At 37.7% G+C, this 72,089-nt stretch overlaps 1 long non-coding RNA gene across 1 annotated transcript; it reads left to right on the top strand.

Moving 5' to 3' along the window:
• The first annotated feature begins 22,243 nt into the window (after nucleotides 1–22,243).
• Nucleotides 22,244–56,910, top strand: LOC147916531 (uncharacterized). Its single transcript, XR_015552777.1, has 4 exons — nucleotides 22,244–22,361; nucleotides 39,404–39,550; nucleotides 55,015–55,319; nucleotides 56,868–56,910. It is a non-coding gene; the product is annotated as an uncharacterized LOC147916531 (long non-coding RNA).
• Nucleotides 56,911–72,089: the final 15,179 nt, after the last annotated feature.

Raw genomic sequence — 72,089 nt, 5'->3', positions numbered from 1 at the left:
AATAAGACCCTGCAACCAAAGAGGTCGTTTTAGTAAAACAAAAACAATTAAGCAGACAATTTTAATAGAATGAAGTAACTTATGAATGTGAGAAATTACATTTGTGGAATCACAGGAGAGGGGAGCTTAATCCACCCCGGAGATTTAGGCAAATCTTTCCTCAGATGGCCCTGGAAGGGTAGTATTTGGCAAACAGTGGAAGCAGCAGATGCAGCAGCAGCAGTAAGGTAATGAAAATAGTTAACAATTATATAGAATTATTATGTCAGACACTATTGTAAGCCCTTTGAATAGATTAATTCATTTAAATTATTAATTTAAGAAAAGTGGCAAAATCTACCAGTGAACTCTGAGCCTCTGCTCTCTCTGAATTCACGTCTTGATGTTGTCTGGAAAGTTTGCCACCTTTTCTCAGAATGGAGCTAGGGAAGCTGGTACACCCTGATCCAGAAAGAGAGTATGCCACTTGGCTGGAGATACCACTCAACAAGTGCCTGTGCAAAAGGCAGTGTTTCACACTTCACTGGCATTGCAGCAGTTGTACAAACCAGGGGAGCTTTTCCTGAAGCCAGAGCGTGCCTCTTCTTATTCTTCATTCGCAGGCTCGCCTCCCTCTCTCTATGAGGCAGGAAGCCTCATTTGGAGGCAGCGACAAATCCCGGGGCCTGCGCTGCACTTGTCCTGCATGCGGTGCTCCCACTGAGGCCACTTAATCCGATTGACGTCAGCCGACGCTGCGTGCACAGAATGTGCCGCTCAGAATCTGGGGGAATCGATCATCCCTCAACGCACATTGCCGTGACACCTACAGCCTCCAATTTATTTCAGGTTTGTAGTTTCTTGTTCTTTTCCTTTTCTCTCCTCTCCTACTAAAAGAAGTATATCTTTTCTTTCTTCACACACAACGCTGATTAGAGCCCAAACCTCACCACTGGAAAATTCAGACTATCACTTTGCACTGATAATTAAGGTTTTCTGAGTAATGCTGTTGTGGAGAGCCACATAGGGCTGAAAAAAATACCACACATGTCAGATTAAACGTTCACTGAGATGTAGCCATTAGTAGACATAAATATGCTTTCTGAGGAACTGTAAGTACTTGATATGGAATTTCATTAGCCCCATTAAGGAAGGGAAGGCAAAAAAGGAGATTCATGAAACGTCTGTATATTCTGGGCATATCACGCACATTATCACATATAAGTTGGTTCTCAACCACACTAACCTCCTGCCCCCACTTTCCCCAGGGAAATGTCTAGAGACATTGTTAGCTGTCACATCTGGGGTAGGTGCTATTGGCATCTAATGGGTGGAGATCAGTCATGCCCCTGAACATCTTGCAATGAAAAGGATAGCCCCTGACAACAAAGAGGTACCCAGCCTAAACTCTCCATAGGACCAGCATCAAGAAACCCTGAAACTGACAAAGCCTTACGTGGTGAGCATAAGTTTCTCAGGTTATAGGTGAGGCCACTGGTAGTGATTAAATGACTTGCTTGCATTCACAAAGTTAGTAAGTGGCAGAATTTGAACTCAGATTTTTCTAGCTGCAAAGCTGGACTCTTCTGCACCATGCTGTGCTGGACAAACTTCGGTGGTAAAGGAAACTAGAACTCTGAAAGGCTGGTCTCTGGAGGCGTTTGACTTTTTCCATGTATAGTAGTCCCTTTATTAAGAATTTAATTTCGTAAGAATAGGAAGGAACATCTCTGATACTAAATTATGAAGAATTACTCAGCCAGCGAGAACTCCATGGAGTGCAGGCTACATAGACAAAAGATAATTTCCATTAATCTAATGACAAGTGCCTGCTCGAGCTGCATGTCTCCTGGGAATCAGTGTGCATGTATGTGTGTGTGTGTATTTGTGTGCGTGCATGTATATATGATTTATTCCTCTACATTGTCTCAATAATATACAGGCATGAAGGCACATACTCGACTTGCGCTTGCCCTGTATAGTAGAGAGATAGGCAATAGAATACATTAGACTAAATATCCTAGACTAAAGTATATATTGAGGACTGCAACACCATTACCTTTCTCACTGGAAGACTAATTCATTCATCAGTCAGTCACTTAAACAAACCTTTATTAAATTCTTGCTATAAACTCAGTACATCCAGCCAGACACATAGCAAATAATTGCGACAGTGTGATATGTGCTAAACAGAGGTGAGAGCAAGGTGGCGAACACAGAGGAAGAGGCACTTAATTCTCTTTGGAGATGAGAGAGAAGATCTCCAAAAAGGGATCAAATATAAGGTGAGTGAAATATTGAGGTTGGAGTTCACCAGGTGGAGTAGTAAATGGTGCGGCTAAAGAGGAAAGCAAGAGCCAGACCATGAATCTTGTGGACTAAAAAGTTTGAATTTTATTCTGAAAGTCCATTGAAACCAATAAGAGTTTCAAAATGAAAATAACTAATCAGATTTACATTTGAGAAAGATTGTTGCATTGTTAGTATGGATTAAGGGAAGTAGGGGAGAGTGGAGGTAGGAAGACACGTTTTAGTGTCTGTTGTAGTAATCCAGGTAAAAAATGGTAATCCCTGAACTAAGGCAAGATCAATGAGAATGGGAAGAAAAGGCCAGAATCAAAATAGGTTTAGAGATAGAATTGATAAGTCTTGGATATGGAAGTTAACAGAGAGGGAGGATTTCTCCCTTGGGGAATGAGAGTACAGAAAAAGCAATTTACATTTGGGTAGAGTCACGTTTAAGATACCTATGTCGTGCTAACTAAATATCAGAAACTCTGCTGGACTCTTCATATCAGTCATCACAAAAGTCCTGCGTTGTAGGTGTTAATCTTTTTATTTTAAAGATGAAGGATCCTAGAGACTAATTTTGTTCCATTTAATATAGTAAATGCCAGAGCCAAAATGTTCCTACAGTTCTGGATATCTTCAAGTCTGTGTTTGTTAACCACTATGCAAGACTGCCTCCCTCTGTAAAGCTGATGCTCAATAGGGCTTAAAATACGTGTTTGATATGGAAATACAGTTCTGGAGATATGGTTCCTCTGCGTGGCAGTTGAGATCTTGCATGTGTATGAAGTCATTTATGAAGAGTGTTAATAAGAATTAGTGAGAAAGAGCCAGAGGTACAGAGGATTTAGGACAGAGTCCCAGGAACATGCTAACATTTAAGATGTGTTCTTCAAGGAGGTTGACCAAAAGTAGTCAAAGAGCTACCTCTTCCAAGACCCTACCCTGTGATTCTCTTCCTTTGGCTAATTTTATTGTGTATCCTTCCCCTGTAATAAACCATGAGTATGATAGCTTTCAGTGAGTTCCTAAAGTGAATTATCAAACCTGAGGGTGGTTTTGGGAACCTCCTAAACTTGGTGTCAGAAGTGAGGGTGGTCTTGTGGATGATGCTCCCTTTAATTGCAGTTGGCTAAAACCACTGCATTATGACCTGAACAACCATGGTTTGGGTCAGTAGATAGTATTTTCCTTGTAGATCATTTCCTTGTGCCTAGGACCTTTGAGTCTCCTGGAGATCTCAGCAACAAATTTTCTCCCCTTGTTACTACAGGGCAGAATTGGGTGATTATGGGGAGAAGATAGACTGAACTCATTATAAGTGTATTAAAGACAGATTTTACATGAGTTGTTTGCTCTTTCTTCCTTGAATGGCTATAACCCTCGCACCACTTCTTTTTTTTTTTTTCTCCCCCAAAGCCCCAGTAGATAGTTGTATGTCATAGTTGCACATCTTTCTAGGTGCTGTGTGTGGGACGCGGCCTCAGGATGGCCAGAGAAGCGGTGGGTCGGTGCACGCCAGGAATCCGAACCCGGGCTGCCAGCAGCGGAGCGCGCGCACTTAACTGCTAAGCCACCGGGCCGGTCCATCACTTCTTAATCTATACAAATGTTAGCCATGGCTTGTGCTATCCAAAGGTGGCCACTTTTGCAGATAACTCAGGACTGTACATAAATTACATACATTACTAGAGAATAGACATAATTTTCCAGAGCTGGATCCAGGAGCTGACTGGGCAGCTACACAGAATAGTTTGTCAAGAAGAATAACTACTGCCCTTTTTTGGTAAGCAAAATTTTTTTTATACCACCCTTCCTGGATCTTCTACCTTTTATCATGGGGCTACTAGCCAGATGTATCCTTGGAATAGAACAACAAGTTTTTGAGTCATGAATCAGAGAAGATCCTCAATCTTCTAACGCAGGTGTACAAATATATAACTTCCTTATTTATAACTCAGCATAGCTTCTATTTCAGGCCCTCACACTGCTGGGCTGGGTGGAATTTTGAATCACTCCTTCCTGGGATGTGTCATGATTTCTAGGGGCATACATGTAATTCCAGGGTCTTGTGGGAGATGAGAGAGAATATATGTTCTTAGAGATACGTAGATACTCAAGAAATCACCAAAATATCCATATCCATGGTCAGTTTGGTGGCCACTTTGTAGCTCTGCTTCTGTGTCACTATGGGCTTTGAGACTCTTTCTGTGAGTCTCTCATGATCCTGACTGCCTCAACTGACCAATCTTCTCTCTCAGATATTACTACCTCCCAGGGACGCCACTGAGAAGTCGATGCTGTCCATCTTCCCATTCTCTTCCTCCCCTATCTCTTAGGCTGGTAGAGAATTTCTTCCCCCCAAGTCTAGCTTACGTTTTCTTCCTTTTATTTTTCACACCAGTCATCTAAATTATCTTAAGTACTTCAGCTTTTGGAACACAAAACCCAGAAAGATTCTGAAATCATTTTTGAGTTCTACCCTGTTACATCTATCCTCTGAGTCAGTGATCAAAGAACTGACTATTGCCTTAATGGGGGAAAAGGAAAGAAGGAAACTCAGGGAGGGAAAAATGTAGAAGAGGTAATAGATTCTAAAGCCTCTCCTTAAAGCCTTGGCCTCAACCCGTAGTGTAAGATACACATTTAACATCATAACCAATTGCCGCATGGGCATACTGCCACATGGATATATAAACATACATTGCCATGGCCAATTACCATATTTAGGTACATACATACACACATACAGTGTCGTGCATATATACAAACACATAAATACAAGTATATATGCGTGTGTGTATGTATGTGTAAATATATGAGAGAAATACAAGTTTTTAAGAAAATATTTACCTCTACTATATTGTATGTACTCCTTAAAAAGTATTTTCCTCTATTCTATTTTGTTATTGATGATGGCATCCACCAGATTGATTTTATGAACACTGGCGCATCACAACATAGTGTTTGAAAAACACCAACTCGGTTATGTGATAATTCTGTTTTCACTGCTAAAATGGACTTTTGAGGAAAGTGGCTGAATTCTTTTCAACTTTCAGGTCAGAGAGTCAGTGATCCATCAAACCACGCAATTGGAAGGATTTTGTTGCAGAGGATTATAGTAAAGAAATCACAAATCCTATTAAGTCCTGTGATTCTAAGACCACAAGTTTGGAAAACTAAAACTAAGAGCTTAATAATTGTTTTTAAATAAGTGATCCCAAGTATCAGATCATCACTCTGATACAGGTGTTATTGTCCCTATTTTATTGAAAGAAAGAAAGAAGTTCTGAGAGATTTAACATCCTCAGTGTTACAAAGCTAGTAAATGCAGATGTGGATCCAGATGCATATCATCAAATTGCTAACCTCATTCACATTATGCTATGCACTTTGCCTTTTCAGGTACTTTTAATCTCAAACTTATAAGTGCTCATGAGGAGCCAGGCACCATTCTAAGACCATTGCTTGTAGTGACTCAGTTAATCCTCACTGCAACCCTATAAGATGAGTATTTTCCCCATTTTGTAGAAGAGAAAATGAAGGCAAAATAGGTTAACTGACTTGCTCAATACCATACAACTTAGAAAATTTATGTATTATATATATTTTATATAATATTATAATAAAATTATTAATATTATACATATTTTAATGAGGCATGATATAAGTACTTAAGTAAAAACATAATGTGTAAATTATATAATAATAATAAAGTATAATAATTTTAATGTAACATGGCTGGAAATTTTAATAAAATTTATATAATTAAAAAGGTAAATTTTAAGTGAAGTGAATAAAAAGTAAATTCTTTAAAATCAGAAAAAAAGGGAAAATAATGGTGGGACAAATAATGTGTAGTTATTATATAAGATCCCATGGTGAAAGGCCTTGGCCTTGTCCACCTGAGACACAGAGAAATGATTTAGTGCTAGTGTTCCTAGAAGGCTATGCAAACAGGTACAAACTATTTTGATTACTCAAAAATAGTTTGATTTATTAAGTAAAATATATTTTGATTATAATCTAGCATGGAAAAGTATTCCAGTTCATAACAATGCTTGATCAATGCCAAAGAGGATTTATAAAACTGGCCCAAGGATTTTATAGTTCCATGGCCATATTAGGATTAAACCCGTGTTTAAAGTTTACAAACCAATAAATGTTGGTAATATACGTTAGAAAATAAATAGAAGTGGAAATGTCATGTGTCTAATTGTTGGCAGAGACCGCATTGATTAACAGAACTGAGATGAGAAATGGACCATATTATTTCAGTAACTTTTGGTGGTGAGTTAAATCTGTAGGACGATTTAGTTAAATCTAAAGTTACAGGGAAAGCATTCAGCCAGTGTGGTTGCTAAAATGTAGAAGTTATTTTTCTCTATCAGTTAGAAATGCCCAATGCTCCAGGTTCTCTAAGTTTTTCAATGCTTCTGAACTGCTTCAGCATCTCCCCTAGGACCCTCCAGACCAAATGAGGATCCAGCAAATGAAGGGACAATGACTAGGATCTTTTAGAGCACTACTGCATTGGAGTCCTCATGTCCATAGTAGGGTTTGTACCCTGACAGCATTGTTAATAGTGCTCCCTTTCCATCACAAAAATGCCCTAAGTTGGATGATAAATTTTATGACCACCCTAGCCATAGGGCATTCTGAACAAATGCAGCAGTCGTGGTTGGAGCAGGAAAAGAGAGTATAAACTTTTCCCCAGTTCCCAAATCCACCTTGCTAAATAATGTAATAGGTACTCAGGTTCTGAAATATGGCGTGTAATATAGCCTCCCAGTGTGACTGGTGCCCTGTGGAGGGGGTCTCGCAGCTTTACTCTAGTACACGGAGTGATTTTCCTTGAAGCCATGGGATCCTATGAATGAAGATGAGTCAGACAGTCCTTTGGGTCAGGAGAAGAGGATGTGTATTACTGCACTGGAATTGATTCCATTTCCTGTGAATATTGTCTTCTCCACAAATAGCTTTTGGACCCCGATAAGTATTGTAAGATACTTTCTAAGTTGACATTGTATTGGCATCTTGGCACTTAAAATTATGTTTATCTTAAAATATAAATATATTCCAAACTACCTATATATACATATCTTATCAGTATCACTGATAAGTGGTGTTCTTCTGGAAGCAGGAAGTGATCAGAAAAGACTAAATTTGCACATTCATAGATTCATTCAACAATTAAATATTTATGAGTACCTATTATGTGCCAGGCACTGTCCTAAGTACTTAGAACACGTCGGAGAACAAAGCAAACAAAAAATTATTGGGAGACTTGACACTGTTAAATAAGGCAGTCAAGGTAGTCCCCGTTAAGAAGGTGAGATTTGTGCAAAGACTTGAAGGAAGTGAGAGATTTAGCTCTATGAATATTCTGGAGAAGAGAATTCCCCAAAGTGAGAGTAAGCAATATAAATGTTCTGAGGGGAGGTTTTGCTTAACCGTTCAAAGAATAGCGTGGAAGTGGGCCTGGCTGAGCCAGAGTGAGCGTGAGACCAGGCCAGACAGCAAAGAAACAAGGCCCAGATAATGCAGAGTCCTGTAGACCATTGCAATCATTTTGTCTTTAACCTGAGAGAGATGGGAGGCCATTGGATGGTTTTGTGTATATCTGTGACATCATATGACTTACATTTTATAAGGCATAATTTTGCTGTTGTGGGTTGAAAATATACGGCAGGCATGCAGGTTTGGAGCCTATGGCAGTGATCCAGGAGAGAGATGGTGGTGAGTCAGAACAGGCTAGTCAAAGTGGAGGTGGTAAGATTCTCCCTGTATTTTACAAGAACAGAAACAATGTTCTTGAGAGATGTGAAGTATAGGAGAAAGTAAAAAGGGAAAAATCTGTGATGATTTCAATGCATTTGATTGTTTATTTTTCTGTTTGTTTTACTAACCACATGGAAGGATGCTGTTGCCATCATTTGATAGAAAAAAGATGGTGGGTGGATAAAGATTGGAGGATTGGGGGTGGAATGTAAGTTTGTTAAATTTAAGGCATCTTTTGGATATCAAATGAACACGTCATATTGACAATGAAGTATGTAAGTTAGGAATTCACATTTTATGTAGTTTTTATTGTGTATAAAACTGTGTTGTATACCAGGGAATATAAAATATGGAAGTACCATCCCTGACTCTTTTTGATCCTGTGACCTCTTCAGCTATTGATTTACTTCTTGCCTTCCCAGCCACATTCCTCAAAAGAATAATTTAGGCTTATTTCCACTTCTTCACCACAGATCTTGCTTCTCAACCTGCTACCATCAGGCCTCTTCCTTTATTAGTGTCCTTCAACCAATCTTCCTAAATTAACACCTAACATACATGCTGTCACTGTAAAAGTTCTTAGTTCTTATATTACTTGACTCCTCTGTGACATGTCTACTGTTGAATGCTTTCTCCTTAAAATTGTCTTTCCTTGATTCATGAGACAGCTCTCTGTTTCTCTCCCATCTCACCATTATTTTTAATTTTCTCTTAATGGGTAGTGTTCTTCTGTTCATGCTTGAAATGTTATGTTGTCTCAAGTCCCATCGTGAGACTTTAAATCGTCTAACTCACCATGATCTCTCTGAGAAATCTCCTTTACTTCACTTGATATGCTGATGCCACTAAACTGTATCTCCAGTACAGACCTTTCTCTGTAGCTACAGACTCACTCAGACAACTGTTTGCTGGGTATCTCCAATGGTGTATCCTACAGATACCTCAAAATCAATGTGATCTCTACTGTCACTTCCCTTGCACACACACACACACACACACACAGTTTCCCTTCTCAGTTAATGACATTTCCTTCCTAAGCAGTCTCTCAAGTGAAAAATCTTAAAGTTATCCTAACCTCTCTTTCTCCACCCTACCTAATTAATCTTACCAATTTTAGGTTTTTAATATATTCCAAATCTCTCCCCTTTTTTCCATTGCCATCTCCAGATTTCCTGACTGTTCTCTTAATTGAGGCTTACATGCATACCCACCAGATATTTCTGGAATTGTTACTTACAAAACTGGCACTATGTACTAGCTAGCTGAGATGATAATTTGAATATTGTTTGTTTTTCCATGAACTTCTTTTAAATCCGTGACTTTATCAATTTTGACCACTAGACACGAGACCTCTGTTGTCCAAGAGGAATGGATCAGAACAGAACGAAAGATCCAAACCCTTCATTTTCAGCGTTCAAAAGCAGAAGTCATATTATGAAGAGGGGCAATTTTTGTAAGAATACTTCATGAGTCTTTTTTTTTTTTTCTTTTTAGAAGTGATAAATCCTCTCTGAGCTGGAAGAGAGAGAGAGATTTAGAGAAGAGAGCAAAGGCGTTGTTATGTTGTCTGTAATTTATGTTAAGATACTTCTGGAAAGATAAGTAGTTTTCAAACATTTTTTACCTCAACCCATAGTTTGAAGTACGTTGAAATTCAGTGCACTCACACACATAAACACACGTGCATGTATGAACCCACACTTACATGTAACTGATACAGACCTTTTAAGGTAAATATTTACTCTTCCTTTCTACGTCCCTGTGTTCTGATACTTTTTTCTATTGTATTTCATTTTGTAAAAATCCTACTCTTGACTCATGAAGTTGTTTTTATTACTCATTAATGGGTCACTGAGACCTGCGGTTTGGTAAACACTGATAGACAGAGTGATCTAGATACATGTGTAGATAAGTTAATTTTAACTTACAATGAAAAAGCAGTTAGTTAACATTTAAATCACCCTAATCATAAATCTATACCTCAAGGGCTGTTGGTTAGCACCAAAAAAATGCAACCGGGAGTCCATGCTCCCCAAAACTTCATAGCAAGTACTTCAAAAACATGCTGGCAAATTGGCTAAGGGATACTAGAAATAATTTATGTTGAAGTTAATAGTATTTAAAATATGAGATGATTACAAATATTGTATTGGCATGTCTGGTCTTGCATTAATGGAATTTGAAAAACTAACGAAACCTGGTGAGCCCAGCGGCCACAATTTGGAATTGTACATTTGGTCTAAAAGTCCATACTGTCAGGTTTCTACCCTTCCTCGACACCAGAGCGAAGTTATCCTGGATGATCTAACTGCAAGCATATCTAATCCCACCATACAATCATTTCTGCATTTGCCTCATAGTAAACCTTTCATTCAAGATGACTGTTGGGAAGTTTAACAGGGAAAAAATTAGGAAGTACTAAGCGTGCAGAACAGGATGTATGACTGCCTTTGGACCTTGCTAAGAAATGTTCATATCTGTGGCAGATTTCATTCTAGACTTGTTCACATTGTAATGAAACACTTGGTAGCGGGGAGGGCAGGAATAAGAGACTTCCCCATCTCTAATTATCAGAGTAACCCAATATTACCAAAAAAGAACAACCTGAAAATTGTGAATGGTCAAAGTAGCCTACAGCAGTTTGCAATATAGCCATTAATGGGTGTCTGAGAAGTGCTACCACTTGCCCACTTTTGCAACCCAAGTGTCCTCCAGGTAGATAGAGACCAATAAATAAGTGGAAGATTGAAAGTAAAAGAGACTTGTTTTCCACTTCCTTTCTGGAGCCCTGAGGGTTGATATCGTCACAGAATTTCCAGGACCATCATCACATAAGGTGGTAGGCAGCCTGGGTGCTGAGGCAGAGAAGACCTTAAAGAGCCACACCAACCTTCCTTAGGTTCCAGACTCCCTGGGAGAGCAATAAAATTTCCAGTCAACCTGAAAGGGGTAAAGTGGTTAGCTAAAGGGGGTCTCAAGTTTAGGTTAGGTGACTCAACATCAGAATTTCTGGAGCGTGACTTCAAATATTCAGCACTTTCTAGGTGTGCATGAACAAGTTATTTAATGCTCTCTGAAGCATGGTTTGCTGACCTATATAATGAGGAGAAGAAAGTATACTTTTCAGCATTGCCATGGTTAGCCATTGGATAATATTATGTGGAAGCCAGCCCTGGTGGTCTAGTGGTTACGATTCAGTGCTCTCACTGCTACAGCCGCGTTTGTTTCCTGGTCAGGGACCACACCACCAGCCTGTGGGTTGTCATACTGTGGTAGCTGTGTGTGATTGCGATGCTGAAAGCTATGCCACCAGGGTCACCCATGGTGGACAGGTTTCAGCAGGGCTTCCATACTAAGACAGACTAGGAAGAAGGACCTGGCCACCAATTTCAAAAAAATTGGGCATGAAAACCCTATGAATAGCAGTGGAGCGTTGTCTGATACAGCGCCAGAAGGTGAGACGGAGCAAAAAGACCGCGAAGGGTCCCTCTGCTGTACACAGGGGCGCTGGGAGTGGAATCCACTCGACAGCACTAACAACAACAACAAAAATAAATATGTAAAGTTTATAACTATAAATAGTTTATAAATATGTAAAGTCTAATTTGGATTGATGTCCTTTTTAGATTGATATCAGAGAAAGACAGCACTTTCTTCTCTTCTAAGAGATATACTGAAGGCTCAGGTATGAATCGAAGAAAAAGTAGAATTAATCTTTATTGAATGTCTATATACTGCATACTAAGGTAGGCACTTTGCAAATATATATCTTTAATGAGCTCAATAGCCCTGATCAATGGGTACACTTGTTACATCCATTTTACAGATGAGGAAAATAAGACACTACACAATTTACCCAAAGTCACAGACTATGGATGTGGTTAAGTCTATATTGAGATTGAAATCTGGCTTTCCAGACAAAGACAAATACTGTAAGATCTCACTTATATGTGGAATCTGAAAAAACCAAACTCATAGAAACAGAGAGTGGATTGATGGTTTGGGGGTGTGGTGGGGAATTGGATGAAGATGGTCAAAAGGTATGAACTTCCAGTTATGAGAGAAGTTCTGAGGGTGTAATGTGCAGCGTGGTGACTATAGTTAGTGATGCTGTATGGTATATCTGAAAGTTGCTGAGGCAGTGGATCTTAAAAGTTCTCATCACAAGAAAAAAATTTGTAACTGTGAGATGATGGCTGTTAACTAAACTTATTGTGGTAATAATTTTGCAATATATATATATCAAATCATTATGTCATACACCTTAAACATATACAATATTATATGTTAATTATATCTCAGTAAAACTGGAAATTATATAAAAAAATAAAAGCAAAATAAAATAAAAAATTCTGACGTCAAAAGCCATCCTCCATGCTCCCTCCTGATGCTGCAGCTTTAGACAAACTTGGATGCTGTGTTGCTACGTGAGAAAGAACCAGTAGAACTCTTGAAGAAGGAGGACAAGTCATCCACATTATTTTAAGTAACATTCTGGAATGTACAGAAGAAATAATTTATAGTATTTTTTCCAAGGGATGTTTAACAAATATTTCAGAAATATTTTCAGGTAAGGAAAACAAAACTGTTTTAAGTAAAATTATAGAAATGTCCTTGCAAGATAAAGAAGTGTCATTTCAATTCTTATCCTTTTTTAAAAATAACCTACTAGCATTACAAAACATCAAGAACATTACAAACAACATTAATTCTTTAAAATTAATGCTCAACCAACAGAAATCATGCTGCTTGTGTTTATTTTAATAAGTATTACAGAATACTAAATAAATTAGAAATGTAAAACTTGGTTCTTCGTGGTGCTAGATTATCATTCAGAGTTGGAAGTAAATTAATCTGTTTGGGAAACTCAGTAGCCTTTTATGGATACCATACCGCGTTGCAAAACTAATTTCTCCTTTTTGGTTCATATGTAATGATTTAATAGAGGAAAATTTATGAGCGACCTCATCTAATCTTGGATTATTTATGTCTCGCCAGATGTCCCTATTAAATGATCATATCCCACCATCTATTGAAGCCAGACCCTGGTCAAAATTGCCCTTTGAGTAAGATAATGCTGTGGGAAGTGTACATGAAACACATATGCCATGTGGTATAGCGTCTGGTGCTTAGTTACCCTCAATAAATGTCCTTACTGATGTCATTATAGTAGTAGTTGTTATTTCTGTTGTCATCATTATTTTAGTATTGTAAGGCACTATAGATAAATAATTCAATGGTACTATATCCATAAGAATTATATTTCATGGCTGTGGGTATCAACTTGGCATGATGATGATGGTGGTGGTCGTAACAATACCACCCCATTATTAATAATCTAATATATACCTTTATATTTAGATATCTTATGTAATCCTTACTGTGATTCTATATAAGATGATTTTTTTATTAACTCCATTTGGCAAATGAAGGGATTGAGATTCACGGAAATTAAGATATATGCCCAAGCTTATACAGCCATTAAAAATCTGTTTCTGATTCTCTTCAAGGTCAGTTTACTTTCCGTTTCTCATGCTGCCTCTGTTATGCCAAACTTCTTTCAGATCCTTGGGGTATTAGTCACTGGGGAGAGAATTCATCAAAAGAAACTCATGAGGCTTTGAACTCAACAGTTTGACCAAAAAGACATCTCAATCACCACCAAAAAAAGAGCTTCACTGTTGCCCAGCCATGCCGCCATCTCTTAAGCAAACATCTAATTCCACCTGAGTATAGTCTCCACCTGAGAGATTTACCATCTGTTTTGATAACTTGTCTTCTGGTGCAGAGAAGCTTGTCTGCACCATTGGAAATACTTCCAGCGTATACTTTCACTTTTCGATAACTCTAACAAGAAAACTTGAGGTTTCGTATTAGACATATATTTATTCTCTATTGAGGAAAGGGTCTTGAAAATAAAATGTTGAGGGGATAAGCCTTTATAATTCTTGGCAAACTCAGATGAAACAGCCCCACGCTTAAGATAAAGTTGGGGCTTACTCTCTAAGGAATCAAGTTAAGTTTTCTAGTAGCTTTCAGGTGATATTATAGAAAACCTGCATTGGAGCTTACGAATTAATGAGAACAACAAAATCAACTCAAGTTTTCTGACGTCTTGTAATAGCATGGGTCTGACTTGTCCTTATTGTGAGTATCCATCCATCAGAGAGCTTTTAAAGGATACTGGTGCTCCTATCACTTGCATTTTTCTCTATGTCTTAGTGGAGGTAGTGTCCACAGAGACCTCTTTGGGAATGGATGTGCAGGGAATATGTTAAATGTGTTTACAACATTTTTCTCCCCCCAATCCTTTAGAGTTTGTCCTCTACATTATTCCAGGGAAGTCTGGTACCTCAAATTCATTTAATATAAGCCATTGTAGAGTCCAAGTTTTAGTCAACAAACAAAGTCAAATGATAAAGCCCCACCTCTGGCTGAGTGAACTAAACTAACACATTAACTTTACAAATTCTGATAAGTGCATCCACATTAATACATTCAACCCAAGGCCAGCGTTATATTTCTTTTTCGTTTGTCTTCTACCCTTAGCATTCATTGACATATATTCTCTAGTTTCTGCTGATATAAAATAGGGAAGTATTACAATCCTTTTGGAGTATAAGGTATTTCCTCCTGGGTCAGACTTTGTACTGGTCCCACTGAACATAGTGATATCTGACCCATATTATGGGTCTAGTGACAATGAGAGATGGTTGGAGTAGGTCTTGACAAGAATAGGCACCCCTTGCAAGCCAGCTGCCCCAGGCAAGGTTATCAAAGTGTCTTCAAAGAAGGGAAGGTAAGTCTCTTCAGACACAAGGTGGCAGGCCTCTTCCATAGGCAAGGAAATCTCTGAGTAACTTAGGGGTTCAAGATTTTCAGTTTCATTTGGGTCCAACCAGATATTCTGATTCTAAGTCTCAGGGTCCCATTACTTCCTAAATAATGCTCTGTTTTGTACAGGAGCAACTGGTGCGGCTGTGAAGGCAACTTTCATTTTTATTTTACAACTCATGCAATTAAATTTTATGGCTGATTTTCACTGAGGTCAGCCTCAAGCTTACAAGAAAAAAAATCGTCTTTTAGGACCACCATAGAAACGCTCTGGTTCTGTGATTGTGACTTGAGCTGAGAGTTTAAAGAATGAAGCTCATCGCTTTTTTCTGTAAGCTCTCCAGTGTTGTCTAATAAGACCCGTTTATCCCACCACCGTCTTTGTAGTGATTACTACTACCTTATCGGGTAAATGCAGCAACTGCTTCACATGCCGGGACACTGGCTTTGTTGGCGCTTCAAAACACACAAAACACAGATGACAAATTTATCAGTTAGGATGCTACCACGTGCCATGTATTGTAAGTGTGGTGGTTTTAAAACACACGCAGCAATTCTTTCACACTCTTCTAAAGAGAGGTGGGGTCCAGGCCCCAATCCCTTGAAGCTTGGCTGGGCTGAATGTCTTATTTGTAACAAATAGAATACAGCATAAATGACCCTGCATAACTTCAAGGTTAGCCAGAAAAAGTACACAGCTTCTGCCTGGCACTCTTGGTGACTTGTTGATTTTATTGCTTTTTTATGTGTCTCAGTAGAGACTGTTCTATAGAGTGTTTACCCTTGGAAATGGGTATATTTTCTTCTCCTGTCAGGCTGCTAGGATAGGACGTTGAGTCAGTCTATTCAAGGAGTTGAGTTGGGTTTGGATTTTGTTGTTGTTATCATTATCCCAAGTGCGCTGTAGGCTTCAAAGTCCTCTCGAGGTAGGCTGCTATTGTTCTGCACTTAAGATGTGGGCTGGGTGCCAGGTAGTTTTCTCAGTCGTTGTGTTCTATCTGTGGCTTTCAGCCATCCCTGCACATCTCTGCTATAGAAGAGATCTCTCTCCACGCTCTTGTCCCTTCCTCAGCAGTGGGCTATTGTAGCTTACTCTCACCGTGGGAGCCGGGAGTTCTCTGTTGTTCTAGGCCAGCCTTGGTTTAGGCTAGTCCGATGCGCCTGGGCCTCTGGAGGTGAAATTTTAGCGTTCCTGCCTCTCCTCACTATGGCAGCCAACTCTGCCTTGAATCTGTGGTTGGTCTTGGGTGGGCATTTCCTGCCCCAGTGCAACAGAAAGCTTTTTCTTGGTGTGACAGGAGGGTCCAGGGAAGTAGGTGGGGTCGGTGCCTTTGCCTCAGCTGAAAAGATCACCTTCTTCAGGCTTGCATCAGCAAAGGGGGTGTTTTCAGGTCTCCTGCCCTCACCCAGTCTTCCTCACCCCTCATCCCTCACCCAGTGAGCACCTGGTAGAGACCTAAGGGAAAGAACTGGTGAGTAAATGCAAACTGCTCTGTGGCTGGATTCCCATCTCCAGCTTTTCTGGACTAACTCGAGCTCCCACTCGGTCTTTAACAATTCATTAACATTTTAGCTGATTTCTTCTTTTCTGCTTATATGACAACCATGTGGTGGCCACAGGTGAGCCATTTCATAAATCCCATCTCTCTTTAGGAATTCAGGTCACATCGTTGGTTATCTTGCGACCTCATTTCTCTGATGTGCTTAATAAAAGTTAAGAATTTTTTTAACTATTTCTCTATTTTAAAATTTGAGATTAGTATATATACATATTTATCATATTTTTCTATATTTGAATATCAAAACAAACTGTAAAGAATGTTAGTGACCTAAAAATCATGGAAAGAAACTTAAAGGTCATCTAATTTGATTAACTATCCAATTAATAAGGGTCTATTGTAGTATTATACCAAGTGGTCATTTGGTCTGTGCTTAATTTTTTTTTAAATAAACTTTAAAAAATTTCAGAACAATTTTAGATTTACAGCGGAGTTGCACAGATAGCGCAGAGTTACAGTATACCCCACACCGATTTTTCCCTATTTATAACATCTTACATTTGTATGGAACATCTGTTACAACTGAAGAACCAGTGGTGATACATTATTAATAACTAAAGCTCAGGCTTTTTTGGGATTTCTTTAGTTCTTACCTAATGTCCTTTTTCAGGTTCCAGATCCCGTCTTGGATACCACATTACACTGAGTTATAATGTCTCCTTCAGCTCCCCTTGGCTGTGACAGTTTCTCAGATTTACTTTGTTTTTTGATGACCTTGACAATTTTGAGTAGTCATGTATTTTATAGAACAGCCCCCAGTTGGGATTTGTCTGATGTTTTTATCATGATTGCACCAGAGTTATGTGCTTTTAGAAGGAAGACTGCAGAGGTAACATGCCATTTTTCATCACATCATATCCAGGGTACATACGATCAGTATGGCTCATCGTTGTTGATATTAACTTCGATCACCTGGCTGAGGTAGTGTATACCATATTTATCTATTTTAAGATCCCTCCCCCCTTTTTTACTGTACTTTTTTGGAAGGAAGTCAGCATGCACAGCCCACATTTAAGGAGTAGGGAGTTATGTTCCACCTGTTTGAGGGTGGAGCATCTACATAAATTACTTGGAATTCTTCATGGGACATTTGTTTATTCTACCCTATTAATTAATTAATTAATTAATTAATTAATTTGATCATCTATTAGTGTCAGTGTTGGATATTGGTATAAGTATATGGATATTTATTTTATACTTTGGGTTAGAAACTCAATACTTCTTTATTTTGTTGCTTAAAGTGATACAGCTTTGGCAACTGGGAGCTCTTTTAGTTGGCTACTGTGTCCCTTTGACATGTCCCCATCACTGTGTGTGTGTTTAGCACTTTCAACGTTCTGTAACTACAAGATGCTGCAGGCTTGTCTTGTATATATTCTACCCCATTCTTGGGTCGGCCATTTCTCCAAGAAGTTCTGAGTCCGTTTTGGGGAACATGGTATTAGAACCAAGATCTGAGTGCTAAGAGTGCTTGTTGCTATTGGGATGTCATTGCTTATAGGCCCTCTCAGTTGACAGAGCAAAGAATATATATGCTAAAAAATGTGTATATATATCTATTAATATCTGTGTATGCAACCACCTTTATCTATGGTAAGCTGAACATGAACTCATCCTTATGTCCCCAACTCTAATCTATTACCACATGGATCATTCTAGACTCTTCCTCTTGCTTGTCTCTTATCACTCAGTCCAACAGTGAGAAATATGGCTCTCACCATTTGCCACACATAAACATAATTGTTCAATTTCAGTATACATTTACAGTAGTTTCATAATTGTTAACCTGTAACTCTGTGGGAGAAAACTTTATCAACTAAAGCGTTATTCTTATGTACAGTTCCTTTTGCCTTTAGTCTTACAGATTCCACTTATTTCCAAAATTACTTAGATCAGCACCGTTCTCTCTACCACCTTCAGTGAGGTGATTTTATACATGTTTAGTACACTTTAATTGTTTTGTCACATTCTGCGTTCTATCATGAGATCCTCCAACCTCCTAAATGATGTTTAAAACTTTGCGTACATTAGGGTTCAGTCTTTGTCCTGTAAAGTAGTAAGAGTTTTAACAAATGCAGAGTGTCATGCATCCATCATTACAGTATCATACAAAGTAGTTTCAACACTCTAAAAAATAGTGCTTCATCTATTTAAATCTTCTGCTCTCTCTGAAACAACTAATTTCTCACCATTAAATATGATATTAGTTGTTGGAATTTTTTGTAGATGCTCTTTATCAAAGTGAGAGCATTCCCCTCTATTTCTAAGTTCTGGAGAGTTTTTATCATTAATGGGTGTTGTAGCTTGTTAAATACTTTTCAACATAAATTGATAACAATCATATGATTTTTCTTCTTTAGCCTCTTGATATGATGCATTGCATTGATTAAGTTTTGAATGTTGAACCAGTCTTGCATGCATACCTGGAATAAATTCTACTTGGTCATGGCATAATATCTTTCTACATAGTTGGATTTGATATGCTAATCTTTTATTGAGAATTTTGTTGTCTCTGTGTCTGAGAGATATTGGTCTATACTTTTCCTTTCTTGTAAAATCTTTATCTGGTTCAGGTATCAAGTAATGGTGGCCTCATAATGAGTTGGGAAGTCTTCCCTCTTCTTCACTTTTCTGTAAAAAGTTTTGGAGAATTGGTATTATTTTTTCATAAATATTTGGTAGAATTTACCAGAGAAACCATCTGGGTCTGGTGCTTTCTTGTTTGAAAACTTATTCATTTTTGATTCAATTTCTTTAGTAAATATTAGCCTACTCATCAATTTGTCCTTTCAAAGAGTTGGCCCATAGACTTGTTTGCAGTATCCATTTATTATCCTTTTGATGTCCATGGGACCAGTAGTAATGGTCCCTCTTTCATTCTGTTATTGGTGATTTGTGTCTTCTCTATTTTCTTCTGGGTCAGCTTGGCTGGAGAATGATCAATTATATTGATCTTTTCTTTTCTTTCTTTTTTTTTTTTTGCTGAAGATTTGTCCTGAGCTAACATCTGTTGCCAATCTTCCTCTTTTTGCTTGAGGAAGATTCGCCTTGAGCTAACATCTGTGCCAATCTTCCTCTATTTTGTATGTGGGTCACCACCATGGCATGGCTGATGAGTGGTGTAGGTCCATGCCTGGGAACTGAACCCGGGCTGCCAAAGCAGAGAACACCAAACTTAAGCACTAGGCCATGAGGCTGGCCCCTATATTGATCTTTTCAAAGAACCCATTTTTGCTTTCATTGATTTTCCCTATTTTTAACCTGTTTTTAATTTCTGCTCTATTTTTTATTGATTTATTCTCTAATTTTTGTTATTTATTTTCTTCTTGCTTTAGGCTTAAATTGCTCTTCTTGCAGTAGTCCTAAAAAGTAAGCTTAGATTACTGATTTTAGGTTTTTCTTCTTTTTCAATATGTGCACTTGGTGCTATAAATTTCCCTCTAAGTACTACTTTCACAACATCCCAAAGATTTTGATAAGTTGCATTTTTATTTTTAGTCAAATTTAAAATGTTTTAAATTTTATCTTCTTCAAAGAGACTTCCACTTTGACCCAAGGGTTATATAGAAGTTTGTTGCTTTATTTCCAAATATTTGGATATTTTTCAGCTGTCTTTCTGTTATTGATTTCTGGTTTAATTGCACTGTGGTCTGAGAATGTTTGTATGATTTCTACAATTTTAAATTCATTTAAGTATGTGTTATGGACCAGAATGAGATCTATACTTGTGAATATTCCATATGAGCTTGAGAAGAATGTGTATTCTGCTGTTGTTGAAAGGAATATTCTATAAATGTCAATTAGGTTAAGTTGATCAATGGTACTTTTAAGGTCAACAATGTCCTTACTGATTTTCTGCCAGCTTGATCTATCATTTACTTAAAGGGGAGTGCTGAAGACTCAAACTATAATAGTGGATTAATCTATTTCTCCTTTCAATTCTACAATTTTTTGGTTCACATGTTATGACACTGTAGTTAGGGACATACACATTAAAGATTGTTATACTTCCTTGGAAATTTTTCCCTTTTATCATAATGTAATTCCCTTCGTTAAGGCTGATAATTTTTCTTGTTCTGAAATCTTCTTTCTTTGAATTAATAGAGCTACTCTTGCTTTCTTAAGATCTTTTGATTAGTGTTAACACGGTATATATTTTTCTGTCTCTTTATATTTAACCTATCTAATTCTTTACGTTTAAAATGTATTTCTTGTAGACAATGTATAGTTGGGTCTTGTTTATTTTTGTTTTTGTTTCATCTAATCTGATAATCTCTGCCTTTTAATAGGTGTACTTAGACCATTCACATTTAAAGTGATTATTAGTATAGTTGTTTTACTATTTGCCATGTTTGTATTTATTCTTTGTTACTTTTTTCCCTCTTTTTCTGTCTTCTCTGGTTATAATTGAGCATTTTATGTGATTCCATTTTATCTATTCTCTTAGTATGTTAACTATACTTCTTTTTAAAAGTTTTTAATGGTTTCTGTAGAATTTACAATATACATTTTTACCTAGTCTATGTCCACCTTCAAGAACACTATTGTTACACTATACTGATGTGTAGTGCAGGTAGCGTACAATATAGTATTATATTTATATACTGTAGTATTTCCAATCCCTCCCTTATAACATTGCCTTTGTTACTTTCACTTATCTCTATGCTATAAGCATCCAATACATCATTACTATTATTATTTTAAATACTTATTTTTAGACCAGTTAATAAAAAGAAAAATAATATTTTATCTTACCTTATATTATTTGATGTTCTTCCTTTCTTTATGTAGATCTAAGTTTTGCACCTATCTCATTTTCTTTCTCTCATAAGAATTCCTTTTAACATTTCTTGCAGAGTAAGTCAGCTCGTAATGAATTCCCATTGTTTTTGTTTGTCTGAGAAAGTCTTTATTCCTCCTATACTTTTAACAAATAGTTTTTGCTGGATATAAAATTCTAGATTGATTTTACTTTCTTTCAAGACTTAAATATTTTCCTCTAATCTCCTCTTGTTTGCATGATTTCTGGTGAAAAGTTCACTTTAATTCTTATCCTTGTTCTTTTATAGGTAGGGTGTTCTTTTTTGTGGCTATTTTCAAGAGCTTTTCTCTGTCTTTGGTTTCTGCAGTTTGAATACAATATGCATACATCACAATGCACAATACAAGATCACAATACAAATAGTGATCTTTTTGTTATTGTTGTTTAGTTCTGCTTGCTGTTCTCTGAGCATCCTGAGTCTGTGATTTTGTGTCTGTTTTTAACTTTTTGAAAGCTCTTTGCCATTATTTTTTTCAAATATTTCTTCTGTCCCATTCTTTCTTTAATTTATCCTTTTGTTGTTGTTGTTGGTGATGGTGATGATGATGATGATGTTAGAGCGAGAGCAAAGTTATTTTTAGCTTTTGATAGCCTAAATGGAATGAGGAACATTCACCTTGTTCTCTTGAGATGGGGGAAGCCAGTCCCTATATAAGATATTTGATTACTCTAAGCCCACCGTGATGGAGGTTTCACATGCAGATCAACATTTCCCAATTAACCCACAGGTCATAGCCAGCAGCAACTGCCAATCATCTGAAAGATCCATCTAGGATAGGGATTAGCAAACCAGAGACCACATGTCAAATCAATCCTCTGCCTATTTTTTAAACTATTTTCCTGAAATAAATAAAGACATATACATTCATTTACATATTGTTTGTGAATACTATTGTAATAAAATGTCAGAATCGAGTAGTTATGGCAGAGACCACATGGTCCATAAAACCTAAAATATTCACTTCTTTTCCCTTTAGAGAAAAAATTTGCCAACTCCTGGTCTAGGATGTTAAGCCTACTTGAGCCTTCAAATGATTGTGGCCCCAGTTGACATCTGACTGAAAATACATGAGACACTCTATGCAAGAATCAAACAGGTGAGCCTTTCTCAAATTCCTGGCCCAAAAAATCATAAACAAAATAAAATTGTTGTTGTTTTATACAATTATGTTCTGGGGTAATTTGTTACATGGCAATAGAAACAAGAACAATTGTCATCTGGTTTCTGATTGTCAAGAAGCTCAGTACTGTGTTCAAGGTCAAGACCACAACCAAACCAATCTCAGAATCCTTTATGAGGGTCTATTTGCTAGAACTGTTTTTTTCTAAATTAAGTACTGTAAGAGGAGAACCCTGAAGTAACACAGAGAGAGTAACTACCCGAAACAGCTACCATTCTTAAGGAAGATGGAACAAATGGAAGAGACCGTGATGATTCAAACCTTGAAGCTTACAGGAGAGGCTCTGCAGAGCTTGCCTGTAGACCTCAGAAGTGTGGGTGCCATCTAACTGACTCTGGTACTCAGGATCAAGGAAAAGAGACTCTGTAGAACTGGGACCCAGACCTCTGAGCATGTCCCAATTTAAGTTGTTATCTCAGGAACCCAGAGGAGAGGCCATGCAGAGCTGAAATTCAGAAGGAAAAGTGGGCACTGGTCAGCTGGTCCTACATCTCAGAGAGGGCTCTATGAAACTCATTCTGGGAATATGAGGGAAAAATGGAAGCCTGGAGTAACAGATCCTGCTGGTATGAAGGAACACTTGCTAGGGAGATGCTGACAGGAATAGAAATAAAAAGAGGAAGGAACAATCCCTTCATCTTTGTAGTCTCCGTCTAGCACCATTTATTGACAGAACCTAGTAGGGAAGCACATGTGCTTCACCAAGAACCCAAAGGGTGGTTTGGAGCTCAGACAGCAGAGCTTAATAACTATTGTACCCTTATTATGCAACATCCAGCTCCTTCTCCTCTTAAAGTATTCTCTAGGCAGTTCTGTAGATAAACAGTTAACATATCCTCTGAGCTACTGGGTGACATGCACCATATTTCTTCCTCTTTTGTTCTAGTTCTTCTCAGACATTTGAACTTGAAAATAAGAGACAGTGGCTTCCAGAATGCTTCTGCTGCTGGTGCTACTTCCTGGCACTTGTGTTATTTCTTACTAAAAGCTACCATGGAATTTCAAGTGTGCTAATCCTCAAGCGCTAATTCCATTCAGCTGTGCTAGAGATGATTCCTATCCAGTCTATACTCATAATTTATCCCCGCTAGGCTAATAGCTTTTATATCAGTTAGGGCTCATAGATTCAAGCACAGAAAACTACTCTTGCTGCCTCGGGCAAAGAGGCAAGTGTTAGAAGGATATGGAAAGCCCAGAATCTGGGACATCTCTTGGATTTGGGTAGTTGGAACTTGCAGTCTCTTCAGAGCACCATGTGGGGGTGAATGAATTTATAATACTTTCCAGTCTTTGTGTCACACAGATCAAGACTCAAATTTCAGGCAGAGAGAACCTGATTGACTTAGCTTGTTAGGTGCCTACATTTTGGCCATGCGGAATAGGACACCTTGAATGACAGCTATAACAAGGTAATATGCAATGGAAGAGGGGTGGTTTCCTTAAGTAAAATCAGGATATTCCTTTCAGAAGTAAGGGGAATATTCTCATCTGACAAAAATAGCTTACCACCTCTTGTAATACACTTTGTCATGATTACCAGAAGGAATACAAATGTGTGACTCTCGTCCTTGTAAATCACTTCCTCTGATATCCTTTTGGTGATCCTTTTGCCTGGGACTCAGTCGGCTCTCTTAGCTCGGTGCAGTGTGCTCACTCTGAGGTCACCCACGCCCACACCTTTCGCACTCCTACACCCAAGCCCCATCTCTTCTTCAATTATCCGCCCCATATTCTGTCTTCACCCCACTTAACACAAGGCTAATATTTTACTGTAGAAATGTTGCTTCTTTTTTAAGTTACTGTTTGTGAATTTAAAAGGCCAACAACATAGTCAAAGACTTACTTTAAACACACTATAAAAAGCATACTGGAAAATAACACTTTGAAAATTTTCACATGAATTGAAATGGCCACTCATGGTCCAGAATTCTTTTAGATCAGCAGTATGAAAATTTTGCTAACATGCAAAAAACAAAAAACAAAAGAACTGGTGAGCCAATGATACCTGAATGGATGATGAAAATGTGTGTGAAACATTAGAGTCATTAGTTATTTCATAGGCTAACAAGAATGTTATAGGCTCTGTGGCTTTGATATATGTTACCCCACCAATTGCCAGAGGAGACTTGCCCTAATCTGACTGACTAGACAGACACATTCTTTCTCCTTCACTTTTTCTAGGATTCATCCTAACGCCACCATCTGATGGTATCTACATTTCTAATTAAAGAAAGAAGAGGCATTTTCCTTTCTGAAAACTTAGTGGCCAAGTGACATATATGTCTTTGATTAAGGAATAAACTTCCATATATTCCATTTTAATCCATATGTAGTAATAAGTGTCTATAATATGTCAGGTTCTTGGATGAACACTAGGAAAAAAATAATGCATTAAGACATATACTCTCTACACTTAGAGATAGTGGAAGAAAAAGATATTAAACAATTTTAATCTACTGGATCCTCAGATTGCCAGATTTAGCAAATAAAAAAGGAGGACACTGTTAAATTTCAATTTCAGATAAAAAAAATAATTATTTTAGTATAAGTATATCCTTTACAATATGTGTGATATACTTAAAAATTGCTATTTATTGGAAATTCAAATTTTTCTGTGCATCTTGTATTTTATCTGGCAACTCTAGATGGACAATACAACAAAACTGGAGGTATGTTTTTATTTTCTAACAAGGATTGATTTCTAGATCTTAAAGTCCCCATTAAAATAATAATAATAATGGGCCAGTCTGAAGAAAAGATATGCAGTGCATCACCATAGGATTTTTTCTCCAAGTTCATAACTGCGATAAATAACTCAATGTCATGATGGAAAAGAGTTATTTTCACTTTAAGAGAAAAATCCCATTTCCTGAAAAGGACATAGTACTCTGCCTCAAGGAATTCCATGTGGCACATGCAGTCTTGTCATCTGTGAACATTGCTGGAACTAATCATAAGACCACTGCTCCCAGCAGAAGTGCAAAGCTTTGGGAGTTTCACATCAACTTAGATTTTTCAGTCAGTACGGAGAAACTTGAAGGTGAGGCATTGGAAAACTGGGATCTAAATGATGACAAATGCAGTCCAGCGGAAAGATTAAGGTCAAGGGTTAACTCGGGTGGCAGTCCCTGTTCTGTTATTGACAAGAACTCGTCCAGTATGGTCCATGCAGTGTCTGTTGCTATATCTTGCACATAGTAGGGTGTTGAAAATTGTTGACTCTTAGTTTAGGCATCTCTGTCTTTCCATGTGTATTTCTTTAACTGTTAAGCGGCCAAAGTGTATTAAGATTCACAGCTAAGATGTGACCACCCAGTAATGATTGTAGCCCTAATCCTACCGGTGTATAGGAACTGCCTAGTTTTATTTGAGCATCTTTAATAATGATTATCTCTGACATTTCTTTAGTGCTTAATAATAAGTGTCTGGTTCAAAGCTAAACCGCTACCTGCATGCATTATTTAATCTTCACAACAACTTTAAGAGATAGAAACTTTATCCCCATTTTACAGATTAAAGAACTGAGGCTCAGAGTATTTAAGTTATTTGTCTGAAGTTCAATGGCCAATAAATGATGGATATGGGATTAAAACCAAGGCAGTCTGATTCCAAACATGTACTTTTGATCGCTAATGAATTCGGTCTCCAAATGGTAATAGCTACCAGTTTTTGAGTGCACTAAGTACTTTATATGCATTATCTTATTTAATCCTCACAAGAACCCTATGAGGACACTAGCTTAAGAAGATCAAGTAGCTCGTCCAGGGCCTCAGAGTAAGGAAGTAGCAGAGTCAGGATTCAGTCCTAAATCTCTCTAATTCTTAAATCATGCTCATAGTGACTACTAAGTGCTGACTGTTTCATCATAAACAGGAGGAAGCTAGGCTCCTGGAATTAAGAAGCTGACCTAAATTCACGCAGCTGGTTAGCACCAGGAATAGGACTAATAAATACACTGTCTCTTGACTCCTGATCCAACAAACTTTCAATTATTCCTCCGCCAGCTTTCTCATTTCATTGCTCTCAGTTGATGTTCATTAGTTATTAAATTTAGAGAGACTCTTTCTCCAAATCGCACTCTGCTGATCAAGCTTGGAGGTACTGACTTCCTCATATAAATCATAATTTCTACCTTAGTCCTCTATCCAGCAGACAACGGCCTCTATCACCTCTGCCTGCCCTCGTCAGCTCACAAAATTATAGGCTGATAAATGTCTTAAAGATTCAAGTACATTTTTAAAAAATTATAGAATTTATACATAGCCAAAAACCATAATTTTAAATAAATTGTCTTGCCTGTTACCTGTAACAAAATTTGGATTTGTGGCAATCCTCAGAATTTAGATATAGGTGCCAGACACCTTTAAATTCCACTTATAATTATGGCTCTGTCATTGGCAAATTTACTTAAATGAGGATTTCCTAAACTATGTTTTGCAGAATATTAGTTATTCTGCCAGAAAGGGGTTCAGGGCCAAATGCATTTGGAAGAGACAGCATAATATAGCCATCTATATATTTATAGGTTTAATGAAATTCCGATCAAAATCACAGGAAGGTTTTTTGTAGATGTAGACAAGATTATTCTAAAATTTATATGGAAAGCCACAGGACCTAGAATAGCTGAAACAATTTTGAAATAGAAGAATAAAATGGGAGGAAACATTCTAGCTTATAACTATGGTAGTCAAGACAAAATGGTATTAGCAGAAGAATGAACACACAATCAATGGAACAGAATAGAGAAGCCAGGAACAGATCCATGCAAATATGCACAACTGATTCTTCTGGTTTTGTTTTAAATAATAGCTTTATTGAGATAGAATTTTTATATGATAAAATTCACCCTTTTAAAGTGAAAAGTTATGTTTTTTTAGAATATTCTCATAGTTATGTAACCATCATTACTATCTATTTTTAGAACAAGCATTTTCTTCACTTTCAAAAGAAATTCTTCTCTATAGATCTGCCCATTCTGGACATTTCATATAAATGAAATCGATCAATATGTGGTATTTTGTGACTGGCTTCTTTCAGTTAACATAGTATTTTCAAGGTTCATCCATCTTGTGGCATGTCCCAGTACTTCACTCCATTTTATTGCCAAAAAATATACCATTGTATGAATATATCATATTTCCTTTATCCATTCATCATTTGGGCTTGTTTCCACTTTTTGGTATTCTGATTCTCCTGCTCCAGCTTGCTATAGATATACATACATATATATATATATATATATGTATATATATATATATATAGGCTATTATGATAATGCTGCTCTGAACACATTTGTGTACACGTTTTTGTGTGAACATCTGTGTTCATTTCTCTTGGGTATATACCTATGAGTGGAATTGCTAGGTCATATGATAACTATGCTTAATATCTTGAAGAATTGTCAAGCTGTTTTCCAAAGTGACTGCACCATTTTACAATTGCAACAGCAATGAATGAAAGTTCTGATTTCTCCGCATCCTTATCAGTGCTTGTTATTATCTGTCTTTTTAATTTTAGCCATTTTAGTATGTGTGAAGTAGTATCTCACCATAGTTTTGATTTGCATTTTTCCAATGACTCATGAATTTGAGCAACTTTTTGTGTATGCTTACTTGGCATTTGTATATCTTCTTTGAAGAAATGTCTTTTCAAATTCTTTACCCATTTTTTAAATTGGGTTATTTATCTTCTTCTTGTTGAGTTGTTAGTGTTCTTTATATATTCGCGATACAGATCCCTTATCAGATATATGATTTGCAAATATATTTTCCCATTCTGTGGGTTGTCTTTTCAATTCTTTCTTTTTCTTTTTCTTTTCTTTTTTTTTTTTTTGCTGAGGAAGATTTGCCCTAAGCTAACATCCATGCCAATCTTCCTCTATTTTTTTAGTATGTGGGCCGCCAGCACAGCATGGCCACTAACAGAGCAGTGTAGGTCCACGCCTGGGAACCAAACCTGGACCACCAAAGTGGAGCACACTGAACTTAACCACTAAGCCACCGGGGCTGGCCCTGTCTTTTCAATTCTTGATGGTGTCTTTTGAAGCACAAAATATTAATGTTGATGAAGGTCAATTTATCTATTTTTCCTTTTTTACTTGTGCTTTTTTGTCATATCTAAATGCTAAGCAAAAGTCATAAAGATTTACTCTTATGTTTCCCTACAAGATTTTTATATTTTTAACTCTTACATTTAGGTCTATGACCTACTTTGAATTCATTTTTTGCATATGATGTGAGACAGGAATCTAATTTCTTTCTTTCTTTTTCTTTTTTTTTTTTTTTTTGCATGTGGATATCCACCAACTGATTTTTTACAAAGATGCTAAAGCAGTTCAACTGAGGAAGGATAGACTTTTCAATATATGTTACTGATGCTGACTGGAGCAATTGGATGTCCATAGGCAAAAAAATGAACCTTAACCTCAACCTTACACCTTATATAAAAATTAACTTGCAATGGATCATAAAAAGCACTTAGAAAAAATTTTTTAAAGCTTTTAGAAAAAAAATTGGAGAGATTCTTTGGGATCTTAAGCTAGGCAGAGTTCTTAAACTTGAGAGAAAAATATGATCAGAAAAAGCAAAAATTTATAGGAGCCAGTCCTGTGGCTTAGCAGTTAAGCGTGCGCGCTCCATTACTGGCGGCCTGGGTCAGATCCCTGACACGCACCGATGCACCACTTGTCTGGCCATGCTGAGGCGGCGTCCCACATACAGCAACGAGTAGGATGTGCAACTATGACATACAACTATCTACTGGGGCTTTAGGGAGAAAAAGGGGAAAAAAAAGGGAGGAGGATTGGCAATAGATATTAGCTCAGGGCCGGTCTTCCTCAGCAAAAAGAGGAGGATTGGCATGGATGTTAGCTCAGGGCTGATCTTCCTCACAAAAAAAAAAAAAAAAAGAAAAAATTGATAAACCAGACTTTATCAAAATTTAAAATATTTTCCCTGTGAAAGAACCTGTAAGACAATGAAAGCTACAGACTGGCATAAAATATTTGAAAACCATATATCTGAAAGTAATTGTGCCTAGGAAAATATAAAGAACATTCAAAACTCAGCAGTAAAAAAAAAATAAACAATCCAATTAGATAATGAGTAAAATACATGACAGACATTTCATTGAAGAGGATATACAGATGGCCAATAAACACATGAAAAGATGTTCAACATTATTGGCCAGTAGAAAAATGTAAATTAAAACCACAATGAGATATCACTATAAACCTATCAAAATGGCAAAAACAAAAAATGGTAATAACATTAAATGCTGGTGAGGATACAAAAAAACTGGGTCATACATTGCTGGTGGGAATGTAAAATTGTACAGGCACTCTGGAAAATGTTTGGCAATTTCTTATAAAACTAGACATGCAACGACCATATGGCCCAGCAATTGCATTTTAGGGCATTTACTCCAGAGAAATGAAGACTTATATTCACACACAGTCCTACTCAGGAATGCTCGTAACAGCTTTCTTCATAATAGCCAACAACTGGAAACCACCCAGATGCTCTTCAACACGTGAATGGTTAAACAAACCATGGGACATCTAGACCATGGAACACTATTCAGCAATAAAAAGGAATAGACTGCTGATACCATCACAACTTTAGTGGATTTCAAGGGAATTATGGTGACTGGAAAAAAAAAGCTAATTGCAATGATTACATATCATATGATTCTATTATATAACATTCATGAAATGACAGAATTATAGAGGAGGATAGACTAGTGGTTGCCAGAGATTATGGGTGGGGGAGGGAGAAGGTAAATGGGTATGGCTATAAAAGGGTAGCACGATGGATCCTTGCAGTGATGAAACTGTTCTTTTCTTGATTGTGGTGATGATTACAAACATTTACACATGTGATAACATTGCATAGAACTAAACAGACACACTCAAGTGAATGCATGCAAATCTGAATACGGTCATTGGATAGTATCAATGCCAATTTCCTCATTGCGATATTGTATCACAGTTACTTAAGATGTTTCTATTGGAGGAAACTGGGTGAAGGATATATGGGATCTCTCTGTATTATTTCTTGCAAGTGCATGTGCGTCTAGATTTACCCCCCCCCAAAAAATTTAAAAAATACCTTCCCAAACTGGAAATTTTGATCCTGAGTAAATGATTCTAAGGGGAACAAAAGTTGTCCCATTCGTGAGTGTGACTGAAGAGATGGTAGAAAGAGTGCTTCCGTTTCCTCTGAAGAAAGAATAAACAATTTTAATTTTGGTAAGAAGACATGTGAAATATCAGTAAAGCAATCTTGTAAAGTCCAGTCCCCTCACAGCAGCCAGTAAAATCTTTCTAAAGTGTAATTCAGATCATGTCTTTCCTATGCTGAAAAATCCCCGGTGGTCCCCCATTGCACTTAGAATAAAAATCAATTTCTTCTCTGTGTTCTACCAGGCCCCACATGATGTGGCTCCTACATACTCTCTGGTCTCATCTCATCTTGCTTAGTTATCTGTTGCTGTGCAACAAGCTACCCCAAAATTTAGCAGCTCAAAACAACACACATTTATTATCTACAAATTTCTGGGAGGTAGGAATTTGGGCATGGCTTAGCTGAGTCTTCTGCTTCGAGGCCTTTCACAAGGCTGCAATCCAAGTGTTAGCCAGTGCTGGGGTGTCATTTAAAGGCTCAATTGGGGAAAAATCTGCTTCTAAGCTCACTTATGCAGCTTTTGGGTGGATTTAGTTCCATAAAGGCTGTTGTATGGAGCCTCAGTTCCTTGCTGGTTGTTGGCAAGAAGTTACCCTCAGTTCTCTGCCACATGCCTCTCTGACATGCCTCTTGTTTCATCAAGGCTAGTAAGAGAGGGAGAGAGAATCTTCCTCCAAGACAGAAGTCACTTTTTTTTTTGTAACTTAAGTCCAGAAGCAACATCCCCTCAATGGTGCCGAATGCTGCTGGTTAGAAGCAGGTTACTCCAGGGGAAGGCATTACACAGGGCCCTGAGGAACAAGAGGTAGAAATCACTGAGGGATCTATTAGAGCCTGCGTATAACACTGGTCTTCTTGCTACTCATCGTATATCTGATGCAAGATTTTCTCAATCCGACTTCTTCTCATTTGGTAGGTCATGATCCAGTCAGATTTAACTGTGGAGAAAGCTCAGAATCTGTGGAGGCAAGAGCTGGGAGTGGAGGTATATCAGGCTTATGGCTAGCTGATAAGCTAGCTGAGTGGTTAGTGTGACCCTAGATCCTTAAGTTGGGTTAGGCTGGCCTGAACTGAAGATGAGAAATGTCAATACAAGTAGGTCATACAAAATTATGGAAGAAAAATAATATTTATTGAATGCCTTCTATGACTCAGGCACCGTGTTTATTCTTTTGCAGCCAAAAAAATTATTGCAATCTTGTTTGGAAGATATCATGATCCTAACCTCTTAAATAATGGAATCCAAGGCCCAGAGATATTATGTAACTGCTAAGATCACACAGTTGGAAAACGGTTCAAAATCGAAGTTTTTCCGACTTCAATGACTGTCCCTGTTCCGTGCTGTTTCCTGGGAGGTCAGATAGGTTCCGAGTCAGGACCCCTGACCGTGGAGGCGGGGTAGACAGGCTCCTGTTGCACCTGGACTCACCTACTCAGCTTTTCCAGGATCCGGTGATGCTCCTTTGCGTTCTGCTGCTCCCTAATGTCCATCGCTGTCATTGCAGCTAAGCCCACAGCCCCAGCAGAGGCTTCCAAGGGAGGGAGGCAGGAGTCTGAAAGAACACAGAAACATCAGCTGACATTTCAAGGAAATGAAAGATTTGCTTAAAAAAAAAGAAAGAAAGGGGCCAGCCCTGTGGCGTAGTGGTTAAGTGGGTGCGCTCCACTGCTGGTGGCCTGAGTTCGGATCCTAGGCGCACACCTATGCACCACTTGTCTGGCCATACTGTGGCAGGGTCCCATATACAGTGGAGGAAGATGGCAGTTAGCCCAGGGCCAATCTTCCTCAGCAAAAAGAGGAGGATTGGCATGGATGTTAGATCAGGACTGATCTTCCTCACCAAAAAAAAAAAGAAAGAAAGAAAAAGAGAGCTTGTGGTCAGGTTAGATGCCGAAATGCTGGTATAGATCAGCTTTCTTGGCCAGGCCTGCCTAGAAGAAAATCCATCCAGAATTTAGGATGAGAGATTCGGACCCCTCCTCCACATGAGGGATTGGGACTCCCCCAGGAATCAGTTAGGTATGGATGAAATGACTTTCCTGTCCCGGCTTTAAAGAACTCAACGAAAGTTGGTAGAAGAGACAAGAGTCAATAAATAATGAGGACTTGGCATGCCTCTTATAAGATTATTACTCAATGTAACTTAATTACAAAATAGTTATAAATGTGAAACATAACAGTAAAATTAATTTTCAGATGCCTTATTATGTTGTATTATCTAAACAAACCTGTGAAACAGAATTCTCATTATCCCCATTTTATAGACAGGGAAATCGAGGTTTAGGGCAATTTAGCCTTGCTCCTAAAGTCACTCAGGTAAAAGCATCAGACCCAGACAGTTCTTCCTATCTTCCAATTCCAGACTCATGCTTTTCCTGTTTTATCGTATCTCTCTGTTGTACCTATCTTTCATTTTCAAAGTCTCTTTGAACTTACTGGCTCTTTGTCTAGGTGGGCTTCTGGATTTTCTAGATCCTTTTGGATCCAAAATCTTTTGGTTGCATCTTAGTTTTTAAACTACGAGGCAATTGCTCGTGTGGCAAATTTTCAGTCTTGACCACCAACGCCCATGCTTCCTCCCCTACAGACAATGCACACTTAGAGCATTTGAGGTCGTGCTGGGCAGACTATACGAAGAGAGATATCAGTGAAATTTTAAAATCTGTGTTCTTGATCTCCTGGGAGAGGGCAGAGTGCCTGAGTGAGATTTAATTGATTGTATTCTCACCTCCTCCAGGAGTTTCTCCACCGTCCCACACTTCTATTATAGGGGTCTTCAGGAACACAATTCCGAACCCCACCAATGATTCACAGATTGATAAAGACGAGAGGCGATAATCATGGCTTAGAGATGAGGGGCTGAGAGACACTGACGGAAGAAATAAAGGGCCATTTGGAAGGGAGGACCCAGGGCTGCTCCCTTGTTGTTTTTCCTGTCTGTCTGCAGTTCATTGTGTTCTTGAAAATGTTGCTTTTCCAGCACCTAATGAATGATACATCAAGGACTGCCATGAAACTGTAGGGAGAAACTTTTCGGTGTGACTCATGAGCTGTGCCGAATTACAGATCTTTTCTCATTAGTCTGATTAAAAACCTAAGCTCATTATGGCTCAGGAAGTGATTTAGTTTCAATGCCTTTTGGTTATGTTCCTTTTTTATTTTCCAGGAGCACATATTTTGGCTAAGAATTCATTTTCTATTTTAAATAGTTCTACATTTCAATTCTTAAAATGTGTGTTCATTATCATATCAGTCAGACCTGTAAATGTTCTTTTGATATTTTAAGAACTATTTTTTAAAAGCATAAGTGATTTTGATTTTATCTAATGTAATATTTTTCTTCATAAATGGGACTTTTCAAGAAAGATTTTTGACAATTTTTTTTTTTTACTTTTTGAAGAAAATAGACCCATAATATTGTGGAAAGAGAATGTTGCCTTTGGAGGTAGACCTAAGATAGATTCATTCCTTAGTTATTTCCTACAGTCTTATCTTGGTGAATTCACTTAAACCTACTAAGTCTCAATTTCCCTATCTTTTAATGAAATTTGAATGATAACAGTGATCCAACAGCCTTGATATGAAGATTAAATAAATGTATTTAAAGCATGTGAAATAGTAGAGATCCAACAAATGTTATTCTCCCTCACTTTCTTTGCTAATATGGAGATATAGGGATTTTATATTTTAGTGCTAACAAAAAATTAATCAAAGAGCTGATGAATTGATTCTAAAATATTCTATCTCTGATATGAGTATTTAAGTGTGGTTTGCATGTCTCTGGGGACACATGCACAATTCTAAATGTGGACAAGGAGTTGATTGCTTGAAACTCTTGGGATTATTTTTTATGAACTCTACCTGGCACAAAGCAGGCAAATGAATCACGGTCTATGTGTTAAGATGTGTTGGAAGATGCCTGCCTCCCTGGCATCCCAATGAACTTCTCAGAGCAAAGAATCTATTTTTCAGCCTTGGAAATATCCTGAAGATAACCATGAAGGTTTTTTCCTATTTATTGAGAACTGGATTCCCAGATTAGGTACATCTAACTGAAAAATTGTAGACATCAAGACCCTTTCTGATATGTATACATGCCTCTTGCCTATTGTAAGTGAGTAGTCTTCCCCAAAACAATAATACCATGGTTCTCAGCAGAGGTTGGGTGATTTTTGCCTTCCAGGGGACATTTGACAATGTCTGGAGACATTTCTGTTTGTCACAAATGGAAGGGTAGTACTGGTATCCAGAATACTGCTAAGCGTCCTACAATGGACAGATCAGCCCCCTAACAAATGATTATCTGGCCCAAAATTTCAATAGCACTATTATTGAAGAACTCTGGACTGAGAAAATCACCATTTCTCCCAATGTTGGAAATACTTACTTTTGAAATTTTTTTTTTTATGTCATTTAGAAACAACCAGAGGCTCACAACGTCTGAGGGGTTGTCATGCTGTTGAATAGAGATGTGACCAGCTGTGCTTTCCTTCCATTCGGAATTGATCAAATGAAAATAGGTCTGAGATGCAAGAAGCCTAGTTTGAACTGGGGTATAACCTCCTATTAGTAAGGAAATATAATACTGTTAACTTTGGCATTGGAATTTTAAGATAGACTAGAATTACTTTCCTTGTATTGTTTCACACTGATGGTGTCCTATCTTCTCATATCCCAAGTTGGCTATGATCAGATAACTGAGTTAGATGGCAAGAGAGCCTGGCTTGGATTCCATGAACTTTTACTAACTGAAACTGCTTGTTAACCCTACCATCTTTAACGCTTTGACTTTCCAACAAAGTGCCATTTTACATCATAACAAAATTCTAGATAAATACATTTTTTTTCTTTTTCTTTTTTTGCTTTCAAATAATTCTTGATTGGCTTCCTCCCAGCATATGACTTCAACATCTCTCTTATTGCCACACTTTGGATATCCACGGCAGTCTACAGAAGGCTGCTAAACACAAGAAGAAAGTGATATAAATATGTTTGGTGCATGGCAAATAGTTGTGAAACTTTCTGTAATTACGTTTTGATTATTATAATATTTATAGTGAGAAGCAACAGGTACAGAAGGGGGAACAATTAGATAGATTTTCTTAGAAATTTGGGCCTAAAACCATCCAAGTGGAAAGTTTCCATTGTTTTCTTGGTCTTGTTGATCAGTCCCCTTTATTCTCACAATTTGAGATCTTCCTTCACTCTTACAGAGCTTATTTTATGATGAAATCTAACTTTCCAGGGCCTAATACACTTTACTCTTAAGTATTCTGTTTTTGTAATCAGAGCCTCATCAGCGTTTTTATCAATTGCTACTTCAGAGGCTCCAAACACTTATGACCTAATAAGTCTACCCAGGAATTAAAAAGACATATACTCTTACCTTCTCATGTATAATTATTATGTTTTCTTTACATGAGTTATCTCATTAGTAAGAGCATTAAATTTAGGGGAATATGGAGGCTAATTTCACAGGCTAAAAACACCTTTCACTTTATGAAAGTGTTCAACTTCAATATGAAGACACTCTTTCTATTAGTGGATATTTAAATTGTAAAATTTTAATGGAAGAAATTTGAAAAAAATTACATCAACATTTAAGACAGACATGCCTTTGTTCAACAATGCTGTTATTAGGAATCTATGTAAATATATTGCTGAAAAAGTAGACACAATGGGCCTACAAGGTTAGGCATTATTTATAATTGGAATTAAGCTAAATGTATATCAATTAGGAACTAGTACAACAAATTTTAACACATCCATCCAATGGAATTCCAGATGAGTATCAAAAAATATGAGATTGATTTATATGTATTGGAATTGAATCATATTGAATCACATCATATTAAATGGAAAAGAGACTGCCTAAATAATATGTTCTCATTCATGTAAAAACTGAACACGTATATACCACAGAGAAGATAAAGAATGGAAAGATATTCCTCTAAATGGGAATAGTTGTCATTTCTTGGAAGAGAAGCAGGAATTTTGTCAGATTTTTATTCTCTACTGTATTTATTTCTGTATTGGTGAAGTTTTTATAATGAGTATGAAGTCATTTTATAACAATAAGAAAATAATTAAAATAGCTCAATTTTGAAAAAAATTAAACATCACAGAGACACAGAAAATTACCATGCTTAGTAGTTTGCATTATTTACTTGCATTAATTTGCTCCACAACTGTTTGAGGGCACTTGCTACGCATCAGTCACTGTGCTCGTCACCAATGATATGCTACTTTTCGAATAGGACCTTTGTGTAGTTCCTACACAGTTACTACACTGTAGTGTAGTACTACACTCATATTTGGAGTGTAGTAGGATAAACAGATATTGATAAAATAACTATATGAATAAATACTAATTATAATTTAGAGCAGGTATATGGAGGTGAGCTTCCTGGTACTATGAGAGTATATAACAGGGGAACCTGACCTGGATTATGAGCTTAGAGATGTCTCTCTCTAAAGAATGAGACTTGATCTAAATATAAAGGATAAGTAGGAATTAAATGGGTAAAAAGCGGGAAAGAGCATTTCAGGTAAGGTAAACTGCATATCAAGAGACTTTCTGGTAGGAAATACATCAGTGCATACAAGTGATTGAGAGACAACCTGTGTGGTTGGACCTCGAAGAACAAAGGGACCTTGGAGAGAGACATGGCTGGTAGGGGTCAAATACTACAGGGCCTTTAGTGCATATTAAGGATTTTGAGACTCTGATGAGCATAGTGGGAGGCCACCTGTTTCAGAACATAGAGCAGAAAATTGGTATATGGTTTACTATTTTGGAAAGATCACTCTGGCTCCAGCATAGAAAATGATGGCAGAATTGCAAGAGAGGATTCATGGAAACCAGTCAGGACCTGTTGAAGCACTCACCCTGCACCCCTACCACCTCATATAATGGTGGCACACACAGTGGCCACTTCCCTTAACATGTTGGAAGTACGTGAGTGGTAAACAGCTTTAGAGTCACTTCCAAGAGAGAGTTTTTTAAAAATCTTCCAGAAATGAATGGAGTTTGATATCTGTAGAAGGAACACTTTTAACAATACTTTGAAAATATGCAGCCATTTGAGTACATTTATAACTGGAATGTAACTTCAGAAATATATAATTGGAATTTGAGTGTGTTTCTGAAAGCTACAATTTTTCAAAAGGATGGAGTGACCAATAAAGAACCCAGAGTGAAGAGGAGGCTAAAAGCAAGATTTTTGTCAGTGTGTTTCTCATTGACCTGGGAGAGGTCTTGTTTCCTGATCATTTGCATCCTAGTCTACTTGGAAGACATATCTCTACAGAAGAGATAGATAGGTTCATTCAACCCCTTTTGTTCTGATTCCATGGTCACTAACCAGCCTTCTGATTATCATTTATCTTCCCACATAGTATCCTACAGGACAAGAACCTGCTGCTCAGCTGAAATGAGCCATTCTGATATGATTTACAGTTGTATTTAACATTTGACATTATTAAATGGACGTAGTTGTCTCTTGCAGTTTTAATTTCAAAACGAGTCCCTCTGGCCTCAAGAGACTGATCAGTTTTGAACAGATATGGCAAAGTTGAGGATCTGGGCTTACAAAGTTGAGGGCCAGATTCTGGAGTTTGGAGAAATCAGATATTTTCCCTATAAACTCTTCTTGATTGACAAGCAATCATCCCTTGAAATTCATTCCTCTAGCAATAACATTCTAACAAACCAGTAATCACAGAAGCATAAAATCTATATGAGTGGTGTTTACAGTCCCTGAAACCCAGTCACTTGTCTTGACTGAAAGTCGCAGTTGGAATTCTGCTGGTAGCTGGTTGCTACCAAATATAGAAACAATTCGAGATAATGGCTAAGAGCACAGTCTGTGGAGGTAGATCCTTCTACGGCTGAATCCAGCTCTGCCTCTTACTAGCTGTGGGACAGTGGGCAAGTCACTTAATCATTGGAGTCTGGGTGTCTTCCACTATAAACTGGGGATAATTTTGACCTCCAATACATGCCAACCAAGATTAAGTGAAATAAAATATCCAAAGTTCATAACACAGTGCTTGACAGAGCAGGTTTTCCATAAAGGATAGCTACTATTATTGCTGTTATTTTTATTTACTTTGCCCCTCAAAGCTCTGAAATCTTACCTCCAAGCATCTCTAAAGAGATTCTAGTTCCCATGCCTCCAAATATCTCTGCACATGATACTGTACTTTGCCAGCCCCAATAATATTTTACTTCTCTTTTTCATTATTTTCTTCGCTCAGCCATATTTTCCATGGTGTAAAACAGAGACATTTTCCCACACTTGTACTCTTGTCACATATTTGAGTATCTAAATCTTGGAGAATATGCCTGTGACACAAAATGTGTGTTTGATATTGATGAGGACATCATTGGTAGAAAGAATTTAATGAGTATATCTTACAATTCTACTCAGATAAGCAATAAGAAAAGGCCCCAGTGCATTACCAAAATAAGTGGAAAGTAAAATCCCTACCAAACTCTGGGATGTTTTCTCTTTGATCTGCCACATGTCATCCATGCCTGCCTGGAGCTGAGCACCAGCTATCTGGCAGGCAATACTCTGCTCATGAAGAAGAACAGGTGCAGTGCCTTATCCCACAGAGAGGGCAAAGATTAACGAAATGTGTGTGTAAATTCTAGGAATGTGAGAGGCAACAGTCAACCTTTTAATAATACCTTAATTAACACTGATATAATGCATTAACTAACCCTCAGCAGCACATTTTGACTCATTTGTTAATCTTGTTCTTAACAGCAGCTGTTCAACTGTATCAAAAAGCATTGCTCCTTTATTGCACGTTAAAGAGCCCAGAGCCACATAAAGCAGCCTACGATGCAATCCAGCTACTTGGCTGAGAGGAGATGGTCAGTGAAGACAAAAAGAACATGAAATATTGCAAGTGTAAGTAAATTTTAAGTCATTACTGACATCTTGGGTCATAGCAGCCTTCCTAATAGTCCAGCACAGCAAATTTTATATGGAACTTCCCTAACAATCCGTGACTTTTTACACCTTCTATATGTTTATTATTATGCTGTTTTGTAGCCTAGAACAACTTTCTCATCGTTCAGAAGCTTTGAAGAAGAAATGTAGGTCACATTTCACTAGACCCCCATATTTGTCCATTCTTGTTAGATCACCTTTGTTCCTGCTTCTGTTACCCATTTGCTTTTGTTCTTGCATTGGTCACACTATTTTATAAATGTTTGTTTAAATGTATCTGAAAATCCCACTAGACTTTGAGCCTTGGGGCTGAGGCTGTGTGTTATTTATTTCTGTATCTCCAGAGTCTAGCACAGTGGTTGATATCTGGTAAGCTTTCAGTAGAAGTCTGTGGTCTTAATAAATAAATGAAAAATCAATTCATAAAATGCACATAAGTTGTTAAGAGATTTTTTTTAATCAGAATTGTTCTTTTATGTCCTTTAGATTCAACAATCTACAAAAATAATGAAAACCGTATTTCTAAGAATAATCACCTTTTATAATACCTATGATATAAAAATAGATATTACAGTAGTCCCCCTGTATCTGCAGTTTCGTTTTCTGCAGTTTCAGTTACCTGCGGTCAACCATGGTCCGAAAATATTAAATGGAAAATTCCGGAAATAAACAATTCATAAGTTTTAAATTGCATGCCGTTCTGAGTTGTGTCATGAAATCTCAAGGGTCCTGCTCCATCCCACATAGGACAACTCATCCCTTCGTCCAGCGGATCCCTGCTGTGTACGCCACCCGCCATCAGTCACTTAGTAGCCATCTTGGTTATCAGGTTGACTGTTGTGATATTGTGGTGCTTGTGTTGAAGGAACCCTTATTTTACTTAATAATGGCCCCAAAGCACAAGAGTAGTGATGCTGGCAATTCGGATACACCAAAGAGAAGCGGAAAACTGCTTCCTTTAAGTAAAAAGGTGAAAGTTCTCAACTAAATAAGGAAAGAAAAGAATCCTATGTTGAGGTTACCAAGATCTATGGTAACTTCTATTACAGTATATTTTTATAATTGTTCTATTTTATTATTAGTTATTGTTGTTGATCTCTTACTGTGCCTAATTTATAAATTAAACTTTATCATACGTATGTATGTATGAGAAAAAACATAGTATATATAGGGTTCGGTACTATCCATGGTTTCACGCATCCACTGGGGGTCTTGAAAGGTATTCCCCACAGATAAGGTGGGACTGATGGACTACTGAAACTGTAGCTTTGTCTACATAGTCGGGGACTAAGAAGATTTCTTGAGATTGCTTGAGATTTCATTCCACTCTGTTTACCAAGACATTGGTACCAAGACATACCAAGACAAATCATTCTGACTGTCCAGTGGCTAAAAATTCTGCTAAATGCCATAATTATGCAACAGTTAAAAAGGATGGCTAGATGTTAGGAAGCAGAGAAATTGCTTCCTCAGCAAATTTTCCAGTACTCTATGCCTTTAAAAATTCTGCTCTTTTTCTGCATCACCCGCTCCTATCACTTGTCTGCTGGCTTAACTGCTTTCCACTTTTCAAATTCTGCTTCACTGTATCTTTGAGGCAGACTCCTATCTGTAACATTTGTACCTACACTCATCCAAGTAAGTATTTTGTGCGTTAATTGATTGTTCAAGAATGTATTTGTCACTAATGTGTTCACTTTTGGATGACCGAGACCAAGTCTTTTCATCTTTGTATCCCTTCTTTCTGTCAGAATATCTAACACATAGTAGGTCCTCAACAATATTTGACAGATATATGTTATTTATTGTAAACAGTTGCTTTGGGTTATGGCTGTGTTTAGTTTCCATGACGATTGCATTTTAGTAGAAGCATTTTCTTGTCAGTGATAATAAATTTATCTTTAAACACAACTGAGTATGTGAGGAAAGCTTCCAAAGCTTGGCTTGTGTTCTTGTGCTCCATCTTTCCTGTGTCATTCCTAAATTAAACTCACAAGGAGTTTAGTGCTCCCAGCACTATATCACTCAGTAGCTTACTTGATTTACTGGAATAACCCAATGCAATGTTCGTGTCTTTAAAGGATGGATCACCCAAATACACAGACACTCTTGGGAAATAACCTAACAGAGGCTTTAACATCAGTTCTAGAAACTCTTTCACCGTGAGGTAGCATTTTGTAGCACAACATAGCTACATCAGGTATGTGGAGATTTAAAAAAAAAACAATTCCTTGGCATTTACAAGTTTCTGTTGTTCATTTTCTTCATACGAACAGTTATGGGACTTGGTAAATCATAAGCCCTGTGATGTTTGGTGTTGCTTATGGAGGTTCGGTTTGCTAAGACACCATATAAATTTTATTTATTTCCTTATTCATTTGGGTTGCTCCCACTAGGTGAATAGTGCTCTACATAATTATAGTTACAGTAATTTTGGGCAATTGAGTCAATGATTATTGAAACTATCTCCCTAACTCTCTTCCTAGAATAAGAGTTCCTTGAGGATGTAGACTTTGTCTTATTCATCTTTGTATTTCCATTCTCTTAATGCATAGTACCGGACATGCATTAAATATTTATTAAACGCTTGTCATTGGGAGGTATTGTTGAATTCAGATATACTTATATGCTTTTTTACTACTATACACATGTGCACACACAAAACATAAACACACATACACATCATTTTGGGCCTAAAGACCATTTTTAAAGCCTAATTTTTATGAATTTTCTCTCTTTGTCCTATCGTTAATTACTAACTCTTTATTTACACATTGTATATTACATTTTCCATTTTATGAATTGTGACTAGTAGACACTTCCATTCTTCAGTGGGTTCCATACATATTAAAATTAGAAACTATTTTGATATCTCAATGGCATAAAAGACATCATTAATAATTCCTCCTGCAAAGCGCAATTACACAGTGGGAAAGAGCATGGTTACTAATGTCAGACTGACAGAGATAGCAGGTTCTTCTGATGAATGGAATGGGATGTGAAAGAAAGCATTTTAGTGGTGGTTAGAAAGAAGGTGCCATTTACAGAGATGGAAGGACCATAGGAAGGCCAGTATTTATAGGAAATCAATTCTTTGAGCAGGTTAGGGTTGAGATGCCCCATGGACATCCAAGTTAGAGATGTTGAGTAGGCGGTTGGATATATTTCATTGAAATTCAGAGGAGAGGTTTCTCACTAAAGGTAAAAATAGGGGTACACCAAAAAAAGTTGGTATTCCAAACCCGAAGATGGAATTAAACATTCCATAAATATTGGAAGTTATTATTACTATAGTTAGCATCATCATCGTTATCGTCATCACCATCACCATCACTATAATTATGATCATTATGTTAACACTGTTTTCCTCTGTGAGGGCCTCAGAATCACAGCTCTCTTTGGAGATATGGTCTAGTATAGAGATTGTGGTGTTTAAAAAATTGCTTTGTCTCTTTACGTAACTAAGGAAAAGCAGACACGCAAGTGGACTGGGGATAGAGAGTGCACTCATTTTATAAAATGTAGCCGGAAGAGCAAAGAAGATTTTGAGGTTGATTAAAACATTGTCAGGCCTAAAGGTCTTTTGAGCCCATTTGCAAACCTGATCAAGAATAGTTGGAATAAATTAAAGCTAAGAGACAAAACAAACCCTTTCATGTCCCAGGGAGAGATGGTTTGAGTAATTAAGGGCAGATCTGCACTTTTATTTCAGTAGCATAATATTTGCATTGCATATTAGAACTGTGTTAATCTGACAATTGGTTTCTCTGCTCACAATTCCCTTTCTTAGTCACTGATACTGAAAATGATTCAGAAACTTCATGTCATAACAATCTCTCAGCAAAATTCAGCCAATTTAGGCACCATTCAAAATAAATCCATTCACCAGGTCAGTTTCTACTAGAAGTAGATATACTTGCAGACAATCAGTAGCCTGCAAGTTCAAATCTGTTTATGGATTAGAAATTCAAGTGACCATCTCTGAAGTGGGATTTAACTAGTCTTTTCAGCAATACTTCTTTTAGTTTTAAAAAATAATTCTATGATATATACTACTATTATTAATAGTACTACATTAACTTCCAATTATTTGTACCCACGATGCCAAGTACCCTACTAAACACTATGAGAATTTAATTTTATTTAATCCTGACAATAACCTTACAAGAAAGCCATTGCCCAGTTTTACAGATGAGGAAACTAAAAATAAGAGAGTTTAGGACAGCGTTTCTCAAAGCAGATTCAGACCAGTAGGTCTGGAGTGAGGCCTGAGATTTTTTATTTCTAAAAAACTCCCAGACTTGGCCTTGGAGATTAAGGGACTTGACCAAAATTGTTCTTCTGGTCCAAAGCTGCTGCCTAAAATCTACTTATTTTTAACCCAGTTGTATTTTGTTGTAAAGAGTATTCCTTTGCTACAGCTGAACTCCTTTCCCCAAAGTCCGTGGCGACCCAGCCCTCTGAGGGGGGGAAGCCTACTTCACATCTTCTGTACGTGAGTCTGTGAGTGAGCCCTAACACTTGGACTCTGTACATCTCCCATAACTGCTCCTTCCTTCTGGCTGCCCAACCATATTATGGTCCAAGTTCTGCCTTTAGAACCCACCTATTCCCTTGAGCTTAATGAAGACCATAAAATTGGTGCTTCTTGGCCCAGACTCTAAGGATCAAATCTGGGGCTTCACTAGGTTGCCTATGTAATTGTTCACTCTTCCTTCCCATCCTCTACTCTCGCCTTTTCAGATGAATTATCGTGCAGAAGGTGTGGAGGAGCCGAAAGCCCACTGCTCCGCTGTGCTCTCACCTCCCAGCCCAGCCCCTGCGATGCCTTTCTCACTTGTGTTCTCACTCATGCCATTTGTCACTCTTGGAATAACCTTTTACTTTTAGTCTACCTTCTCTCCTCTTTTTCAAGGTTTTCTAAAATCTCACCTCCAGCAGCAAAGTCTTCCAGAAATGAAGCCGTGATAATCTTCTTCCCAAGGCTGAGGAGTAACTATCACATTTTGCATCCTACAAACTACAAACATAGACATGTTCCTTAATGAAAATGTCTACATAATTAGTTTGTCTTTCCATGAAATTTTTCCTTCTACAGCTGGGTATGTTGTAGATTCATGATTTTAGAGCTAGAAGGTGACTTAGATTTTATCTAGTAAAAGAACAGCATTCTGCAACTAGAGAATTAAGCAGAGAAAGCACAGATAAAAAAAATTACTGGATACCAATACCATTGTGAGAATTAGGCAAGATAAAGAAAGTTACATGCCTAGCAGTTCAAGTACTTGTTAAAGGGTGAAAGAAAATACTAAAACAAAATTTTAATAGCACAGTTCATTAGTAAAATTGCTGAGAACAAAAATAGTTCAGTACTAATTCAGTACTCTTTCCACTCAACCACACTGGAATTAAAGCATTTAAAATTCTCAGACTATGACAATAATGGTATAAAAGTAAGTGGCTGGGTTTTTAGGACTCAACATAATAAGACATTTGAATCTTTCTCTGGCCTCTATGGCTAAGATGTACCTGTCTGGCGATATTGGTTAAGGAAATACGATCAGAGAGCAATCCCAGCTTTTTAAAATCCAGGGGAAGGACGGGGCAAGATGGTCCTGAACGTGGGGCCCTGAAGTAGCCTAACTGAGACAACAGTAGAGATTCTTCAGCACGCACAGTGCAACTGCAGCCGTAAGTTCACCTTCTTCAGTGGCATTAGATTCGTCCTCTGAGGCTGGTCATCAACTTCCCGAGGGAGAAAGGAGGGAAAAGAGACAGGAAATAGTGTTCTGCACTGTATTCCAGACTTGGTTTTATGCAAGACAAAGTGCCCAATTCTCTGTGTGATGCCGCCATCTTTAATTACAGGCATCTGAAATTGGGTGCCTGTAAAACAGAACTTCTCTTCTAATCATTCTCTACCTCCTTTGTTCTCTTAAAATTATTGATTCTGTCTCCCAAACCGGGGGATTTCATATCCTACTTGATGCTCACCTCTGCTATACCCCCTTCTCCCCATTTAAGTAATATATAAAGTGTCAGCTATATCTAAAGATTTTTTAGATCCATTTTACCCTGTCTATCCCAAATGCCACTGCGTTAAATCTAGTCGCTCATCATCTCTCACTTGAAAAACTGCAATTATAACTGAATGCTCTGGATGCTATTCCATTTTCCAAATGACAAAATGTTGTCATAAATTTTTCTTCCTTAACACAAGGCTGATCACAACACCCTTTGGTCAATATTTGCTACTGGCTCTTTGTTTTTTGGACTAGTCTTCACTTCTCTGATTAGCAGGGAAGGGCCTCTACAACGGCACAGCACAAAAATCTGTCCTTGATACTGTTACCTAACCGTCAGCCAACCACACTGAGCTGAGTCCCAAATGCTAGGAACCAAGATGTACAGATTATTTTTGTTTGATTATTTTTCAGTCTTTATTATACACAAGATCTGTAGTTTTCCTTTAATCAGAAAATACTATAGCCTTGAACCGTAAAAACAATGAGTCTTTGAATTCAATAGTTTACTTGAGTAACTATTGGGTGGCACTCACTTTCTAAAAGGAGATATGGTGCACATTAGTAGCTTGAGGTAGGTGGAATAACAAAGCATTTAGTTTATGCTTTTAATCTCTATTAAGTGTTCTCATTGTCTTTTGTGGAATGCATACTTTTGTGGGTTAGAAAATATTTTAATTTTAATTGTCTATCCAGTAAGATTGTAACTGGGAACAGGAAATTTCTGTGTGTGCTACTTAAAAATAAAAGGAAATTTCTTAGCTTTAGTGAATTATTTGACTTTAAAAATTGCTAGATAAAAGATCACAGGAAAGAATAATTTCTTGGCCTGCTTCTATGAGAACCTCTCTGGGTGAATACATTTGCAGAGACGTATGAAAGCATTCATTAGAAGTGAATCATGGTGTACTTTCTTCAAATAATTTTCCATTCAAGTGACACTTAATTCATAGTTTATACATTCGGGGCCAATAACTACACAATCCACATTCCATGAGGAGTACCAACAGTTTATAAGATGCTCCAGATTTCCTGAAAGTAGAGGATATTATGTCTACACAGATGATAGAAAGAAGAGTGAAATTGAGAGATTTTCAGCATTCCTTTGATGTCTTTTAAACAAAGATCCTAATGAACATTGACTCATTTTTACTCCGTGTGATCTTATGGAAGAAAAATTTTGTTTGGGTCTTGGGATCTTAGATATGCAATGAACCTAGATTTCATTCCAACATTCTTTTCATTTTTGTAGTGGAAATATTTTTATTCTTCAGATCTCAGCCTCATTAAATTTCCAAGCTACGAAGACACATAAATAGCATTCAGTGCATTTGTGCATGTGATGATCTCTGTAATTTCAAGAGGCCTTCACCAATTTATCACTCTACAGCATCCAAAGTGGAAAATTCATCTCCTGTAAATCATCTACCTGCTAATGCTGGATACCATGGAGAATAGCTATCTTCAATATGTTTTTAAATGGAGAAAACATATTTTCCTAAAAGAAATAACCTATGACTCAATTATTCTGTAAAACTATTTGTTTGGTGTGAGGTGTCATTTTACCTCCCTTAGCATACCATGGAAAGTAGATTCTTTATGGCTCTTTAGTTTTTCTCTTAAACTAGACTTTCCATCATTCAGATATTTTTCTGAGATTGAAAGTTAAGTATTTTGGCAGATGTGTTTAAGTCTTTCAGGCTACTAGAAGGGTAGGAAGAGGTTGGGGGAGCTAACCAGGAAAAGGTTCTACATGGAGGTATCCAATTGAATTACAATAATTGCATTTAGTTACGACTCCTTCAAGAACATCTCAGATAAAATGAGAATTATAGATCTGAACAGATGAAGATGGACAAGAGAATGGTAAATATAATAAGCGGATATTCTCACGGCATAAAATACGGTTCCAAAATATTTAAAGAGAATTTATCCTTAGCATTTCTGAACAGATTTTCTGCGTAGTAGGTGAGAGGTTTTGTTTTCCATCACCTCTTCCAAAATGCCATTAAGAACTTTAAAAAAGGAGAATTATGGAAAGGAGGTAAGGAAGGCTATTTCCCTCTCTCTTTGAAACCTCCCACCCCGGGCCAGCACCGTGGCTTAGCGGTTGAGTGTGCCCGCTCCGCTGCTGGCGGCCCAGGTTCGGATCCCGGCGCTCACCGATACACCACTTCTCCGGCCATGCTGAGGCCGCGTCCCACATACAGCAACTAGAAGGATGTGCAGCTATGACGTACAACTATCTACTGGGGCTTTGCAGAAAAAAAAAAAAAAAAAAAGGAGGAGGATTGGCAGTGGATGTTAGCTCAGAGCAGGTCTTCCTCAGCAGAAAGAGGAGGATTAGCATGGATGTTAGCTCAGGACTGATCTTCCTCAAAAAATAATAATAATAATAATAAAAATAAAAAAATAAAACAAAAAGAAACACATATTTAAAAAAAAAAAAAAAGAAAGAAACCTCCCACCCCAAACTTGACAGGAATGATGAATACCTAAACTCCTCTTACTTCCTTTTCTTCCAGTCTGCAAGGGAATTCAGTGCCTTGCTGATCTTTCCTGGAGGGAACAATGAGAAGAGTCTCTAGCCTTCTCCATCTGGTCATTTGCACATGCTTCTGAAGGCTCACACAGAAGAGCCAGAGATGTCATGGAATATTAATTACAGTGAGGTAGGGAGAGAAATGTTTCTAGTGGTTCTCCAAATAAAGCTCAGAAATCCCAATAAGACTAAATAAAATAAACCCTTGGCTCTATGGATATCAGCAAATGACTTATACTGAAAAGGAAGTAATCTAGTGGATATACCAATATTTGACTCTTCCCCATTACTGAGTCAAGAACAATCTCCATCCTAAATATTATGTTGAAAAAAACAGTAACCATGATGATTATACTATAATGTTACACAATATATAAATATGAACTCTATTAGATTCCATGAGATTCCAGAGGTCCCTAACAGTGGTGAGAGACAGGAAATCGTGAAAACTACTGCTGTTGATCTAATCAAGAAGTTGCAGCTGCATGACTTCAAAGTCCTTTGGGTTAGAGACCAAACTGTCATAACATGTCAGGCTCTCAGGATCTGGTTTCCCCCAGCAAGAGCCATTTGGTCATCAGATGCATGTTCCAATTTGCCGCCAGAACCATTCTGAATTGAAATAGGAGATTTTGTTTTTGTTTTTTGCTTTCTGTTTTTTTTTTTTTTTTTTTTTTTTTTCTCACTAAACCTTGGTTCAGTCCCTTCTTTAAAAGCCAGATAAACCTGGATTTAAATATCAGATCTGGAACTCACTTATCTGCTTACCTGGCCTTGGGAAATTTACTTGCTGTTACTGAGTTATAGTTTCCTCATCTGTCATGGTCAGATGCCAACTCCTTTCTTGGATTTGTAGGGAAGAATAAATATCATGCCTGAATAGTAACAATAACAGCAATTCTGCACCAAGTTATCTTTGCTGTATCTAGAGCAAGTCTTCTACCTGAAGATGAAAGTTGGGATGTTGTCTAACTTCTTCAATTCTAAGTCATATTGTAGGCCTCATAAATGGGCTTCTCTCTTGGTTTTTATCCTATGAACCTATTTTGTTCATCTGCCTAGGACCTGGATTTGGAGGTCTTACCTGAACTAGAAGACAGTAAACCAGCCACCCTGGTGAGCCCCTTTCCCACCTGCTGGCTTACCTCGCTGCTCTAAGACTGTCGCTGGTAACTTATGAGGATTGTGCCTATTTATTGCCATATTTCCTGGGAACTGGACTTTGCCTGCCAATGGGAACTTTTTCTTGACTTGTGTAGTTTGGCCAATTTCCCCAGCACATTCCTTTCCTAGTGGGTAGGTTTAACTTCAGGGCTACTGTCTATGGCAGTAATACTGTATTCTTCTGAGAGAAATTGTACAATGCATGATTGAGTCCCAGGATATGAAAGCATAGGCCCTTGGCAAGATACTAAGAGAGTGGATTAACTTCTAGCAATAAGAATATAATAGAATGATAATCATCATTGATGGAAGAATTCTTAGGTAAATTATACTTGCTGCTTCACAAATATCATCTATAAGCTTCAGAATAATCCTGAATGCTGCTTATTATTTCTATTTTACAGATAAAGAAAATTAAGTTCAAATAAATTAAGTCACTTGCCCAAGAATATGTTGTTAGTAGTGGAAAAATCAAAATTGAATTCAACGAATCCTGACTCAAAAACCTATGCTCTGTTTACCAATGCCTTCTCTATTGTCGTGAATTAGGCCCCATTTTTAATGCTGTTGGAGCAAAATTCCAATGTACTTGATACTTTTGTTTAACATAAAGGAGATATTCTTTTCCAGATACACATGTCAGTTTGTCCTAATATCTATTGTCATCCACGGAGACTTGCCCCTAATTCCCTAACGTACTTATCATTGGAGGTTTCTTCTTAATGTGGGGATGTACAAATTGTACAATGGTGGAAGTTTTACAGTAGGGTTTCATTTGTCTTGGTGGCCTTTGACATGATTTGGTCAGGTTTTTACCTGTTTTAAATTGATGGAAGCATCTCTCTGTAGCCATGACCTGTATCTCTTCGCACACAACATCAATCCCTTGATTTTATGTCATTCTGGAAAGGTATACTGAAAAATGAAATTAATGGGTAGAACATTTGAGAGACTCATGATTTTGTTTATAAGCCTCCTTCTTCTGAATAAAGTGGAGGAAATGAGGTAATTATCTGGAAAATTACCCTCCGGTTGGGCCTGGGGCTTAAATCATCAGCACCACGTCTCTGGTTTGCATGGCTGGCCTTGGATAATAGTTTTATCTGGGCTGCTTTGTGTTTGTTTGGATAGAGGGACATATCACAGAGCACACATCTTAACACTATTATTCATCCCATCATAAATGACACTTACAAATGTGAAGGAGGCGGGGGCCCACTTATGAAGTATTCATGACACACTCCTTTTCCATCATCCCACATCCTCCCACCCTGACATTTCCTGATCCAAATTGTGTGGTAATTCTTCTCCTCATCCTATGTTTTCCACACATTCTTTCAGGTCAATACACAGATGCTTTTACTTCTCTGAGTTTGAAAAAATAAATCATACTCCCACACCCATCTATAAAAGATTATTCAAGGTCATAACAATAACAACTCTTTCTTCCTGTGCAAAAAAGAATAACTTTGCTTTCTTACAATGGATGTTATTTGGTGCTTGCCTTAAAATACTCTTGGGGTAAAAAAAAATAAAAAGAATAGATTGGAGTTTCCCTTGCCCCTCATGAATTCAAGATGGCCTGCTAATATGACTTAACACATAGTATATTAAAAGCAAGAACTTTCTAGGCACATTATAACATCTAGACTAGTTGGTTCTTAACCTTGGCTGCACATGAGAATCACCTGAAGCATATTAATATATTTTTTGTTACCTCTGTCCTTGCTCCTCAATGTTCTGATTAAAATAATCTAGTTGGGTCCTCAGCATCAGTATCTTTTTAAATATTTCAAATGTGCAGGCAGTGATGAGAAACAGGGGTTAAGAAGATAGACTTTGTAGTCAGACAGACTGAAGGTTGGATCTTCATTCTCTCACGAGCTATTAAATCTTGGGAATTCATTTAACTTTCCTCACCTTCAATTTCTTCATTTATAGAACGGCTTGACAATACTTACTTAAGTTGTTATGGGAATGGAATAATATAATGAACATAACATACTTAGGGAGTGCCTGGTACTTAGTTATTGCTCAGTGCATTTTTTTAGTGTGAGAATTAAATTTCTCAGGAATATTAGATGTGCTGCTATGGTAATACACTAGCCAGGAGACAAGCATTTTTAGTGACTAATATTTTGCTTAAATTTCGAAATTTGAATGAATCACAAATATCAATAATAATTGCAAACATTTATTAACTACAATAGTAGGTGCCAGGCTCTGTGTTGAATCTTCTATCTAAATTATATTTTCAAGCTGCTCAAATTTTTGAGATGTGCTTTAACCCATTTTTACAAGGGAAGACACAGATTAGGAGAGAATGAAATCTTTTCCCAGATCATCTAGTATGAAGAGTTGGGACTCAAGTTCATGTCTGAATACATAGAAACTCAGACGTTTAGCCATTATTCTAGATTGCCACCAAAACAACAAACCTGTGTAAGATCAATATAAGGTCTCTTTAAACAAAGCACCTTTCTCACTCTCTCCTTGACTACACTCAGAGAATGAAAACCAGGGGAGCTTCGTAAGCAGGCAACCATGCAGAGCAATTGTATAGGGCCCCGTGCTCAGAGGAGCCCTGTGCTCAGAAGGACTCTATGCTTGGGGTTTAACTCCATGTAATTGTCATCTTGAAATACTTAATAATTTTATCTTTGAATTTATGTTTTATAAGTGAAACCTAATTGGACGATGGAGGATGCAGTTCTGCTTCTCACCTCCTTTCTGGGATGGGTTCTCAGTTCCCCGTTGTTCCCTGCCTCCTGGTACCTTGAGCTCATCACAGCCTCCCCCTCCACGTTCCCATCCCACTATGGCTCCTTCCCACCTCCCAAGTTGGTGACTTGGTCACTTTGGTTGGGGTGGGGTGGCCTATATTTTACCGTCACTCTCTGCCCCTGGCAGGAGCTGGCTATGGTTGTGTGAGGGTCAAGTTTGGGTGCACATCTCGCAATATCTCTGAGGAAAGCAAAGAGGCAGTCAACCCCAGCCTTACCTGGCAATCCTGTGGCTCATTCAGCAGGTGACTTGGCAGGGACTTCTTGCCCACCCTGTTTCTAGATACCTAGTACCTCCTGATGGAGAAGTTGTAATTTCTTGGGGATCACCCATTGCTTTGGTTTGAGATGGCAACCCCATGGGAAGGAAAAGTTGACCTCTCCAACCACAGTTGGCTCTGTGTTTTCATTTTACACTGTCCCCTCAAATTATATAGCTAGCCCTGATAAAAATTAATAACAAAATACATAACAGTCCTGCAACGGTGGTATTGAGGGCCTGGTTTGGTGTGTTTGGAAAGGACCAAGGCAATGTGAGGCCACGATAGCCTGTGGGACCCAGGCTTGGGCAGTGTGCCCAGGGTGCAGAACTATGGGATCTAGAGTTGTAAATGTTCTCAGTATAAATCCTAAGTCTGCCATTTATTACTGTGTGATATTGGGTAAGTAACTCACCATCTCTAAGCCTCAGTTTCCTCTTCTATAAACTTAGCAAAATAATTACACTAATCTCATGAGCTTCACATAGGATTAAATAAGACAATGTGTGTGGATCAATTGTTTAGCAGTGTCTGAGACATAGTAACACTGGGTAAATGTGATTATTACTATTTTTATTTTCTTCTTGACTCAATGTCTTTCTGGGCTGAGGCAAAGTTTGTTGCAATGAAGTATTTAACAAGGACCCTATAAAGAAGAAAAGATTACTAAGAAGCATGCCCCTTTGTATTTTTCACCCCACTTTCTAGGTCCCACCAATAAAACCCACTTTATTTCCTATTTCCTTGATCGAATTCAAGAGAATTGTAGTTTCTTGTAGTGCACTCTCATCAGACATCTTGGAAAATACATTGTGTCTGAAATGAAAAGTTCAGCTTTGCTTTACCCCTTTTCTGTCCCTGAATGCCATGATTGAAGCAGAACAGGAGTAGCATTGAAGTAAGAACTGTCTGCATTTCCCCTACCCTCAACACAACTCACACGAACATCCACATATTCTCCTTCCTCTCTCCTCCTCCTCTCTCTCTCCCTCTGGGGACCTCCATTCATATACTCATGCTAATGTTCCTTGAAACATTTAAAATGCACTTCCAAGTGACAGGAAGGGCTGCCATACAGAAGCATCATTTTTTTTTTCCATTCTCCAACACATTAATTTGTTGGATTGATTTTCTCGACCAGCAAGGAGGGGGAATTTGCACTAAAAAAAGATTGATAGAATAACACAATTGTTTGTGTTTGAAAATGCAATTTTTTCTCAGAAATAAATACACAGGACAGCAAGAGGCCTAGAAAGATCAAGAAGTACATTTCTTGCCTTAATTCATCTCATCTGGGTTAAAACACAGCTTTATGAATAAAAATTACATTAACAGATACTAACCAACAAATCATCCAGAAAAAATGTAGATGGAAAATAAACACACAACAAAATTTAATCCCATGCATAATTGAAACTAAAACAACAATGATATTTCTATTTGCATTTATCAATTTAACAGATTTTTCCTACAACTAATTTCATTGGTGAGGGTATACAAGGTATATACCCTTATAAATTACTAGTGAGAATGTAAACCATAAACCTTTCTGGACTATAATTTAAAAATTATGTTTCAAGAGTCTCAAAACTGTTAGGATCTTGAGTTCCAATTATTCCACTTCTAGGAATGTTGTCTAAGAAAATGATAGGAAATATGGACAAAGATCTGTATACCAAAATGTTTGTTTGTAGCATCAATTACAGTAGTAAATAATTGACCAAAAGCTGAATGTCAAAATATAGGGGATGAATAAATTACTTATTATTTATAATCTAATAGCCCCCAGCATTTATACCCCACCCCTCTCTCTCACTAGATATCGCTGTCTCTTCTAGCTTGATGGTGTTCATCTGAGGAAAATGAAGCAAATGGGAGGAAAGATCCTGTCTTGCTTGTGCAGCCATGATCTGCATTTATCCTTTGGAGTGCATTTGTGGGTGGTCATCATCATCATTGGGGAGCTTGCACCCCTCCTTTCTTTACTGGGGGTGATATCTCCACTAGAGAGGCTCCACTTGACACAGAGTCTCTTGGAGATCTCATTACCCTTCCAGGCAGTACATTTTTTGTCAATTCTTTTAAAGATGGGTACAGGAAGGCTACCTATTATATAGCCCCCAATTGGTTCATGAGAAATACTCACACATCCCTTGCTCCGGAAATTCTAGGTTCCCACAACTTTCCCAGTGGAGTTCTTTTCCCACCATCACAGTAGCTATCTAGTCAAAATCTCACAATTTTAGACCTTTCCAGAAAAGGATTTGGCACCAGTTGCTGTGCTCCCATAGATACTAGGAAACAAAGATCAAGCTGTCTAAGTAGTCTTCTGGAATTCTCTCTCACTTGTCTTGAAGGGAAGTGGAAGCACCTTCTCCTTGCTCCACGAAGAAAGGAGTATATAACCTCACTCCAAATTGCTTTTCCAAGGAATTTTTTTTTCTCCCAGACTTTTAACCTCCATTCTTTTATATATCCTTGAATGAGTGATAAGCCATGGTTTAAAAAATAGATAAGGTCTACCTCCTTTATAAATTCTACTAAGGTAGAATTTATACACCTTTTTGAATGTCGGGGTAGTTGGCATCTCTGATCTTGCAAGCTCAGTTCAAAATGAGACTGAAATAGCATTATTTTTACGTTCTTTTAGATTATGCAGCATTAATTGAGGAGATGTACAATAGTGTGAGTGAACACAGGAGATGCATCAGCCCAGAGCTGGGATCAGGGAAGACTCCCAGAGGAAGCAGCCACGCTGAAACCTGAAGTATGAGTATGAGTCAGCAGAGTGAAGGAGATGAGTGGAGTCACCACGAGACAACCAAAGGGGCCTGCATTAACAGAGAAGATCGTGGGGGAGCAAATGCTGTGGCATCTTTGGAAAACAGTTCAGAAAGCAGTTTCTCATAAAGTTAAATGTACGCTTGTCATACAATCTAGCAATCCCACTCCAAGGTAAAATGGTCACTTATATTCATATAAAAACCTACGTGTGAGTGCTTATAGTGGTTTTATTCATAATTACCCCAAACTGGAAACAATGCCAATGCTCTTTAATGAGCAAGTGGATAGACTGTGGTACATCTATACGATGGAAGGCTACTCAGCCATAAACAGGAGCATATTACTAATACATGTTCCAACATGGATGAATCTGAAAATCATTACGCTGAGTAAAATATCCAGACTCAAAAGGCTCCTTGCTGTAGGATTCTATTTATATGTTTTTCTGGAAAAAAGAAAACTTATAAGGACAGAAAACTGATCATAGATTACCAGGGACTGGAGACAGGGACAGAGGTTGGCTACAAAGAGTCGTGCGGGAATTTTGGAGAGTGATGGAGATGTTCTCTATATTGGCTATGGTGTAGTCACACGATTCTGTTCATTTGTCAGAGCTCATAAGACTGTATACAAAATGAATTTTATTGTATGTAAATTATACCTCAAGTGAAAAAGGAGAGTATGGCTCCTTTGAGGAACTGAAAAATAGTTACTATAGAAATAGAGGAAAAGTAGGGAAAGGCAAATGATGAGGCAGGAAAGACGTATTCGTATCAAGTCATTAAGGTCTTTGTAAATCATATTCAGGAACCAGACTTTATCCTTAAGGTGATAGTGGACTATTGAGTGGTTTAACTTGGTTACAATCATTTCAGAGGGATCACTCAGCCAGTAGAGTGAGAGCAAGAAGACTAATTGGGATGTTAGGCAGAAATGTGGTAACCCAGGTAGGAGATGGTGCTTGCCTGAACTAGGAAAGTGTGGTGGGAATTTATTCATTTTTTTAACAAATATATTTTGAGTGCCTATTATGTTACAGACACTGAGCTGGTTCCTGGAAATAAAATGGTCAGTAAAAAATAGACACATATTCGGTTCTCTCAGAGCTCACAAGCTGGTGGCAAAGAGAGCAAGTACATAATTTTCTCTGTGTTAAATTGTAAGGAAAAAGTAGTTATTGTTATGAAAGTGCATACTAGAAGGGCCTGTGTCAGACATGGTTAATTACTCACCCAGAATCGAGTCTCCCTTTCTTATTAACAGAAACCCCCATTGTATTTGGGGCACTTACTTACTGTACTTTCGTTTTTAAAGTACAGTATTTCCCAGCTTCCCTAGCAGTTAGGGGTGGTCATGTGACACAGTTCTGGCTGGGACTATATAAGTGGAAGGGTGCTGGATATTTCTAGGAAAGTTTTGTTTACCTAATTGTAGGCTCTCCTTATTGCATTCTTTCTTCTTCCTGTCTAGCCTATGTGATAACAGTTGAATTAATGACAACATCAGTGTTCATGTTGGCGTGGCAACTGTTGAATTTTTAAATTTAATATGTGATAATAATTATTATTTGTTACTTTTATGGGACTTGTGTTTGTTCCTCCCTCTCTCCCCACCCCTCCCCCCAATAGCTCAACAGAGGTACGGATAAAAGGTCCCCCATGCAAGGCGTGATTCACTGTATTAAATTTCTGTGTTCTCTGTCGCCTATCCACCACCCAGATAACAACGTTGAAGGACTTGGGTTCCTCAAGCCTAGAGCAGGGTAAATATGAGTTTTTACTTTTAGTTGTTTTTTCATGCATGACAATGCTAATCAATTGGTGCTAGTAGTCTTCAACACCATGTTGAGAAGGATTCCGCATCAGCAGGAAAGAGTTTTGTCTTAATCAGTAATGTCTGCCATGTCTACAGGGAAGATTTGCAACAATTATTTTTTATCATCATGATGGAACCATTCCCTTTGCAGAAAGGAAGATGAGGAGAGCCTTTTAGACATGGCTTATATGCTAAAGAACACAGAAGCAAGATGACACGATTCTTTGGAGCATTCAGGAGCCTAACTGATGCAGTTGCCAGTCTGTGCAGAGGCCTGAGGACAGTGAACACTCAGACAGGTACGAAGTAATAGGGTGACACCTGTGCCATGGGTGGCATAGGCCCTGATTCCAGAACCTTCATTCTTATTAACCCTCACATTACTGAGCGGAAAAACCCTTCGAGCAGTTTAAAAAACTTTAAAAAGCAGCTCAGAAACCCTCTGAGCCCATTTACTACCCATGGAAGCCATCTTCTTCCTGCCCGAAGGGGGTGAGGAGAGGTGGAGTGGGGCCATGAGTGAAAGCAGCCCTCTGTGCCAAGCAGTCAGGTCACAGACTGAAAGGAGAACAAGCCATGAGGTTAATTTTGTCTAGTTTTAGGTACAAATTACTTTATTTTAGTTTGGGGGGAAGTAAAATGAAGCAATTCAGAAAGAAGAAAGAATTCCGGAAAGAAATTCTATTCTTACCAACCCAGCAGGGATGTACATTTCAATTGCTGAGAGGAAACAATATTAGATGTAATACTAGAGGCTCATTGGAAGCGGAAACAGGAGCCCTAATTTGAAGCGGGAGCCATTCATAAAATGAGTCATAAACTCGCTCGCAAGAATTAAACCAAGTTATGAAGAATAATTCTTGTTTGCATTTTTTTTCCTTCTCAAGCAAGTAATGAACGGTAATGTGACCCATACCCAAGGCCACATCAGTCTTTTTCTGGTTTTTAACCATGTTCATCACTAAAGCAAGGGACTGGCAGAGACATACATTGAGTAGCCAAGGACTGAACAACAACAGAGGGGGGATGTTGGTAGGTCCTGGCTCACAGCCGTGCACTGGATTAAGAAGAGGATAGAGCAGTTAATGGTATTTCAGACTTTAGGTAAATCTGAGGCCCAGATTTCTCCCACGAAGGACGTTAAGCCAGTTTAGCCAGTGACTGGTCCTTTCATATGCCAGCTTGGCTGCCTCAAGGGACCTGCATGATGAAAGCAGGTTTCACAGAAATCATGTTTTCACTGTTGGGCTTGTACATATTTCCTGTCGGACAGATGGCACCCTTTATTGAATTAATTGATCAGATTATTACCAAGGCCTGGCCATGTTCTGTGTCCTCCCCACATTCGTGTATCTCACCTCTATCTGGGACAGAATCAGCTTTGCAGGCCGTGGATGCCAGCAAATCTTCCACAACTTGGAACCAAAAGAGCAAAATCTCCCTCTGACTCATTTCTCAAGACTCCTGACTATTACCACTTTGTACCACATTATGGGGCAAGCAAGCTGTTGTGGATCACAGAATTGCTATGCATTCCAAACTTCTTCCCCAAGAGGGAAAACACAACGTAACGTAAAGTCATGGGTCTGAATGAATTTCCATTCTCCCCATAAACTGCTGTTGTCTTCCGTTACTGCCGAACTAATGCTACTGGAAGGAGCCTATGACACCATAGTTCCTTAAAGCTGCCCTCTGCCCTTTAGGACTTTACTTTCAGAGAGAGAGTTGGACGTTTAATTCCCTGGGAAATGCAATTCCAGGATGTCAAGGCTTTCTCAGCTGAAACGTGGGTCAGATGTCCAGTCTGTCGCTGAAGTAAGAACTTCAGCTCTCTTATTGGTTTCATATTCTTGTTTCTCCTGTTCCATTCCCCATCTTCCTCTTCAAAGGCATGTTTTCTGAGTGTCTTCAGGAGAAAGTTGGGACACTCACTCTTTAGAACAGTAAAGTTGGGAAAATCATAAAAACAGTTGTCATTTATATAGTGCGGTCTCTGCATTTTTCTAAGTGATTACTTAGAATAACTCATCGATCATCATAAAAACAACCCTGAGGTCAATATTTTTTGTATCCTCATTTTACAGGTAAGAAAACAGAGGCATGGACAGGCTAAGAAACTTTCCCAAGTTCACAAAGGTATAAAGTGATGTAGCTAGTATTCAAACAGGTAGTCTGGCTCCAGAGTATATGCTAAGTGGCTTCTGTGCAGAGATGTTCTTCTTAGTTGGCATTTTTCTCAGAGTATTAGATTAATGCTACTAAAGACTTTTGCGCTAATGAATGTAGTTAGCTAATGAAGGGAGTCAGATAGAGAGCTAACGGGAGCTGAAAGAAGGGATGTATTTCTCATATAATATATGTGTTTATCATATAGATAAATATTATTCTCTAAAGCACTTAAGCACTGTACTTTGAGTAGGTGATTGTTACTTAAGTAGCAAAGAAAAATCCGTCTCTTTTTTTTATGTTTTTTATAGACACAAGGTAGATATTTACTATTATGAAATTAAAAATAGGCTAAGTATGCAAATAATACTAAGAGAAAATGAGCAAAAGAGAGGAGAGGTTGGTGATGTTCTAGTAAGAACTTAGGACTTAAGAAAATTTAAGTTTTTTCCAGTGTTTTTTAGTTCTTTTATCTCTCCTAAAAGCTAAATATATGAGTAATAGCTATTAAGCTAATTGGATCATGAACTTGTACATTCGTGTATTTATTGATTATTCATTCATTCCTTCATTCAGAACATATCAACTACATTTACCACTCTGGAAAAGTTTCTCCAGTCTCTCTAAGACTCCCCAGTCCTCTGTCAAATGGAGATACTAAAAGTGAATATAAGCTTGTTGTGAGATTTAATTGAGATATGGCATGTAAATCATAAGCACAGTCTGGCACGTGGTATGGTTCAGTTACTCTTCATTTAAACTAATGATTTTTACTAATGATTTAAAAAGAACAGGAAGGACAAGCAGGTAATATTAATTAAGCCCTAACTACATATAGGGTCACTGTGTTATAGAGAATGGAATCGTCAGTGTGCTATTCATCTCTGTGTATGTGATTTCTGCATATTGTCCTTCTCTTTCATTCCATCCATTCTTCCTATATTGATTTTTATGCCTTTGGAGCAGGGCAATTTGGTCATGGGCAAGTTTGTGTAACTACCCTTCTAAATATCACTGTTTCCTCTGGCTCACTTCACATTTGGTGTTATTTTCAAAGGTCTGACTTTACTTTCAGGCCATCTCTCATGATCCAGAGCCTCATCCAGTTCAATCCAATTTAATTTAGTTCAGTTCAGTTAACAGAAAAACAAATCGTGTGGCTTCTACAATATGATACAGGGTGATTAAAGCAAGATCCTGCATCATGTTCCTTACAGCCTTTTCTTGCTTTATCTCCGGTCATGCTGTTGATAATCTCCCTTTATAATTGGAGTTTTGGCTCAGTCTTTATCATGCCGCCATCTTACGTCTAACAAGCCTGAGCAAGTCAGAAATCTGAAGACGGCTAGCTGACCCTAAAGGGGCAAGAATGACTGTCTTTGAACATTCATTCATTACGTGCAAAATGCACTCACAAGGAATTCTTCAAAAGAATGGCTAATCTTCAACTACATCAAGAATTTAATAATGCTCTACAAGTCAAGGGCATTTTTCAAAGCAATAATGAATATGACAGTAGCTGGCCTTGTTCCTTATGAGCAAAGTGCATTCCAGTTCCCTCCTCTAGTGTCTGTCTACATGAGGCTAACTTCAAAGCTTCCATCAAGACCATTTTCTTCTTCCTTTCTCTAAACTCCCACCCTTTTGTTAAGGACGTTATCACTGGCTTCTATTAGAAGCCTAAACACTTCTCTTTGTTTGCATTAGAATATTAACAATCCAAATACCACAGCCATGAGGGAGAACTGAGTCTTAATAAAGTAGGTATACATTCTGCCCAGATTCCATTGTTTTCCAATGAAGTAACATGTTCATTTACGTCTAATATTTCTGCACTACTCTGACCATGTAAAGTAAAGAGCAGACTTCCAAAAGACAACAGCCTCCTTAGGCCAAGACTTCATTGTGTCTCCAAATGATTTGACAATGAAAACAACAGACAGATGAGAAAGAGAAGGGAAACTAAGATGCCAGAAACAAGACTCAAGTATTTGGTAGTGTGGCCATATTTTGTTTCTTGGGTTATATTGATACATTATGGAGAATTGCTAATATTCTCCTGATCCTGATATTAGGAAACTACTTTGAATCTTGTGAATCCCTCAGGTGTTGCCTCCAATACAGAAACAGCTTCCTTGTCCAGATAAAGAGTGGTTGGTCAACTTTAAAATATTTCCAAAGAACCAATTATAGGATTTCTGTGTTTTCTTTATAATACATTTATTTTCTATTTCATTCATTTATGCTTTTATCCATGTTATTTGCTTGCTCCAATTTCTTTGGGTTTCATTTGCAGATATTCTTTTCAGTTCTTGAGATAGTTCCCTAGTTAATTGATTTTCAGCTTTTCTTTACTAATACATGCATACAAGGCTATATATTTTCCTCTAAGCATAGCTATAGCTGACCAACGATGCAGAAAAAATAAAATAACACAGGTGAGGAGCCAGAGTAGCAGTGTCTGACCTGAGATGTCTTAACACAAACTTTGTGGTTTAGAATACAGCTCTTAGCTGCCAGGTTTCTTTTAGAGTCTGGATAGCAGCTTCCACTCTGTACTGACATTCCTGGTTTCTCACCCTGATTGTAGCGAAAGAGGCCTCTGTTCAAGCAATACTCATACTGTGTGCCTTCTGCCACCTCTTCTTTCTAGGATTAGGAAGAAGGAGACTTTTGATGCTCCCCTGACCCAAATGCCCCCTCAGTAAGAGCTGGACTATGATTGTGAGCTCCTAGGTGCACTTCCCCTTTGGATTCTTCAGCCACCATTACTTCCTGCCAATTTTAAAGTAAATCCTCTTATTTTTCCAGATCACAGTCCTCTCCATGTGCCCCTTAAGAATCATATTTTGATCAGCCAATTAACCTTCCATTGCTTCAAAGAAAGAAGAGCAGAATTTTGCCATGATGTACATCTAGAATATATGTTTTAGAATATATATGTTAGAAACTGATACCAATAAGAAAACTAGAAACCTGACCCTCTATGCCCTCAAATCCTATAACCATGAGGTAGAAAAATCACTACATTCTGTGGCACCACCTTAACACATTCCTTTCCTTGTGTGAAATTAAATGAAGAAAAAGCCTATGATGATGGAAAATTTTTTCTTACACAGCCTCCAGAACACCCAGATACCTAAAGGAAACTTCCTGGTTTTACTCAACAGGAATTCCACCTACCCCATTTACCCATTAACAGACCCAGATATTTGGCCAAAATCATTGACATTTGGGAAGATAGGCCCAGCCTCAACTTCTGGGTAATGAAAATGTAAGAGGAAATTTTTAAAGGCATCTCTGGGAAATATTTTCTTCCCTAAAAAGAGCATGGTTTTGTCTCTTTCTCTTTATCCCAGTCTCTCCCCTTCCCTCGCTTCAAAAGCTGTGGTCACGCTTCCTAGAGCTGGGGCAGCCACCTCCTGACTATGAAGCAATAACTTAAGGATGAAAAGCCAACCCACGAAGATGGCAGAGAAAATGTAGAAACGATCCTGGGTTCTTGATGAAATTGTTGAGCAGCTGAGTCAAAGCCACCAGCCGCCTACCTCCAGATTTCTTGTTAGGTGAGATCAATAAACCCTGAGTTGTTTAAGCCATCATTAGTAGAATATTCCATTACCTTTGGCTGAAATGCTTTCCTAATGGATAAACATAACTTGTCCTCGTACTAACTGATACTTTACTTATTTCCCTAGTCCCAAAGCCTGAGAACCTACTCTCTGACTAAACTATCAAATTCTTTTGTGCACAAAGCATTAGTGGTTAATGGTGGCTTAATGAGTTATATTATCCCAGGAGGTATTTATATTTTAGCAGTTGGCTTCAAATTCTTAAGAAAAACATAGGGACTATGAGAATAAAGAAATAGTTGAACTAGTGAGGAAGATGTTTGGGACCAAAAAGTAAACTGCTTACCCCTCAAAACACACCTTTGCTGACCCCTAAGTTTGAGGTCAGCTTAGATAAGAGAGGAGATTGTGTGATTTATGAAAGTGACTCTCACTATTTTATGGTCAACAGGTGGAGTTGTGTGTCAAATAATGGCCTAAGACTAAAGAAAAATGGAGTGATTGGGAGATTTCCTAAGATATCTATTAATTTCCTGGAACCGTTGTTAACAAAAGACAATCTCCCTTCTTGATAGCAAGTAGAGACTGAAGAATGGCAACCTTTTATCCTGTCTACAGGAGAAAGAGGAAATTCAGAGCATCAGTTCCTAAGAATTTTGTGTAGGCATCTCAAATTCAGTGTTTTTAAAGCTGAACTCAAAATGTATTTCACTGAAATATTTTTCTTCTCATATTCTCTGGTAAGTTTCCCTGTTCCTTATGATCATTTCACCCCATCCTCATTTCATTGTGTTATCAAGCCTGGCTGATTCTCCCTCTTAAATTGTTTGGAATGCATCCCCTCCTTCAACTCTAGTTGTTATACTTCAGGCCATTTTATTTCTCTTAAAGGCTATTTGCAGAAACCCCCACACTTTGTTGCCTCGGATCTCATCATCTTTCATGCTGTACTCAATGTTATCTCTCTAAAACTCAGACCCAGTCATGTCACTCCCATGAACCAATTCCTTCCACAGTTCCCCAGAGATCGCTTATGATCTAATGCCTATTAACTTCTCTAGTAACTCCTCCTGTCACTTTATTTATATACCATATGCCCCAGCCACATCCAATGCTTGGTAGTTATCTATCTATACCACATTCTGCTTTGCTTTGCATAATTTTAAATATGCTATTTTCCCAGGAGAATTTTTCTCCCAACCTCCAAACCCTTTTCAACTTAGAAGCAGGTAATGTGAAGTTACAAAGAATAGGAGAGGGTGACATAGGCATAGTCAGAGAGATGTCATGTCTCTAGGGAATCCCTCCCTTTACCCTCAGTTTCCTTGGAAAGTCCTATGGTATCTGGTAATTATCCCTATCAATAATGTATTATACTATATGATAATGTATATATCTCTTTCCCACTGGACAAGTGATTCTCAACCCTAAGCTATACAATCTAGGGAGTTTTAAGAAACCTTAATGCTTGGTCTCCATTCCACACCGTTTGCTGTGGCTTATTGTAGAACAAATCTCAGATGTTTGAAGAGGCCGTTCTTTCACATCCAGGTTTCTTCTATACGCATAGAGTGACTGTAGTTGACAATCTGACTTGACTATTCTATATATAGTTCTCAATTCATTACAATGAATGCCTTTTCAGTGTCAGTTCTTGATGTCTATGCCTGCCTTCCCCAAGCCTGGAGTCTCTGGGAGGTTCTGCTGAAAGAAAGCTTCCATCTCTAGGATTCTTCCTACCTGCTGGGTGTTGGAGATGCAGCTTCCTCCACTCTGATTTATTTCTCAATAAGATATAAATTGCTTTCTCTCTTGCAGAAATTATTCAAATTGACTTGTGTTATTTTACCTCTCCTTCCTTTTCTTGGAACTTTTATGTATTTATTCCCTTTTGAGTATTTTAAGTGTGGTTCAATGGGATGTGGGAGGGAAGAAGGCAAGTGTATTTACAAAGTCTGCCATTTTGTCTTGAAAGAGCCACTTTAGGTACCTTATCACTTTTAACATTTTGTAGTACTGTTGTTAGCCACTATATCAGGCAAGAATATGTCAAGCTGCAAGTAATAAAAAAAAACATTACTTAGTAGGTTAAATAGAGGCAATAGACAAACTGGTTTCCTCTTCAAGGTGTGAATTTTCATTTCTGGAGGGATGAGTTTGTTTCAAATTTGGAGTAGATTTTCCTATTCTGTAAAATAATTCAAAGACTCCATTTAATGTATTGAAGGAAAAATCAAAACAAACAAACAACAAAACAAAACAAATAATATCTTGAGTTTTCAAATAAAAACAAATAGCAACCATGAGCCAGGTAGTAGGTTATTGGCATCTTTCCTTTTCTTCCATTTGTAGATATTTGATTGCATTTTCATTCCTGAGCTAAGGCATTGGATAATCTTCTTTGCACAAGTCCGTTAAACTCTCTAGGCCTTTGTTCCCTCAAAAGGAAGTGTGAGACTTGAATAGTGTTGGTTACTAGCAATCCTAATTTTAATATATTTTGCGTAAATTTTATTTTTGCATACTCTAAATTTTAGAATGACTTTCTCACACTTTTAATGGAAACAGAAAAGTATAAAGAAAAATATAGCAAATATTCATATTCTTGCCAGCCAGAATTTAAAACATTAATTTATATTTATTTCCAGTTTTTTATGTAAATAATTTAAAAATTTTAAATTATTTAAAAAATACAAATGTAAGCCACATCTCCATTGACCATATTTCCCTAGTAATATACTTATTTTCTTTATTCCGTGTGCTTTAGATATCTTCCATTCCTAAGTATGGAATATCTAAACTAATGTGTGGTTCCCAAATTAAAAGGCAAATAATTTGCATTGTTTATCCTTTCCCTCAAAAATTAATGAAATAGAATGTATGCTGACCAACTGTCTGGGCTTTGGAGTCAAATAAATATTAATGTTAATATCTATTAACCTCTGTTGTCAGACTACCTCTTACAACTTGGCTAAGTGTGTGTCACTCCTCCGGGTTTAATTGCTTCATTTGTAAAAAAATATTAACCATAATTGTCTTATAATGTTATTATTTTGATTAAAAGAAATTATAAAAAGTGGTTATCCCAGTGGCTGCATAGATAAATGTGTGTGATTGAGTGTATATATGACTACACACACACACACACACACACACACACACACAAAGTCTGTGATTCTGTGGTTGTATTCTCTTTATGTGATGAGTAACAAATAAAGGGGAAAGACTCATTAAACTGTGTGGATGGTATGATTTTATAGTCTTTAGAAATACATATCCAGATTCTAGACAATGGTTTGATTTTCTCATGGCTTATTTATATTTGTGACACCATGAAGATCTAGATTTCCCCTAGCTTCACCATTTTTTTTAACCATATAGTTAGTGTCCAATAAACGCATGTTGTATTAAATTGAATTGGTTAAAGGGTTAAAATTACCAGTATTTCAGAGCAGCTTACCTAATATTTTAAAAAGTTTAAATATGTAGCATAAATGTTTGAAAACTCCCCTCCCCGCAATGAACTATTAAGAACATAAATAATCCTTCTTTCTACCATATTTATATTTCAAACATACACACACACACATATTAAATAGCAAGTACCAGCAATTACAGTGTTTATAACTAACTTTCAGTATCCATCAACTAAGAGGATGCACTAATAAGAAGTGATTACAAACTAAACTCTTTGGGATTCAATTGCGTGTAGACTTTCATTCCTAGAAATTTACATATTCATCTAGACAGACAGATCTTCTAATTGCCACTGCAGTTGGTGTAATGGAACTTTTCTTTAGCCTAAAGAAAACAATTAATTAGGAGTACTTTATTATTCTCCTTCCTTTTCCATATATTTTGTTTGAGTGTTAGAACCTCCCACTATTGTCGCCTTCAGAAATAATAATAGCAGTAAACATTATGAAGCCAGAACATTCATACTATAATTGACACATAGACGTTATCTAGCCCAATCCTGTAATGTTTAGCCATAAGCATGAGAGCGTATGGAAAACACATTCCAAGTCATCCAGATGGAGCAAAACTCATCTTCCGACCCTCAGATCACTGCCTTTTTACGGTACATATTGTCTCCCTTAATGGATGCCAGAGAAATTGATTTCCAGTTCTGCCACAGTGTAGATACTATGCTGTAAGAGATCAGACCATAGCTGCCAACTTGACTCCTGTTCATTCTCAGAGAACTTATGTAACTTGAGGAGAGATGGCTCAACCCCTAAAGCAGTCGTTCTCAACCCTGGCTGCTCACTGGCATCGCCAGGGAGCTGTAAAACACACTGATGCCATTCCTGGGTTGCTCATTCAAAGATTCTGATTTAATTGGTCTAGGGTGGAACCTAGGCATTATTGTTTTTCAAAGCTGTCCTGGTAACACTAATGTGCAGGTAGAGTTGAGAACCAATGCCCTGATGCCTCAACTGTAAATCAAAGGAAGCCACACAGGTAGAGGCCAGCTTTGTCTGGATGTAATCAGCAAAAGAAACCGCTGGAAAAGCTAGAGGCAACAGAGCTAGGCTGTATTTTTCTATATAACTCTTCAAAATACTTTGCTATTTGATTCTCATGTGGTCTCAAAAGAAACTAATCATTCTCTATGGTTAAAAGTTAACTGTATTAACTCACAGCCAACAGGAGCTTAAAAAGACGTGACATCTAAATGTAATGTGATATCTTGGGTGGGATTCTGGAGCAAAAAAGGACATTAAGTAAAAACCAAGGAAATCTGAATAAAGTAAAGATTTTAGTTAATTATAGTATATCAATATTGGTTCATTAATTTTAACAAAAGTACTATATTAATGTAAAATATTAACAATAGAGGAAATTGAATATAGGTTATTATATGGAAACTCTTTGTACTATCTTTGCAATTTGTATGTAAATCTAAAACTGTTCTAAAATTAAAAGTTTATTTTAAAAAATAAATAAATCCCTAAAAATGATATATTCAGATTCTGTAAGTACAATATATTCTATCAACATTCTTTTCAATTTAAGAGCCAGTATACCATCAGCACTTTTATTTACAATTCGTAGAGTTAATATTTCTCTCACCACAGCTCTACATTTATTATTCCAAATTTTGTTTACAGATCAACCTCATTTAAAATATATTATAAATCATTCATAATTTCTTAACATTCTTTCCAAAAAATTTGAGAAGATTTACAATAAAAGACATATAAACAATAAAATGGTAAAAATGAAAACAAAATATCAAGACTGTGTACATAGGTAATAAAAGAGAAATACAGTATTTAGAAGACAAGAGAAAGCTATTTTCCTTAGTACTAAAAGTAATAAAATTAATGCAGTCACTTAGGAGTATTGCTAATATTACTTTAAAATATCTCTCGACTGCTAAATTATTTGTAACTCATTAATACATTAAATATTTCTTTATATATCAGTTGTCACTGTTTTCAAAGTTGTAGAGTTGAACAGATGGAAAATATTAAATAGTGTGGGTGGTTTACTTGGCTTGGCATTGGAGATGGAATTCTATAATGTGAAAAAAAATTCTAGTGAATTCAATTTTACCTATTCTCCCAACACCCCACTCACCTGCCACTTGCTCTGCAGAGAAGGGGATGGCCCGGCTCTTCGAGGATCTCATGCACACATTCGTCAGCATCATTTCTTTCACTTTCCAACTTCACGGTCCCTGACAACAGAGTTAAAAGGGAAGCATGTGGGCAGGTTTCACAATCTTCTCCTTCAAATGCTGAAACCAATATCAAATTATTAACTTATGAAAAAGAACAAATAGAAGAGGGGAATCCCACCTCATTAAAAATGAAAGAGGGTGGCAGGGGGGTAGTGGAAACTGGGATGGAGCCTATATAGGAAATCAGCTTGAAAAGAGAAGTGCCCTAATGATATCAGCACTGGTCCAGTCCTTGGAACATCTTTGATGTAACACTTATCACAGGTATTCTGATTGCTCAGTGCCTTTTGGGTAAGTAGGAAGCTGACAGGAAAATAAAGTTCCTCAGGAGCAAGAAAAAAATAAGGCAATGCTATGTGTGGCATTAGACAAAATGAGGCTTAAGTCTTAAGTCTGTCTCTTATCAGCTGTGTGAATTTAGGTAAATTATTTTCCTGAGCTTTGCTTTCCTAATAGGTAAAATAAGTATAATAATACAAACTTTATAGAACTTTTGTAAAAATTAAATTAGATAACATAGTGCTTAGCATTGTGTTACAGTTTTGGCCTGTGATGCCTAAGCATAGATGTAGTCCATATTCACACAGTGTTTAGTGACTCCTTTGTCTTTGCATTGGTTTTTCTGGCACAGAAACTAGAGTTCTATGGTGTATGATATAGTATCTCCTAATAGCTTTCTCTGTAACAATTATGTCCTAGTATTTTATAAAATAGTATTTTATTAATAAATTAAAATACTCTTGAAGGAAGAACCCTTTGAAATATCATTTAATAATGGTTGTGTTAGTTCAGTACAGTTTTCTCTGGAATCTGGGAATTCCACTGGTGGAGATGCAATAGGTGGTTCAGCTCTACCTGATACAAGCTGTGATTTCTGAGTATGGTAGACTGACACTCAGCATCCATTCTCTTTCTAGGTGTCTTCTTGTGCTTCCAAGTCTGGAGAAGTAAAAGCTACCTTTCTAAGTTTCTCTTGTAGTTATGGTTCTGGATGGGAATTAGATTCTACAGGTTAGATCTGCTTGCCTGAAATTTGGAAACTGGTAGTGAGACAGAGGCCATCTTTCTTCAGTTCCAACTCTCTAGAAGCTGAATCACAGAGGCTTGAATCTGGAGAGGCAGTTCTAGCAGCTAGGAGTGTTGTTTCCTTCATGCGTGTTGAGACTTGATGGTGGTGGTGGCTCTGGATCCCAGCCATGGCTGTGTATATTAGAAGGCAATAGTCCAGGAGTTATTCCTGAACTCCTTCCCCTCCAGCATTTCCAAGAATTTTGTAAACACCCAATTATCTGTGCGAAATATCTTGTTGCAGGAAATACCTAGAGTTCTTTCTGTTTCTTGAATTGTGTTTTGATGAATAGATACTCAACCTTCAGAGGACTTGAGCCCTGAATTTCTTATTTCTTAGATGGGAGTAAGAGCAGGGAAAAGGTCAACTAGATAATTTTTAGAGTCTATTCCAGCCTTAAAACTGCTAGAAATCTGGTGGCCATCGTCATCCCCAAAGATGGACATCAATTTGAATTTGAGATTTATTTGCTGTGCTAGATATTTTCTATTTTCCTCACCAGATCCATTTCTCACCCTTTTTTGATGCTGTTTGTGTTCCAAGAGGCTCATCTTTATGGACTCCTTTCACAAGCTCCCTGTTGTCTGGCTTCTGGTTGGGCTCAGCCAGTAGAAGACACTGGCAAGATTGGCGACAGGGAAAGGAGTGAGACTGGGGTATCTGTTCCCTCAACCCCCTCTCTTTCAGGTGGCCCTAGGTTTAAGGTGTTTGTCTATTGAGGGCCATAGTTCCTACATGCAGGCGTCTCCTCAATCATAGCTATTTGCACCAGGTTCTGGTAACTATTGGTTCCTCTTGGCTGTTTAGACTTTGACAAAGCATATACTTCCTGTCATAGCGAGACCTAGGGTACTGCTCAGTTCCTTCTTGATTTCCGTCAACCCTGCCCACATCTTAATACATAGTCCTTTTACTAAATTCTCCTCAATTGCCCATTTTAACATACCATTTGTGTCCTATGGAACTCTAACTAATACAAGAGAGAAAGTAAATTATGAGGCAAGCAGAATTTGTCACCCCAAAATATGCCTTTTTGGCATAAAGACTATTTTAGACTGATTACTTTTTACTTATTTATTTTGTGAGGAAAAGTGACCCTGAGCTAACATCTGTGCCCATCTTCCTCCATTTTGTATGTGGGATGCTGCCACAGCATGGCTTGATGAGCGGTGGCACCTAGGTCCGCACTGGGGATTCGAACCTGCAAACCTTGGGCTGCCAAAGTGGATCGTAGGAACTTAACCACTGTGCTACTGGGCCGGCCTCTGGGCTGATTATTTTTCAAAAACAGCAGACACAGAAGAAACTCTGAAAACCAAGTAGAAGTTACCCTCTTGTAAGAGACATTTCCATTTACGAGGGAAATCTCCACTTGTAAGAGTGTCTCCCTCTCTGCATCAGGAAGAGAAGGATCGCTCTAAATCTCTAGAAACTCTTGTCAGTGGAGAAGGCAGAGACTTAAATTTGCAGAAAAACATTACTCTGTTTACCATGCTTTTCCTTGTTGCTGCCCATTACTGGCTCTCCTCCACCCTGTCTTCTTTTGGTATGGTAGATGGTATTTAAGCTGCAGATGATATTTAAAGTGGTGGCTTCAGCCATTTGGGGAAGTTACTCAGTTTTCCTGGGTATCTCCCATGTATAAAGGAGGCATACATGTTATTAAACTTTTGTTTGTTTTTCTCCTGTTTAATCTGTATTTTATTACAGGGGAGTTTCAGCCAAGATCTAGAGGGTAGAGGGAAAATTCTTTTTCCTCCCCTACAATGAACATTATGAATGAAAAAGCCAAATAAGAAACACAGGAGGGAAGATAAAAAATACCAGAGGGCTCCAAACTAAGCCTTGAAAAACTCATGTTCTTCAGTCTGTCTGTATTACCCTCCTTCTATCCACATACCCACCTATCAAACTCCTGCTCACACTCACTATACGCTGTAAGGAGTTGATCTTCTTAGATTATCCCAGGGCTATGTCAAGTCCTATTCAAACATCATGGCTCCCTATTGCCTCAGAATCATCTAAATCTCTTAACTTGGTGTTCCAGGTCATCTATTTTTCCCTGAAATTATTCTTATCCTTATGTCTTAGGCCATTGCTCACTGAAGAACCTGCTGTGGTGTTTCACCCTTGAGCCTTGCTCATTCTGTTTTCCTTCCCTACAACGACCACCTTGCCTTACCTTTCAAAATTCAACCCAATTCACAAAGAAGCTCAAGTTCCATCACTTTCTTCTGTACTACTATGAGCAGTGTAATCTCTTTCTTAACTAGCTTTAGTATATTTGGAACCAGAACATAGAGTGCATTTGTATTATTGTATTGTATTGCATTATAATTTAAGTTGATTTATTTTTGTTTGTCTCTTCAATGATAATGAAAATTGTAGTTAACATTTATTGAATGTTTACCACACATTGAACATTTGTCTGAATCACATTTAAATTTCACAATAACTCTATGAAATAGTTACTAAAATCCTGGCTCCATCTCTTGCTGGATCTGTGATATGTGTTAATTAATCAGTCTATACCTCATGTCAGGGAGGCGGAAATTTCCCCTTTACCCCTAGTGAGTTCTTGTGGCTGGACTAATAATAAAATTAACAGGAAAAAAACAATTTAATACATA

The sequence above is a fragment of the Ceratotherium simum genome, chromosome 7, assembly GCF_057802395.1.
Source record: "Ceratotherium simum simum isolate JZ-2026a chromosome 7, ASM5780239v1, whole genome shotgun sequence".
Taxonomy (NCBI): Eukaryota; Metazoa; Chordata; class Mammalia; order Perissodactyla; family Rhinocerotidae; genus Ceratotherium; species Ceratotherium simum.
The sequence above is the reverse complement of the archived record's forward strand: the minus strand, read 5'-3'. Positions and strand labels throughout refer to the sequence as shown.